Below are 71,148 nucleotides of genomic sequence, written 5' to 3'. Positions count from 1 at the left end.
ATCCACTACTTTATCCTCTCATTCTATCTCATAAACTCTTTATTTTGGGTTTTATCTCTCTTCCTTACCATCTTATATGGTTATGGGAGGATACTAGGCTTTTATTGTCTCTTTGTTACGGTAAACATTGTGTAATTTCTTTCTTTTAATTTTAATTTTTTATCAAAAAAATAACAAATGCTCCATTTGTTAAAAAATATAAAATATTTTTAATATTTTAAGATATAATTAATATATTTTTAAAAAAAATATTTAATAAACAAATTATTTTATATTTATTTTTAAATGGAACATCATGTTTCATACACGTAAATATAGAAAGATAATATTAGTTTAGAGATAGTCAACTACTTTATTGAAAATAAGACTTAACTAAAAATATCTCATATTTTTAATAAAGGGAGTATACAATACTACTCTCACTGTCTCAAATTGTAGGACACTTTTAAAGAAATTTATTCATCTCAAAATATAAGACACTTTGAGTAGGTTAAAATTTTATTAAATACACCAATTTTAATATTACCCTTTTTCTCTCTATAATTAATTTTTATCCATTCTCTTTTTAATGTATTAAATGATGAATATTTTTAAAAGTTTATATTTTTATTTTGAAAAGATAAAATTGTTAAGTGTATTTAATGAAGCTTGTTAGTATGTAAAATTTTATCTAAAAGTGTCTTATAATATAAGATGGAGGGAGTATTAAACAATAGCTTTGCTCTTAGTTACTATTAATAACTGCAAGTTCTAAATTAACAACTGCTCTCTACAAATTAAGTCAATTTTCAAGATTTGAGTTATTATCCATGAGTAACATAGAATTAAATAACAAATATATTATAAAAAATTAACAACTTTTATTTTAATTTATTAACAACTTCAACTTTAAAATTAACGACCGCTTTCCACAAAGTCAAATTCAAGATTCCAGTCATTATCTATGAGTATTTTCAAATTAAATAAAAAAATAATACTAATTAAAAGCAAAGCAAACATCTATACCTTATTATTAATGGCAATATTAATTTATTTACATCAATGTTATTGATATTGGCAGTATCAATTCATCTACAAAACCCATGAAAAAATATGTTGCTCGAAAGTTACAAATAATGTGATCGATCATAAGTATCATTGCAATGTATGCAATTGTATGACACTCCAATTGTTATCATCATCATTATCATTATTATTATCATGGAATACAGAATCTCTCATGTACCTACAGTAACTCTAAGAAGGCGTGCTGTTTACTGGGTGAGAATAGTAGAGCTTACTTTTGAGTCACGTGTAGATGCATAAAGAGCTAAAAGCTGCTGTGGTTTATGAAACGGGTGCAATTAATAGCTAGGCCCAAAATCTTCAACAAAGTGTTTAAAAAATAAATTAAAAATATTGAGTCAGATTCAAAAATTTTAATTATAAATAAATATTTAAATATTAAATATACTTTTTAAATCATAATAAAAAAATTTATTTGTAATCATTTAAATTAATATTTATAACTTATTTTGTAAAAAAATTTATGAAGAACACAATCATTAGGGAGAATCACACTGCAAGCCTTAAAAGGATAAAAAATTGCACTTTAAGCCTAACAAATTATGATAATGCATTACAAATTTAAGGGCTTTTGTTGTAATTTTTTTAAGAGTGAAAGTACAATTTTTTTCTTATATGATTTGCAAGCTTAGAACTTGCCTAAAACCCTCATCCACGAAGAACAACATAATGTCAATGTGTATCCATTTAATTTGTAAATTAATTAAAATGTATAAGTCACATAGAACATGTACAACACAAGGTTCATAAGTGCGCAACATGATGTTCATGCATTCTCAGCACAATATTTATGAATTTTTAATTCAATGTCCATGTGTGTTAATTGATCAATATGTTTAATAAAATATATAAGTTATGCAAATAATATATATCACAATATCTATAGATGCATAGCACGATATTTATGCATTCTTGACTGAATATTCATGCTTGTCAAATTGATCAATAAGTTTAATAAAATGTACAAGTTAAGCATGTAATGTACAACACAATGTCCATAAATGCATGATACGACATTCATAAATTCTCAATACAATATTCATGTGTGTTTAGTTAATTTGTAGGTTAATTAAAATAGTTATGCACAATATGCACAACACAATGTTCATGAGTATACAACACGATGTTCATATATTCTCAACACGATATTTATGAATCCTCAACACAATATTTATATGTATTCAGTTGATTAGTAAGTTTAAAAAATGTACAAGTTATACAGGCAATGTACAATATAATGTCTAATCCATGGATGCATAAAATGATGTTCATGATTTCTCAATTAAATATCTATGCTGTAAAGTTGATTATTCCATCACTCGCAATTTGTTTGTTTTATTTTAATTAAGGGTAAACTTGTATTTTTGCTCTCAAAAAATTATAACAAGAGTCTTGGGCTTTTAATGTATTATCAAAATTGTTTAATCACGTAGTGCAATTTTCTCTTTTTTAAGACCTACGGTGTCATTCTTCCTAATTGTTATTAATTCATTGCTTTGGATTTAATTGTTATTCTCCCCAGTTAATTTCTTTGACTTGTTCCGCAAGATAGAGAATTTCCTGTTTACATGCCACCACCGTTCTTCAAATTCTCTTGAAGCGACCTCTTTTATATGATGTGACTGACAATTGAACTTGGCCACCAAGCTACACCTAAAAGCAAGAGATGCTTCGCACTTTGACGTTCAGTTACCGCATCAAACAACACAAGGCTGACTCATACTACTCTGCCTGGCCTCCCCTTTCCCCCACTTGGATTTAGGTTTGGTAAATGAATTAAATTCACTCATTTAATAAATATTTTAATTATAATTATTAAATTTTATTGATATTTAAAAATTATGGAGATATTTTTTTTCAAAAATTCAAAACACTACACACATACTTTAAAAAAATTGAGATTTGGTACTTTTTATTTTTAAATATTATATAATAAAATTTTTTATTGTCGTTCAATTAAATTAAATAATTATTATCAGATTAGGTGAAAACTCATTGAATAAAATGAACAAATCATTTACTGAATCCAGATTTGTTTGCACTACCGGCTTTTTGTTCTTGCTTTTCGACTTCCAAGAGTGTAGCTTGCCATTTCCAACCCCTTTTTTTCCATCCTCAATTGCTTTTCATGCATGGAGCCCAATTACCTTGTGATCTAGTGGCATCTATTGAAAATAAAAAAAATCTTACATTTAAAAATTAAAAGATAAATTATAAATATATAAAGTTTAAGATGTATCTAATTAAATGATTTAAATTATTTTGATAAAATATAGTACCCTTTAACATACCAAAACTTTTAAGGGAGAATTGTGTTTTGATAACAAATGGAGACGACAGAACTTTTAAGGGCCCATTTGGATTTCAATTTGAGAAAATTGATTATAAAAAAATTGATTATCAGAACATGGTGGTGTTTGGATAAATTTATAAAAATTAATTTTGATAAAATTGAAGGTTTTTGGATAATTTTTTCAGAATCAATTTTGAATGGATAAATTACAATAAAGGACATTTATTTTTATAATGTAATAAATTTTTATCAATTTTTTTAATGTAATATTGATAAAATGAATCCATGTAAAACTATAAATCAATGTATCTAACTTAAAATAAATTTAATAAAAGAGACAAATACAAATCTTAAATATTAAACATCTAGTTTACAACAACTAATGACTTGGGAGATAATAAACTATCTTATCTCTATTTGCTAAAGCTACCACCATTTCTCTGCTTCTTGTGCACTTGGTCCAAGCATAAGTCAATAAAAATCTTAGTGCTCCTCATATCCCATGAGGCTTTTGATTTATCCTTAGTCATTGTACTATATAAAAATCAATTTTAGCATATCACAAATCAAAAATTATCCATCAACCGTATAGTAAGCATGTTGAGGATTATCAAAAAAATTATCCAAAAACATATATGAAAGATGAATTTGAGGAACATAAAAACGTGAAGGCTCAGTATTATCAACAGTTTAGTTCACAAAAATAAAAAAATAAAAAAGGCCAAATATTCTGTTCATCGTCTCCTGTCCAATTTTTTTTTTCATTTTTGTTTCATCATCTCCTTAACAGAAAGCATATTCTGCAGAGGTCAGAAGTCGAAGATTCAAAAATAAAAAAAACATAGACGCAAAGAAATCGCATGTACAGGTCGGAGGAGACAAAAAGAGCACAACAAAAATCATACCTTGCAGAGGATATGAAAGAACACCTAAAATAGGGGAGGACAGACCGGATGTAGGAGGTAGAGTCGAAGTTTGACAGAGAAGCATTGGAGGAAGGAGATTGAAGTTGGAGGGAGGAGATCGACGATGAAGAACGAGAGTGAGGAAGGAGCTCGAACTTAGACAAAAGCACCGAAGGAAGGCTGTTCACATCAAACTATAGTGAAGAAGATGCTCTGCAGGCCGCCACTTATGAGATGCCACTTACGATCTGGAGATCTTATCCAAATTGAGGATGAAGAATGATCGAAGATGAAAAACGAGGGCAAGGAAGGAGCTCGAACTTGGACAAAAGGATCGAAGAAAGGCCGTTCACATCAAACTGCAGTGAAGAAAATGCTCTGCAGGCCGCCGCTCACGATCTGGAGATCTTGTCCAAATCAAGGGTGAAGAACAAGGGTAAGGAAGGAGCTCAAACTTGGACAAAAGCACCGAAGGAAGGCCGTTCACATCAAACTACAGTGAAGAAGAAGCTCTGCAAGCCGCCACTCATGAGACGCAATTATTCACGATCTGGAGCTCTGAGGGAGAAGATGAAGAAGTTTTGTAGTTCAAAAGCTCAGGGTTTAGGAGTCAAGAAGATCACGTGAGGGTTGGAGAAGGGTAGGAAAGAGAGTTTAATTTTTAATCTACCATCAAACTACAATAAATGCAATAACGGTCATAATTGATTTTCAGAATGGAACAAAAATCTGCTTTACTGAAATGGAGTTTGGAAAGTTAAATGAAATTTTGGAAACGTGGAGTGTTTGGGTAAAAATTATCAAAACCATGATTTTGTGGCTAAAATTGATTTTTCAGGTGTTTCCAAACAGGCTCTAAACTTGAGCTAAGGAGCAGATTTATAATAAGCCAAAGAAAATAAAAGAATCAAGTGGAATTTGAAAAAAGCAGCAGGTAAAGACTTCACCAAACAAGCTCAAGGGATGTACACTTTGGTTATATCTCTGTTGAGACGTTTGGTGCTCATCACGATATAAGTAGGCTTTTTCAAATGAGAAGGAACAGTAAATGGGCTATGGAATTACAGCGTTGTAGAAGGCTGAGAAGATCTGAATATTTGGCAACTGTCTTGCACAATGAAATGGCTCCATAACTACCGAGCAATCACAGAGCCATACTATTTGTATCCGATAACATATCAGAAAATCAAGCATAGTCAACAAGATTTATTCTTCATAACAATAATGAATTAAAATATGACTTGCTTATTTTACTAGAAAGACCAGGCCTTCATCCATGTGGGATTCTCAGGAAGCTTTGGTTGCAACAGTTTCTGGACAATCTTTGCAATGCCAGTGGGATCATTAGGAGGCTGAACAACTTTCATGCCCTGCAACGGCTGGTGCACTCTAGACAAATTTCCAGCTGCTCTTTGAGTTTCCAAGATCCATAAGCTAACCATGACAACCAATATAATATTGAATTTTAACAAATTATGTACACTAATGTTTAAGTGAAGAGTAGCCCACAAAAGTTTCAATTAAAATAGAGAATGAAAAGATAAGAGTAAAAACAACTAAAAGGTCTAAATTAAAAAAAACAAAAAAGTAAATAGAACTCTTCGTATATTATATATATACATGATAAAACCAAATAAGGAGATTAAGTAAGAAGGGAATGGAGAAAAATAAGACAACCAAATAAATATAAAATTAAACAAGCATCCACGTGATATCAGAAGTTTTATGTTAGTTGTCAATCACTTAATAATATAACTCTCCTCTTTTATCCAAAGTTGGGACTGATTATAAAACATAGATGGAGTTTAAAATTAAATAAGAAAATTTGATTATTAGAATAAGCAAGATTAAATATTTAATCATGTGAAATTAATGTAAACTAAATAGAATAAATAAATGGGAAGAAATATCTTAGATCCTTATAATTCGTTTCAATGTTTAATTAGATCCTATAGTTTTATTTGATAAAATTGGATCCCTTGGTTTTACATGTTAAATCTGTTAGTCCCCACACATCATTAACACCATTAAAAAGGTTGAGCTAGGTAGAACTAGGTCTGCACTTCAGTCTTCGTCTGTGTTGCCCTCTCCTTCTCCTCCGACAACGAGAAGATGGTTGTGACGAGGAGGAGCAAGGACAACGATTTCTCAAAGGGTTGGTATCGTCATCGTTGTTCAAGCCTTAGGGGCATGACATGACAAAGAGATGGAAGGAAAATCGAGCAAGTTGGGGGAGAGAATCTTTAATTCACATATGTGCTCTCCATCCTTTTTCAAGAGCATGGTGATTCGAAACTGTATCATGAAAACTGATAGTCAATGGATACATACTATAGAAAAAGGAATATATAAATGACAGTTAATGGTTGACATTTAAAATCTCTTTAATAAATGACAGTTATATCATTTAAGGTATGATTTTTAAATGTCCAAATTGTCAGGAAAAATAATAAATGAAAGGTAAAACAGTTACCCATTATTTATTTTGATTATAAATGACGGATAAATTATTTACTCATTATATATTATAATATAAATGACTGTTATTTAAATAAAATGACGGGTAAATCATTTACCCGTTATATATTATAATATAAATGACAGTTATTTAAATAACCATAATTTATTATATTTTTTTTAATATGAGGGTTATTATTTATACTAGCCCTTGTAACAAGAAATCAAAATAACACGAGATAACCATTTCAATATTTATAGATTTGAATATCAATAAAAATTCTATTCAATTGCAAAATTAATTGATGGAACATCTCCTATACTAATTTATCAAGTAAACAAATATAATTTTTTGCAATAAACTAATTTCTAAAGTAAACTAGCTATTAAAATTGTAAACATCCTAACTATTTCTTTTTAAGTAGTTTTATTGATCTTCTTTGTAAAAGTTTCATACTTGAAACATATATTAATATCATTCTTCAGTTACCTCATTTATTTTCTCATTTTCAATCTTTTAATGTAAGAATCGTTATAGTACTACAATATATAAATGATTTACCATAAATTAATTTTGATACATTATTTTTTTTGTAATTGAAAAGTGAATATTATTGATATACTATCTCAAAAATTATACTCTCATTATGAATAATCTTTCATGAACCTCATCACGCAAAAACCTCACCACACTCTCATTTTTATTTGTCTTGGGAATTAAAAATTAAAGAATCAATGAATATGTATTAACGTGTTATATTTCAATTCAATAATGGTTTTAATTACCTTTATTATATTCTAAGTGTAGGCCGCATTAACATTTGTAAACGACCTTAAATTGATTGTTTTATGTTTGTATGATATAACAGCGCTAATAAAACAATAAAAATACGTTAATATGAAATTTAAATAAACAAATAAATATGTAAAATATTTTATGCAATTATGTATTAATCAACTCTAATAAAATTTATTGATTCCTTGATAACCCTCCAAGAGAATCAAGATAATATATTTTTAGAGTGTTGCCAAATGATTCGATAGTAATCAACATCCAATAGTCTCTAATAACTCACATGTTCTCACCCTATATTAATAAGTAATATACTCTATTAAAGTCATGTAAAATAGAAATGATAAAAAATAAGTGAAATAAATTAATAATATTTTACTTTAGGAAAATTTTAATAGGCTATATTACATTGTAACTATCTTTCTCGTTGGGATTAATATGAAACTCTCCCTCCTACCTCTCCTTGTCTTTTAGTAAGGCTTTAATCATGTCTCATTATCTAGATAGCTCCTCTTTCAGTGTGACAATATCGCCCCTTGCACCCATATTCTATATTGACTTTGTCTTCTTCTATGTCTTAGATATTTGTTTTTTTTTTGTAACACCGAAATTGTAACCCCTAACTCGACCAAAGTGTTCGAGATTACCCAATGCCTTGCCCAAAATATCATTATCAAGTGTGCCACTTTTCCTGATCTCAGCCTGTGCAATATATAATGATAAAGTTGTGCTAGTCAATTGATGATAAGAAAAAATAATAATATCAACAATGTCAATACTAGTAATGTACTTACACATTTGTTAACAAGCTTTTGAACACTTTCATCAATAATGTTTTCTTCTTTATTGGTTGGGCCTTCTATAAAGAGTTTGTGACATGAAACTAAGCTTGCTCCTGAACCCTCTCGCTCGATCTACAAATTTAAATAAAATTGAATATCAACAATGTCAACAATGTCAATACTATTAATGTATTTACACATTTGTTAGCAAGCTTTTGAACACTTTCATCAATAATGTGTTTTTCTTTATTGGTTTGGCCTTCTATGAAGAGTTTGTGACGTGAAACTGAGCTTGCTCCTGAACTCTCTCGCTCGATCTACAAATTTAAATAAAATTGAGTATCAGTATAGTACTTATATCTATCAAGCACACTATGTTGAGAAAATGCTCAAAAAGTTTAGACATATTGAAGACACTCCTCTAAGTACTCCTTATGATTTTAGTGTGTAATTAAAAAAGTATAAGGATGACCCATTTGCTCAATCTAAGTATGCATAGATTATTGGGAGTCTGTTGCATTTGATGAATTTTATCAGGCTTAATATGTAACATCCCAATTTAAATTTTAATAGTTAATTTAGGTTAATAAAATTTTTAAAAAATATTTAGAGGTAAGAAAATTAGTAGGAGATGATTATTAAATCTAATTTAGGATATAATTATAAATTAAAATTAAAAAAATTTTAAAAAATAATAAAAAAATATTATTAAATTATTATTATTATAATAAAAAAAGAAAAGGTATTAAAAAAAAGGGGAAGAAGAAGAAGAACAAAATTTGCTTTCGGCCGTTGCACAACAATCATGCGTATAAAATATTTAAAAAAAATAAGAAGAAGAAGAAGAGAGAGGAAAGAAGAAATAATAAAAAAAATGTGGGACCCACTGAAATTTTTTATAAAAACTCACCTGTTTTCTTCATTTCTTCATTCTTTCCTTCGTGCGTGAGCTGACGCAGAGAGAGCGTCTGTGAGCCAAGTTCGTCAGTGTTGGGTTTTAAGGTAAGAGTTTTTAATAGGATATTTAGGGTGTGATTTTAAGCTTTTCAAAACTAAGTAAGTGTTCTAAAAAATTTTCTTAGTCATCCTTCCTCTTTGGTTTCTGATTTTGTGGTGGTAGAAAATTTAAGATCTAGAAGAGGGATGAATTTATGTTGAATAAATATGGTTTATGAGGTTGTTAGTAGTATAATAAATGTTTTAGAATATAAATTTGTTGATGATCTTTGAATTTGTGGCTTATGGATTAAATTATAAACTAGATCTGAAAATATATGTTGATTTATTGAGGTTTAGATGATTATTTGGGATGAGAAATGAATTATTATGACTATAGGATTATGATTCTAAGCTAGAGACTCAATTTTTAATTTTTGGATTTTTTTAGGTGCGAATTTATGAAATAAAAAGAAAATTTGATAATAGAAATTAGTTTAGAAGTTAATTTTTAGATTATTAATGTTTATTGATAAGTAAAAGAGGAGTTAAAAATTTTACTTAATAGTATTAACTCTAGATTTGTATTAAGATTTAAAATTAGGAATTATGTTATATTTTTAATTCTATTATTAGAATTATTTTATTAGTTTCAAAAAATTGAAACTAATATTTATAAATAATATGTTATTTGTAGATTGTATTATTGGTCAAGATTGTGGTGGGAGAGAAATTGTAAGGAATAATTTATTGAAAAAGCCACGAGGTAACCATGCTTTTAATTTATAATTAGTGTTACTTCATGTTAATTGAGTGATTATTGAGAAAATTATGAATTTTGTAATATTGTATAATTGTGCAATATTATTATAGATTTTGTTTGATTATTGTGGGAGGTGTTGGGAGACTTGCTATTGTTGTTGTATTTATGTGCCACGTGGTACGCCCCTATTGGAGCTTAATAGGTGGCTTGTAAGGGCTCGGGCTAATCTACCTTTGGCCGGGTAATTTAGCACCGAGTAAGGGCTACGGCTCAAGGTTAATTGAGGGATATAAGTAGGGTTGTTTGTGTGTATTGTAATATTTTTATATTTGTTAGAATTATATTAGTTTTAATTCTCACTTAATAAGCACACACTTAACTGTTGGTATATACTATCATAAATTGGCTTTGGTTACTGGAACTTTTGAGTCTCATTATGTGGTTAACAATTTTCAGGAGAAGAGCCACGAGTGACACGTGGAGGAGTCCCAGAGGCTTAGTGGCATAGATCCACTGTCTCTTTTGGATATTTGATTTATGATTTATAATGTTTTATATTGCCAATATTAGAGCTTTTTATTTATTGACAATTATATGAATATATAAATGTAATCATGTCTTTCAAACTATTTCTATTTTTGGTAAACTTTAGATGATTGTAATTTTAATATTTGGTTAAAATGACATGATTATGTGGCCAAATAACTGGCTTGTGTTGAAAATTGACTAAATTACTTATTTTACTTGTTGGGAGTTTAAGGATGGACAAATGTGATTTAGTATTGTTGGGAGTATAAGGATGGACAAATGTGATTTAACCTAATGGCATGTGGGAGGTAAAAATTTATCTGAAATGTTATATTGTGTGAGTTGAAGCCAATTATAAAATATTTTATATTGAAATTATTGATATAAAAATGTGTTGGGTGGCTGTAACCCAACTATGGTTGAGTTAAATTATTTTTTAAAAAAAATTGGTGTGTTACATAATATAGCTTATGCTATAGGAAGATTAAGCAGATGTACCCATTGTCTAGGTAGTAAACACTAAGAGGCTCTGGTAAGAGTTTTAAGATGTTTGAGAGATATCATAAATTATGATATAATATATAGTGAATTTTCTGTTGTATTGGAATGATACATTGATGCCAACTGGATTTTGGATTCAGAAGGGAAAAATCCACTAGTGGTTATATATTCACTCTTAGTGGTAGTGTAATACTTGAAAGTTTGCAAAATAGACAATCAATACAAAATTTTCAAGGGATTCTAAATTTATTGTCATGAAGTTGGCTGGAATTGAGGCTAAGTGGTTGAAAAACTTCTCAGCAAGTATTCCAATATGTGAAAAGTCTACACTATCAGTGTTTTTACATTGTGATAGTTAGTCTACAATAACAACAGCTAAAACTAAGACATTTAATGGTAAAAGTATACATATTCAATTGATACATAATATTATAAGGCAGCTGCTCAAAAATGAGAGTTAAATCAGGTGAATTTGTTAACTAAGCCCTTAAGAAAGAAATTTATTATTGAAATGTCGAGACAAATGAGACTTAAACCTATTTAAAATTAATGACGATGGCAACTTGTCCTTTATGATTGGAGATCCCATGAAGAAGGTTGAATGAGTTAGAACAAGTCATTTGTTAGTTCTACTAGTACTAAATTTTCTGTCCCTTTCAATGGTTTGAGACAGTGTTAGAATGCATTGAACAGAGATTGAGCAAAAGCTTTTAATGTTTTCGTAGTCCTTATAGATGGTGTATTCATTGCAAATACACTTTATGAAAACACTTATATAAATATAGAGTGGGACTGCTTTTATGAGATCGTGATGAAGTCTTTAAAACATTTGTTAAAACCAAGCACACACATGGCTCATAATGTGCAAAATCATCGTTAACAGTAGAGACTGTGAGGGTATAATTAGATTGATAACACCTTTAGTACACGCTCAAGATCTATTAGTTTAATAACAAATTTACAGCGACTTTTTTATGTGCTAAGTTTTATTAGTCTAGGCTTAGTTTAAGTCATAAGACACTAGATTCAAAGTGGTTATCTTTCGCATGAATGACTCAGATGATAGTGGTCTTTTGACATATGTGGGGAATTGTTATGATATTTAAAGTTGTATCAAATGAAAAGTCCCACATTATCTAAGAGAAGAGAGCTCATAGTACATATATACTAAAGAATGAAATGGCCTAATAAAATGGACTTGGAGGAGAAGTGGACTCGTACATACGAGACAAGCGAACTCAGGGCAATTGCAGTTGAAAATAGCCAATTCCCCTTTGTGCCCAAGTTAAGAGGCACATAGTTTTTTTTACTGGATTTTTTTTTGCACAAAACAATAATTATTTATTGAAAATTGCTTACTAGAAAATCTTATTTTTTTGGCCGTTTGAGTTTTGAATCTCCACTATAACCGTTTTCTGGGCTTTAAGTGATTTCTTAAATGGATTTGATTAATCAAATTTCTTTAGCCTTTTGTCCCTCAATGGCTCCAGACAAGTGTTTAATGGGAAATAATATACTTGTAACTAGTTCTTTTTGAAGTCTTAATCTTGCATTTAGTCCCAATGTTCTTGTCGCAGCCTATATATAGGCTTGCTTGAGGATAGAATGCTTCACTTAGCTCTTGAGTTTTGAGCCGTTTCTTTCCTCCTCGTTGTATGCTGTACTGTGCTGCTGTGTTGCCTAGGTTAATTCATGTAGCCTTTATTGTTATGTTGCCTTGCTTATTTGTAGGATGATCTTGTTTAATCTTGAAGAGCCATTGGTTTAATGTACCAATATGAGAAAATATCTTTTTAAGGATAGTATCCTTCGAAACAATTCAAGCTTCATTTTCCTACCCATTGTCAACACTTCTACATATGTCATTTCCCAAACTTCAACTTATACATTGATCTTTCACAAATTCCTACTAGCTCTAGTCAACTAATAGGTGTCAATATTTTTTTTTAATGTGGTTTATTCAAATATGTTCTCCATCACTTATATTTGTTGTAATTTCTAGTTAATTTGTGTATTGGTTTTGTTTCCTTGTAAGTGGTTCTTTATTTATAATTGACAGTGGTGCATTTTGTGTTTTTTGCCCAGCTCTAAAATCCGTGGTCAAAGGTAGAAGAGCACCTTTCAAGATCAGTTTTTTTTTTTTTTTTTTTCAAAAAAAAACTTCCTCTAACTTTTCACACCAGCTATGTTATCAACCAATGTAGAAACACCATTTTCAAAGGGACGTCGAAACAAGACATCTTAAGATGAGTCTTTTGGCTCAAGAGAAGAAATTTGGGTCAACAAAGTTTATGCAATACTTGGCTCTGCCTTGATTAACTTCCTTCTTTGGTAAATAATGAAAGGAGATTGTCATACATTTGTGTTTTTTTTTGGGCCATACATTATTGACTAGTTTGTAAAATGTTTTTTGATTAATAGATCTGTTTTTATTAAATTTTTATGGTACACTAAACAGTTGTTTTTTTGGCCAACCTAAAGATTTGTTTTTTGAACCATTAGATTTGCAATTTTAAAAATTATATGAAATAGATAGGTAGATCTTTCGAATGTGTAGAAAGATGAAACAAGCTATTTCTACTTTTCAAGTTCATATTTTTATATTAATATTGATAAAATACTTAAATTAATTAAATATTATGAACAGCCTTCCACTCCCCGTTGAGGTCAGGTGGCCCTTGCAGAATAAAATAACTAACCGATGGGCGATAATGAGAGACTAAAGATTTATTTAGGTAATTCTTAAAAGTACGTTCCGCATCCAATATGTATTTTTTGCCAAATTTAATAAATAATTAGAGCTTTTAAATGTACTTTCACGCATGTAAAACTGAAACGGAAACACGTTAAAATTACATCTAAGATGAGCAGGTGAACTTCCCCTCCACATTGACGTCAGCGTCGGGTGGTCTTATAAGGTATTGCGTTCTGCACAGGGATTAGACTGCAACAAGACCACAACAATAATAGGTTTGTTTAGTTGCGTTTTTTACATGCGTCAAAAGAATATTTACTTCGTTTAAAAATATAAAATATTTTTAATCAAATTCATCCTTCAACAAAATAATTATTTATTTTTAAATTAGTTTTATCTTTTTATATTTACTTTTATTAAATACTCTACAATAAATATAAAGTCATTCATTAATGAGATCACTCTTGAAAAAAAAGTAATGATTATACTTTAAAAAACTAAAAATCTCTTATATTTTTAGTATCAAACTCCTAAAAAAATACCTTACATTTTTTAACGGAGGGAGTACATTTTTTTCAGAAAAACAGCAATTTAAAAAAATAAAAAATAATAATTCTATGTCATTTATTCTGAAAAATAAAAAATCTAAAAATTATTCTAAAAGACTAAAATAATCATCATATTCTTTTTTTGATGTTTTGTTACTTTTTATTTACAAAATTAGAGAAAAAAAATATGATATATTCATCAAGGACAATCGTATTAATAAACAAAATAATTCTTTCAACCTTTATTTCACTATTTCAAATATATTTTTTGGAATCATGATTCAAACATATTTTTTATTTTTTTATTTTTATTTTTTTCTGAAAAAATAACTCTAAATAATTATTTTAAAAACATAAAAGCATAAAATAAAATCAAACAACCCGATAACTATTCAATATTATTAGATTTTTCTCCAAAATATCACATTTGAAAATATAAAACATGGGTTTTGAATATGAAATTAATAATATTTTTTTCAAAAATATCATTTATTAGAAGTATAATTAATAATGCTTTCTAATTAAGATACAATGTAATTTTACAAATAATTAATTAGTTTATTTAAAATGTAATTGATTAAGAATACTTTATAATATTAAATACAGGGAGTAATATTTTTGGCTCAATCAATAATAATTTTATTTAAAACATGAACTTAAACTTAAAACTTATTTTCTTACTGTTTAGCAAATTCATGATCTCATGAATATAATTATTTTCTTTGATAAAAAATATAAAATATTTTTAATCAAATTTCACTTCTCAATAAAGTAGTTATTTATTTTTGAACTAACACTATCTTATATTTATCCTTATTAAATATCCTATAATAAATATAAAGTCATTATCAATAACAACACTTTAAAAAAAGACAATGATTACACATAGAAAAACTAAAAACCTCACATTTTCTAACATTCAACTTTTTAAAAATATTTTATATTTTTAAATAAAGGAAGTATATAAAATTGAATTATCCCTTGCATATATAATTATTGCCTAGTTGGCAAAACGCATTAAGCCATTGATTAGTTAATTTCTTATTACATGTTGCTTTTTTTGTCCAACGGATTTAGTTACCTAATCAATGTTTTGTCAAATTTTATTCTTTTTGGTAGTAACTTGTAAAATGGATTTAGCCACTAACTCAATGTTTCGAAGTCGAAATGCTCCGAAGATTGATCCAATCGATTAAGTGATTGAAAAAGAACATTATCTTTATTTTAATTGCTAGAACTTCAACTTTAGAGTCAACAAAATATTCCAATCAGACAAATTAGAAAGCAGATGGGTGTATTACTCAATCAGCTAATCACTTGGCCTTAAGGTTTATAATATTTATCATCAAATTAACTATTTTATTAAAATACAACTATATCATTGTTCTGGTTTTTCAAATTATCCCTACAAATTATAAGATTAATATCTCAAAAAATTTGAGTGCTATTTAAAGTATTATATTCTTCTAAACGATGCTCTTCAAACATACCTTCATGAATTGAACTTTACAATAATATTTAAGGGGTTTAAATTGTTATTATATGTGTCACATTCACTCAGTGATACAACTACTTATTTACTAATAAAGACTGATCCAATTAATAAAGATTTGACCTATAATTTATAAAATTGTGAAATTAAATTTTGTTATTGATATAATCATCTTTTGTCGGGTGATTTATAAGTGCTTTTTCAACCAGAAGACATGTCTTAATCTTGATAATTTTTAAATCCAACTCACCTTAACTTTTTTAAAACAAAAAAGATACTACTATATATTATAATCACAAGACACATTTGCTGAAGAACATTATCTCTATAATCTCAAACATTGAAATTGATAATTAATAATCAACCCCAAATAAATAGTTGAATATAGTTGTTGTGATTTTTAATTATTTTGAGCAATAAAATATTTTATTTTTTGAACATACTCCCTCCGTTCAAAAATATAAAATATTTTTAATTAAATTTTACCCCTAATAAAAGAGTTATCTATTTCTCAACTAACCGTATCTTTTTATATTTATCTCTATTAAATACCTTATAATAAATATAAAGTTATTATCAATAGCGACATAAAAAAAGGCAATGATTATACCTCAAAAGGTTAAAAATGTCTTATATTTTTGAACATATAACTCTTTAAAAAATACCTTATATTTTTGAATGGAGGGAGTAAATGTTTTATTGTTCAATGTTAATTTAAGATATTTTTAATTAACTTTACAAGGATTAATAAAAATAGTTAAATTAAATATAGTTTTTATCTTTAAAATAGTAAAAAAATTATAACCACTTTATAAGACTATTCAACTATTAAAATCAATCTATTTTAATTATTTGAATTTCTTTCTTATATAATATCCTCACAATACAATTAATAATACAGTTCGTCGGAAAAAAAAAAAAAGATTCATGCTATGGATTTTATATCAACAGTAGCCCATAAAAAATGTCCAGAGAGGAGGGTAATAATTGTTGTCTGATAAACTATTTTCCAAAGCATTGTACTAAAATCAAACGAAGTAAACACGACCTTTTAATTTATTGTCTGAGATTCCTCCATATCCATACTTAAGCTTAAGCCTAAATCTATTCTTCGTAGTAGTTGAACGCCTGCTGGGCTTCCCCAACTCATCAATCATCATCGTCCACCCCCCCCCCCCCCCACCCCCTTTTCACGGTCTCTTGTGGTAATGCTCAAGTCTGCAATGTGGTCTCATCATCGCGCGGCCATGCCTCTCTGTGCACCCAGATGTCTCCAAGCAGCTTTTCACATATTCTTCATCATTTCTCTTGCTCTTTGTTCTTCTCAAGCTCTCGCTGCCAGGGTCAAACGAACACCACGCCCCAAGGAGCCCCTCACTTACATTTGGCCTTTGCCTACTCAATTCTCCTTCGGCGATGATACGCTCTCTGTTGATCCTGGACTATCTCTTACTGTGGATGGTAATGGAGGTGGTTCCGATATCGTCAGAGCTGCATTTGATAGATACAGAGGGATCATATTCAAGCGAATTGACAGATTCAGTTTTCTTAGGAAATTAAAGGAAAAAATATCTGTGTATGATGTTAGTACATTGCGGATTACTGTTCATTCTGCGAGCGAGGAGGTTGGTTTTGGTTTCTGATAATTGCTTTTTTCTTTTTCTATATAAGGAAGTAATTTCCGGTTCGAAATTGGTTTCTTCGGTTGCAGCTTCAACTTGGTGTTGATGAAAGCTATACTTTGCTCGTCCCGAAGTCCAATGGGCAGGCCGTTGCTGGGGAAGTGAAGATTGAGGTACACTTTTTTTTTTTTTTTTAACATGCTTTGATTACGGTTTGGGATCACTCATGTTTTGCATTAGCTCTCTCAGTTATCAACGCATTTTTATGAATGAATATACTCTTGCTGCTTATTTTCATTCGGATACGAGCTCGAGCTCTCAAGAAAGTTGAGTGTTTAGAACATTTTTTCTACCATGATATTTATTATTGGTTTTGTTCCTTAAAATGAGAATCTCGAAATAGATCTAAGGTCAAAAGGTTCAACCTTTCGATAGGTGGAATTCTTACGATAGATTTACTCTTTTTCAGTTACATAGGGGTAATGTTTGTCCGAAAGAGAGCGTAGGATAAAGGTACCCAGAAGAGATGTGTAAAAGTTACTTAGTCCCAGCTTTTGTGGCTTTATCTTCTTTGATTTGTTTACTTCTCACCAATGCTTCTTTTATTAATTTTCGAGGCGCTTAATCACCAATCTTTGGAAATTGGTGTAGCTGCAAAGTCTATACCTTCCGTCACCCCTTTTTGATGCAAAGAACTTGAAACAAAGTTTCCATTTTCTTTAAGTGATATGAACAGTTTTATTCTTTTGCTTTACCAAAATTATGATGTGGTTTAGCAGAACCATTTCTACATTGTTTTAATGGTCTAGTATTGTGATTTGTTCGTGTAGGCAAATACAGTTTATGGTGCACTACGTGGATTGGAGGTATGTCTTATTACTGTAAAATTTCTTCTCACAATATTGGTGTCTGTATACGGCGTCATCTTCTACACATTTTGATGTCCCTCATTTAGACTCTCTTTCCTCATTTTTTTTTCTTCTCTTTGGTGGTGGCTAAGTGAAGGAGGGGTGGTTAAAAACATTGCCAAAACAGTTAGCTGCTTGTTACAGTTTAAAGCTAAAGCTTGTGATGCTTTTGTGGCATTTTTTTCCCTGATTATAAGAATGATAGACATTTCTGACCAAGCTGTTTTTCTCTAACTTTTAACAATTTTTTCCTTAATTTTTTAATTGTATTGTTTTAATTATTCTTCATGTTACTGGTGAATGATATGTGATAAGGAGGTAAAGGAAGCTCTTAAGAAAATGGCAAATGGTAGAGCCAACGGACCTGATTGTATATCTATCGAAGCGTGGAAATGTTTAGGTGAAGAAGGGGTGAGATGGTTAACTAAGTTATTTAATGTGATTTTACGGTTCAAGAAAATGCCTGATGAGTGGAGGAGAAGTACATTAATTCCTATTTATAAAAATAAAGGAGATATTCAGAATTGTACTAACTATAGAGGGATTAAACTCATGAGCCATACAATGAAATTGTGAGAGAAAGTAATTGAGCACAGGTTGAGATTGGAGACAAGTATTTCTGAGAATCAATTTGGTTTTATGCCAGGTAGATCAACTACAGAGGCGATTTATCTATTAAGAGGATTAATGGAAAAGTATCGTTGTAAAGATAAAGATCTACACATGGTTTTTATTGATTTGGAAAAAGCTTATATTAAAACCATACAAGATATGCATGAGGGGGTAAAAACTAGTATAAGAACGCCTAGTGGTCAAATAAAGGATTTTCCTATAAAGATTGGACTACATTAGGGATCATCTCTGAGTCCTTATTTGTTCAACTTGATCTTAAATGTTTTGACGGAACATATTCAAGAGGAAATTCCGAAATGTATGCTCTTCGCGGATGATATAGTTCTTATATCAGAGACAAGAGAAGATGTTAATTGCAAACTTGAGTTATGGAGGAGGACATTGGAGTCGAAAGGTTTTCGTCTGAATAGAAGTAAGACGGAATATTTATATTGTAAATTTGGTAAAGAACTATTCGACAATAATTTGGAAGTGAAATTGGGAGATCAAATTATATCTCAAGTGGAAAAGTTTAGATATTTGGGAGCCATTATTCAAAATGATGACAAAATCAGTGGAGATATTTTACATAGAATTCAAGCTGGGTGGTTTAATTGGAGAAAAGCTAAAGGAGTTATTTGCGACCGTAAGGCGCCTAATAAACTTAAAGGAAAGTTTTATCGCACTGCTATCAGACCGGCAATGTTATATAGTAGTGAATGCTGGGCTCTAACGGGACAGCAAGAGCATAAAGTTGGAGATGCAAAGGTGAGAATGTTATAATGGATGTGCGGACATACACGTAAAGATAAAATTCGAAATGAGCACGTACGCGAAAAAGTGAGGGTGGCACCTATTGAGGAAAAATGGTAGAAAATCGGTTAGGATGGTTTGGGCATGTACAAAGAAGACCAAGGGAGGCACCGGTGAGAAGAGTGGAACATATAACTTTAAGTCTGATTAAGAGAGGTAGAGGAAGGCCTAAGAGAACACTCTTGGAAGTTGTTGAACGCAATCTCTTAATTAATAATATTCCTAAAAGCTTGATAAATGATAGAGCATAATGGCGTCTTGCAATCCATGTAGCCGACCCCACCTAATGGGATAAGGGCTTGTTGTTGTTGTTGTTGTTACTGGTGAATGATATCCCTGATTTTTTAATTTTTTGTCTAATAACTATGATGTAAAGAATTTATTTAAAGTGCTCTTTTTTGCATGTACATTGTTTTATCTTGAAATTGAACTTTTGTTTCTTTTGTTCTTTAACATGTGCATCTTGGTCACAGTACACAATCTACTTTCAAAAATGTTGACAAGTATGTAATTCCTTTTGATTTATGCCCAAGCCATTTCCATCATTTGTCTTCTCTTTTATAATGCACCAGACCTTCAGTCAGTTGTGTTCTTTTGATTATTCAACCAAAGCAGTACAAATATACAAGGCACCTTGGTCTATCCAAGATAAACCGAGGTTTGCATACCGTGGGCTTATGCTGGGTGAGTGAGAATTTTGTTGAAGGAAAGATCAATTTTCTTTGGAGTGATTTTATGCTATTGTACATAAGAATGTTTTTTTTTTAATTTATTTTGCAGATACTTCAAGACACTATTTACCAGTTGATGTAATTAAGCAGATAATTGAATCTATGTCTTATGCTAAACTTGTAAGATAGATGTTATGTTTATTTCTTGTTTGATTTCCTGCTGATTTTCACGATTTGAAACTGATGAAGTATCACCTAACTACCATACCATGTTATTTTGTTTCATGTAATGCTGATATCAAAATTATAATCAGTAGAATGTTTTACATTGGCACATCATAGACGAGCAATCGTTTCCTCTTGAGATACCTTCATATCCAAAATTGTGGAAAGGCTCATATACAAAGTGGGAACGTTATACTGTAGAGGATGCTTATGAAATCGTCAAGTAAGACTCAACACATATCATTTACTACTATTTACTAGACTTAAAGGTTTCCTACCATGTCATCCAAGATTTTATGTCCTTCTCAAAACTTTACTGGCTATGGGATGTATAATAGAATATCCGAAGTAAATTTCTGGTCAAGTCTTTGACATTGTCATCTTTGCTTCAAATTGTCCAGTTCTTCGACTAAAATATTCCATTATTAGTCTATTATTGTTGTTATGATAATCAAAACAATATTTCATTTTTCTGGCCCATTGATCAGTGGATCTTCTTGCCCTGTAATTAAACTGTCATTTTCTATTTATTATCTTGGATTAGCTTTCTTAATCAGTCCTATGGCTAATGTTGTTTTGTCTTTTCATGTTATCCTGTGCGTTGATGTAAAGCTTTGCTAAAATGAGAGGTGAGGCATCTTCCCATTTCTTTTGAAGGTTCCAGAAATTCCTAATTTCATATTCTTTTTGTCACTTCCACTTTCTTGATATTAGGCAAATATAAATTATGAGGTTTAGTTTTTGACGGTTAAAATATCTGTGCTCATATATTTGTGGTTATTTGCATGGCATTACAGGCATTAACGTGATGGCAGAAGTGGATGTCCCTGGTCATGCTGAATCATGGTAAAATATATTGCCGTTTTAATTTTTGAAATGATAATAATTTTCCTGATAAAGCTGACACATGGAGACAAAAAAATGTTTTCTACTTTTGCGATGTATTTTGAATATTTCGTTCAAGTGAGATTGGTCAATTAGTTATTTTACCCTGGGATTGATCAGCCTCTGTGACTTTGAACCTATAATTCCACAAGTGTCTCTTCTGATAGAATGATAGAATGAGATGATGTTTAAAGTAGTTATTCTTTCTACTTACCCCTAATAAATTTATTGTAAGGTCCACAAGTGTCTCTTCTGATAGAATGATAGAATGAGATGATGTTTAAAGTAGTTATTCTTTCTACTTTCCCCTAATAAATTTATTGTAAGGTGGCATTAATTTGTTCCCATTTCCTTATTTGTTTGCCCTAAACATTACATTGATTCATGTGCTCCTTTTGATTTGTTTTAGTACTAGCCAGAAATCTTATTTTTACTTTGATTGGTTGCTTGTGAAATTTAATATTTTTATTGACAAACTTATGCATCAGAGAAAATGTTTTTATGTTGTTTTATATTTATCTAGGGGTACTGGATATCCTGAACTTTGGCCAGCACCTTCCTGTAGAGAGCCGCTTGATGTTTCAAAGAAATCTACATTTGATATCATTTCTGGTATTTTGACAGGTTATGTTCCTATTAAACCTTGTCCTTGGTGGTAGTTTAATTCTCATTGTTGAAATTTATGGTTAAAGCAGAGATAATGGTGTGGCTTGGTCATGTAAACTTATAGACGCTGGCAGCACCTGCTTGTCTTATTTTATACTGAACTGGTTAAAATTGAATGTAGATCATTCTTTAGACAATGACAACTTTTAAAGATAATGATAAGGATCAGTACAAAACTCCTGTATAATAATAAACTCCTAACTTGTGGGCAAAGGATAAGATATTTCAAAGACATATCTTTAAATCCTTAACACTCGTAGTGAATTTATAATAATTATACTTGAATAACTGATGGGTCTCTGTTTCTAACCTTTTCTTTCTCGCAGCCCCTAAATTTTCTTATTTAACCAAGTCTTGTGAGATGAATCTTAAGAGAAGTCAGCTCTAAATCTTTTTTCCCCTTCTGATTCCCCCCCCCCCCCGAATTATATAGACAGGACATGCATCAGCCAATGTTTTATTACATTTGCTTCACTTCATGTTGTCATTACTCTATTTTGCAAGGTCTTTGGTACTACTGACGTTGTCATGACTATTCAAATCTCCTGCTGATTTTCTCTCTAGTGCAATGATATCATTTAACCACAGTTATAGTTCACCTCTATTTTATGTTGATTCATTGTCTGACAAAACCTTGGTATAGCTTGAGCTCCTTAATTCTTGCATTATCATTAATTAAATGACTCCATATTTTTCTTTCATTTTCTTTTTCTGGATTTTACAGATATGAGAAAGATTTTCCCCTTCGAGCTATTCCACTTGGGTGGTGATGAGGTTAATACTGGTGAGTATGAGGCTTTGGCAGCTTTCTTAAATTTTCCAATTAGCCACATGTCCTGAAACCTGAAGTTGTTAAACAAGGGCTTGAGGATAACTATACAAGTAGCATGGCTTTGAGTAAATTAGTCCAGTGATGAAAGGTTTAATCTAAGGGCAATGGATAAATTGTTCATCCCACTATGTTTCTGCCTTGTTCTGAAATCTGAACTGTTAATGGTCCTGCACCATTACCCTCTTCCACGACAATGATATTATAGATTCATGCCTATGTGCAAGGTTTCAATTGTTGTGATTTAGTCCCTGAAAGCTCAGTCTCCTCCCGATTTGGTCCTCCAAAAATAAAGCTTCTCAACGCAGTTCTTGATTAGAAGCTTTTGGAGAACCATACCTCAAAAGCTGATTGTGAGGTTCAAAAGCCCAAGGTCCATATAAATCCCGTATCGTAATCTCATACTTTTGATATGGAACTCAAGTCCATGCCTTGTAACTGGGTCCTAATAGCCCCTGAACAATTTTTTATCCTATCAAAATGGTCCATTTGTCAGGCATCGTTTTCTTAATTAATAAACTGGCATCCATTTAGTCATTAACTCATGACTTGGAAAAGTCTCCCTCAAATTACTTCATTTTTCCAGCCACTTGGCTTTGTAAAATTTTCCTAAACAAAAGCATTTTGGGTGAAAATGTCATTTGAGCAATCTATGTCACTAGTTAATAGTCATGAGGTTCATGTTCACTAATTTGGGGAAATTTACTCAATGGGGTTATCATTTTAATCAGGGGGAAAATCTGGGGACTAATTTGCGGGATTTTATCTTTGGAGGACCAAATTGAGAGCAGGGTGATCGTTCAAGAATTAGTCATGCATTTGTTCTTCATAATAAAAAGCAGTCTATAGTGATAGTATTTTTAGGTAGTTCTAGTCATTATCGATGCTAATTTATTAAAAATGACATTATTTGACAGATTGCTGGAGCAATACCACTCATGTGAAGGAATGGTAACAATCCTAATTGTTATACTTTAGGATTTTTCATTCTGTTATGTGTTAATATGCTGATACGGGCTTTATTGTCTTTTCCTGTCTTTTATATATTGCTGATTACTAGAGTAGTTATTTCCAGTCTATGACCCTTACCCATTGAGGCACGTGTCTAGGTTTAGGATATATGGTATATCCTGCCTTTTTGACCATGTTTGTGAAATGAATTAGCCTCTTTCTCCTCTATCTTCTTTCTAACATTACGGTATCAGAGTTGTCTCTCTGGCCATGGCTCCACCAGGGATGCAGTCCTCTATTGAACGCATTGGTAATCTCAAACATCACCTGGAGATGCAACCTGCATTGGTTGAAAGCACTTAATGAGTTTTGGACAGACACAGGAAATTTCTGAGATAAAGCTGACTGAGTCAGTTCTCTAACTAGCTTAACGACATTTCTGCTAAGCTTTGCATGCTTGTCAATTGGCCATTACGTTCTCCTATCCTTGAAGTCGGTGAACCTTCAAAAACTCTCTTTGTGACACCCTCACCACTTCGCCCAGCGACTTCAGCCCCTTCGCCACCTATCATTGTTCCACCACCTCCATTCTCTCAGCCAGCACACCTTCAGCAACAGCCCCTCTCCCTTCTCTTTCCACTCCACCACCTCAGTTTGAGTCTTTCCAAGGACTTCTCTCCACACCTCAACCATCTTACTTTTTTCCAGCGAAGCACAGCAAGGTAGAGTTTCCAAAGTTTGATGGTACTGATTTCAAAGGATGGGCTACCTGTTGTCATCAATTTTTTGATGTTGATGAAACACCTGTAGAGCATTGCATTCATCTTCTCAGTATCCATTTAGAAAAACGTGCTTTGTATCGGCATCGTACCTTTGTTAAATAGAGGTGCTTATCAAACCTCTCTTGGGATGACTACTTTCGTGAGATGGAGGTGAAGTTTGAGGACATTAAGGATGAGAACCACATGATTCCCATAAAGAAGTTTCAGATGTAGGATTTTATGGAGGAATATGAAGAGCAATTTGATGGGTTGCTCACTGAAATAGATTTATTTGAAGATGTTGCTATGAACTGTTACATGAGAGGACTTAGAAGCGATGTTCAACAGAGTGTTCTCAGCCTGCAACCCATATCTTTGGCTAGTGCAATGAAGATGGCGAGGCGCCAAGTCGCCATGATTTTTGCCTTTTCATGCCTCTTCAATGTTTTCTACATCTGCATCTTGTTGATTTATGCCTTCATCTCTATTGGTCACAAACCTGACCTGGTTCCAAAGCCTCTCTTGTTGGTAGGCCTAATTGTTGATAAGCTCAGAACATCCTCTTTGCCCAATTTGTCAAGTGCAGCCTCATTTAGACCCACCAAAAAACTCTCTAAGTGTGAGGTGGATGAATGACGTCGCAAGAGGCTCTGTTATTAGTGTGGCAAGAAGTATAGTAGTACCTATAGATGCAAAGATTTGCATGTTTTTCCCTAATTGTTAAAGATGACATAGAGGTCTTCAAAGATGCCTTGGAGGAGATTGATCCTATACCTATTATCAGTACGGTGAATGTGATTGAGGGCACAGAAGGGACATCCACCTTACGTTTGGTTGGCCACATAAAACGATAGTGTGTCAACATATCAGTTGAAACTGGTAGCATGCGTAATGTCATAGGCTCAGGGTGGCTGAGCGACTCAAATTGAAGATTCAAGAATGAGGGGGAATTTGAATTACTGTTGTTGATAATCGACAACTCCTAGTTTCTAGATGTGATCTGACTCTAGAATGGGAAGTGGGGCTTTCCTTCTTTTCTTCTGATTTTTTAGTCATGAAAATTAGGGCGTTTGATATGATTTTGGGTGTGCAATGGCTGAAGACTTTAGGGCTTTTTTTCGTGGACATGGCTAAGAAACTATTTGAGTTTCATTAGAGTGGTTAATTTGTTGAATTAAAGGGCATTGGGTACAGAATACTGAAGGCTATAATGCAAATGATTCTCTCAGATTTTGATAAAGCTATGGCTGATCACCTCTACCTAGTTCATGTTTCTTACCATTTACAGGTTTAATCACTGCCAAACTCCTCTCTTTCTACTGATCAACAAACTTAGTTCTTGAGTCTCTTAAATCCTTCCATTGATGTGTTTGCTGAGGCCTCTACCATTCCACCTTCTCGTTCATTTGACCATTCTAATCCCCTTAAGGTGGATTGCCCTGTGAGTTGTAAACCTTATCGTTATGGGCTTGTTCAAAAATTTGAGATTGAAAGGCAGGTCTAACAGATGCTTAATAATGGGATCATTCGGTAAAGCAATAGTTCTTTTCCAACCTTTGTTGTTTTAGTCCAGAAAAAAGATGGAATGTGGCGCTTCTGTGTCGATTATAGAAGATTGAATGAGACCACTGTTAAGAACAAGTTTTCTATTCCAATTATAGAAGAGTTCTTAGATGAACTTATTGGGGCGCATTTTTTCTCTAAATTGGACTTAAGAGTTGGTTATCACCAAATTTGGATGAAGGAGACAGATATTGCTAAAACAGCCTTTCACACTCATGAGGGGTTGTATGAATTTCTGGTCATGCCATTTAGTCTCACGAGCACCTCTGCCACTTTTCAGGGCTGTATGAATTCGGTTTTGAAACCTTTCTTCAAGTTTATTATGGTTTTCTTTAATGATATCCTGGTCTGTAGCAAGCATTGGATAGCTCACTTGGAGCATTTGGGAGAGACTTTATTACTCTTGCGGAAATATCAACTCTTTGCTAAGGCTTCCTGATGTACTTTTGCTGCAATACAAATGGATTAACTTGGCCATGTAATAACGGTCAATGGGGTTCATGTAGATTCGAAGAAGTTGGAAGTAATAGCTTCTTGGCTAGTTCCCTCTTCAGTTAAAGAATTGAGGGCTTTCCTCAGCCTTACAAGGTATTACTGATGCTTTGTGAAGAGTTATGGTTCTATTAGCAGCCCTCTAACTAAGTTGTTTAAGATGAATGAGCATTTTGTTTGGTATCCATGGGTTCAATCAGCTTTTGAGTCCCTCAAGACTGCCATGATTTCCCCTTTGGTGCTTGCTCTTCCAAATATTAATGAGACTTTTGTGATTGAGACTGAGGCTTTGGGGCATGGATTGGGAGCTATATTATCTCAAAATGGCCATCCTTTGGCTTTTGCTGGTAAGGCACTTTCTCCACTTGAGAGACAATTATTTGTTTATGAACGTGAGCTTTTGGCCTTTGTTTTTGCTGTCAAGCAGTGGCACTCTTATCTTAGCCCCTCGAAAATTCATCATCAAAACAGACCATTTGCCTTTGAAACATCTTCTAGAACAACATGATTTAAGCCAAGAGTAGTGTAAGTGGCTTCATAAGCTATGGGGATTAGACTATGAGATTGTTTATTGTGATAATACAGCAGCTGATGCTTTATCTAGGTGCTCTGATGGGGACTGTTTGGCTATTTCAATGCCTGTTTCGCCATAGTATGACAGGTTGCGTGGGTCTTGGCTTCTTGATAACCATTTGCAGTAGCTTATTAAGAGTCTAGAAACTGATCCCTTGTCTTCTCCTAAGTATACTTGGGAACATCATTTTTATTATGTACAAGGTTCTATGTATCACTTGGTACTGCCAAGATTACAATATATGACTCTGCTATATTTGGTGATGTTAAGTGATTACTATAACCTTGGCTATCTCAAGCTCTATATAGTCATCAAAATAACTAGACATTTACACTGATAAATACAGTGTCATAATTTTTGGAATTAATACTAGCGCGTTATTTCATGGATCTAATAAGCTGCTGTGGACTTTCATTGTGAAGTGTCTTGGAATGGCTTATTCTTTGCAATAACGATGACTTGTGGATGAACTATTCAATGATTAGTAATTTGAGATTAAATTTGCAACTTGCTTTGGGGGGGAAAAATAATTTTTCTGAAGCTGTGTACTTTTAGAAATCTTCTAATTAAAGTCTGAGAAAGTACACTCATATCAAGGAGATTTCACTTTATTTAAGCGACACAAATTTGTGACATAAGCATAGAATGTCATCAATTTACAAAATAAAAATTAAGCTGCCTACTTTTATTGATTGTCAGTGTATCATGCATAATATTCAGGTGTGACATTCATTCTATATATTGACTCTCAAATGCAGGCTTCAGAATCACAACATGACTGCTAAAGGTGCCTATGAATATTTTGTGCTCAAGGCCCAAGACATAGCATTGTCAAAGAATTGGACTCCTGTGAATTGGTATAATCTTTATCTATATGGAAGTCCTGCATCATAAACTCTTATGTTCCCTCCTTTTGTCCTTGGAGGCACTATCTCCTGGGTGTATTCTTCTCTGAACTTGAAAAACTTTTGATGTATAATTTTGATAACGACAACTATTTTGAAGATTTAAAATGCCCTATCTCCTAGTATCTTCTATATCTATTATAGCATGCATTTATCCTAATGTCTTCTGCATTTTTTATCAAGTATAAACCCTACTTTAATTTAGCCACCAAGTTCTTAAAATATAGAGATATTATTTTTATATTCAAGTTTTTGTAATTTCTCAGGGAAGAAACCTTTAACACATTCCCATCAAAGCTTCATCCTCAAACCGTTGTGCATAACTGGTGAGTTTCCATCTGTTCCACCTGTTTTACTGTGGTATGAAACTCAAATATCACAATTTCAGAATTAAGACGTTCAAGTAATTTCTTAGGTTGGGTCCTGGGGTTTGTCCAAAGGCTGTTGCAAAAGGTTTCCGGTGCATTTTCAGTAACCAGGGTGTCTGGTATCTTGACCATCTTGACGTACCTTGGGATGTGGTCTATGCTGCTGAGCCACTTGAAGGAATACACGAGGACTCACAACAAAAACTTGTACTTGGAGGGGAAGTTTGCATGTGGGGTGAGACGGCTGATGCATCAGACGTTCAGCAAACCATATGGCCTCGAGCTGCAGCGGCTGCAGGTAATCATACCTTGCTGATAATTTGATGTCCTTATCTTATGTTCATGTCTCTACTGGTAAATCATACTATATCTTTTTAATTTTAGATATTCAGGTCCTCCTATCTGCAATTGGTAATCTAAAGTCACGTTTATTAAACAATTGAACATTTGGTCCTTTAAAGGATTTTTTTAATGCATATAATTACTGTTGCCTTTCGAAGACACATAAACCGAACGACCCCTCCTTGAAAGAATACAATTAGTCTTGCACATTGTCGAGAGTCTTTTCCTTTTATATGAACATAACTTTGGTTTTTATAAGGTGTGTATGGCAAGAAACACTCACAGAGGATTAAGATATGCAAGTTATATGAAGGGTTCATGGGGGTCTTGTAATCTCTTATGCTTTTGTCTGTTCTCTGTGATGAATTAGATATTAGCTAGTTTAAGTTCCCCCCCCCCCCACCAAAAAAAAAAAAAAATCTTTTATAGATATGAATATAACTTATTGCTCTAGTCTTATATGTATTTTGGTAAAGTGAAGGGCGGGTTGGGGTGGCAGGCTATTTTATTTGAAAAATGCAAGATTAATTTCTACTTGCACCTCGCAGAACGCTTGTGGAGTCAGAAAGATTCAACACAAACAGGAAATATCACCTTAACTGCGTTGCCGCGATTGCAACACTTCAGATGTCTGTTAAATAGACGAGGAGTTCCGGCTGCTCCTGTCACAAACTTTTACGCTAGAACTGCCCCTATGGGTCCGGGTTCATGCTATGAGCAATAATGCTTTTCAAGCTCTGCAAATGGAGTAGATCATCTTAGTCTGGCATGGTGGGGTAGCTGGTGTAAAAAGATTTGCTGGACTGATGGATGTGAATGGAGGCCTGATCTTTCTAGTAAAATAAGCAAAGTCATATTTTAATTTATTGTTATGAAGAATAAATCTTGTTGACTGTGCTTGCTTTTTCTGATATGTTATCAAATATGAGTAGTATGGCTGTCCTTTTTCCTTTCCCATTGATTTCGACTGTGTTTGCATCCTGTGTTCATACCTGACCGGGCCAACTAAAGATGAAGCGGTCTTACATTTGTGTCCAGTTGAGTTGGAATTGGACACCAAGAATCAAGAATTGCTCATTGTTAGCAGTTTCTTTTACTTATGCTGCAGACTTGGGTGGGTTTTGGGTAACTCATGAGGTAGTTTTAATATGTATTGGTGGCTGTTAATGCTTTATGTTAAACTAGGATTGTCTGAAGACGTTAAGGTTGGATTAGGCTTTTGAAGCTTTGAGCAAACAACCCATCTTCCACTAGGCTTCACAACGCCACCATTCCATTACTGCATTGGGAGAAAGCTCCCAAATTGTTCCCTGTCTAATTTTAATCTTATTAATTTACAACCTTATGATTACCTTCATTCAAAATAGCATTAGGATACAAAAGAACATGTTTTAAGGGTTTCTTAATGTAGTTAAAATTTTCTGAAGTATGGTAACTCTGAATGAGCAAACCCTATAATTCTTGAGGGAAAATGGAGTTATTTTGATCTTAGCTGTAGCTGCAAAAAGACTTGTGTTATTCTTGGGAAAATGACAGAGAGGTTCTAAAGGGATTAATTAATTTAAATTAGATTTTAGTTGTTAAATTTTAAAAATTTATAAGTTTGGTTTTTAATTTTGTAATTTTATTATGATGAATTTATAACTTATATTCTAAATTTTGATATTAAAAATAAATTTATTTATTCTTTAATTATGTTAAAATTTAAAAAATAAGTTGTAAATTAATTATAATGAAGTTGCAAAATTGAGGGACAAACTTATAAATTTTTAAAGTTTGGTATTTAAAATCTAATTTGAATTAATTGGTTATTTTGAGATTTATCTGTTATTCTGCCATTATTACATAGTCATTCATTAATGGTTGGTTTCATCTTAGGGGAATATTTGAAAAATGACTAATTAATAATAGTGATCAATATTATCATCAATATCAATATTCAATATACATTGTAAAAATTAGGTTTTTGGTATTGTACCTGTTAGGGAATTTTTCCTAGCTTTTTTTTTTTTTTTGCCAGCAAGGAAATTTCATTCAGCAAAAAGAGGTCAAGCCCTCAGAAATCATCAATACATGGAAATTAAACAACAAATGTTGCAGCTTAACAAACACTGATAGAAAATAAACAACAAAATAAAACTAAAGGAACATGTAGTAGCAAATTAATTAACCAATGCTTTCACGTTCATCCACCAGCACAATATGGCCTTCGCTTGGTTGTAACATTCTCAAGTCGTAAGAAAGAAAGAGAGCAAGGGAAGGTGGTGGTGAGGACACTCAACCCAAAGGCACCTCCTTTAAAGCTAATGTTGCTAAGTGATTTGCAGGTTGATTTCCTCTTCTAGAAACTAGAGAGAAAGATAGTGTTCTAAGGGACTCAATCACATCCAACAAGTCATGAACCAACATGCTACATTGCCAAGCACAAGAGCGTAGTGATCTGAGAGCACAGATGTTGAATGGTTTAGAGCAATCTATTTCAAAAATGCATTCCATGCCAGGCTAAGATTGGACAAGCCCAATAGCCCTTTTGACAACATATACTTCCGCCAGAAAACTAGGATTTGCACACATTTGATCTAGCCAACCTCCAAGGAAACCCCCATTAGAGTCACGAACCATGATTCCTATTCCAGCCTTCCAATCCACCATCTTATAAGCCCCATTATGAACATTATATTTTATTCAGATATTTTTTAAATTTAATAAAAATAATGATAAATAATCAAAAAATATATAAAAATATAAAAATAAAATTTAATCTTTTTTTAGTATTATATTTTCAAAAAAATAATAGAGTTTAATTTTATTTTAGATAATATTATATTAGTTAGGATTTTATTTCTTTTTGTTCATTAAAATAATCAAAAAATATAAAAATATAAAAATAAAATATTGTCCTTTTTAGGATTATATTTTTTAAAAAAAAATAATAATAATTTAACAAAATTAAAAAAAATCTTGCTTAAATCTTTTTAAATTTCTCCCAAATTATCCCAATCATTCAAAATATTGGGAGTTAATTTTTGAGAGTTAAACTTTTTCTCCTTAAATTTTATTTTTCACTTAATATGTGTGTGCGTGTGTGTTAATCTAATCAAAAAATAATAATAAAAATTTTAAAAAATAATACATGAGGATCGGGTGAAACGTTGATCCTCGGCATTTCATCACAGCCCTAAAAGGGCCTCCCCTTTTCAACGCATGCGAGCAGCAAAGAGAAGAAATCAAACGCCATGATAGAGCATAGTCAGACATAGACGAAGAAATTAGACGGCAAGATCAGAGGGCTACATGACAGAAAAAAAGGAAGCAAAACACACAGCCACAGCCAGACGAGACAGAGAAAGGGAGAGCAAAGCCCAAAGTTACATTACCTTTTATTAATTGTTTAAAAAAATCATTAGCTATATTAATTGTATTTAAAAATAAAAATTAAATTATAATATCTTTTATTAATTATGTTAATTAAGATTTTATTAATTATTTTTTATGATTGTAAATAATAAAATTATGAGGGATAATTTAAGAAGTTTATAATAAATTTATACTAAAAAATGTAATTTTATTTATATAAAAATAATTTAAAAGCGATAATTATTTTTATTTATAAAAATGGAAGGGGTATATTGTATGGAAATTCAAACCATTTTTCCTCTTCTTTTTAAAAGCCGCACGTGATCTCACAGCACAAGTCACTGGTCAGATTGAATCCGGCCAGGTTACTTTTGTAATTTCTCGAGTATTTATGTCTGTGGAAAAAACAACGGGGCGCTTATCGTGGCGATCACTAAACCCTAGCGTCAGTCGCGGCTGCAGCCCCCCTGTTTTAAAGGTTCGACCCATCTTCCTTCGTTGAATAATCTTCCTTGTCATCTTTAGGTATTCAAATTCGATTTTCAATGCCCTTTTCGTTTCCAAATCTGTTATTTCCTGAGAGTTCTGGATTGCACTTGTCTTGTACTATTTTGTATTTATATGCACAATTTTTGCTTTCCAGTTTCGTTTTTCCTGAATCGAACTTAATCATTATTTAAGACACCATTGGAACTGAATGCTTTGGTTTTGTAGCTTTTAACCCTAGGTTTTCGCCTGTGTTCTTTCTGTATCTTTCTGGTTTTGTACTTTGGTGGGCTAACTGGCTGCAATTTATATATGCAGGACCTTTGAAGAGCTACTGGTAAGAGTTCGCAATGGCTCCTTCAAAGGGTAAGTGTTATATTGTTTCACCGCCTTATCCCGCTACTTCGTAGCTTATGTCCTGCTTGTGTCGATAATGTAGAGATTTGTTTGTTCTGGTAAGGACTCCCTTTTGGAAGTTGCGATTCTAATGCCTACACAGTTCTAATGTAATTATTTCATACGTGACTTTCCTTTATTTCCTTTAATGTGATCGAGAGAATTTGGTTTTCAGTTACATTAGACTTTATATTGTGTATGACGTTTTGGAATTTTGGTGAACTCATTGGCTGTCAAGCATCAAGCTCTCTCTTATTGGTTGGAATAACATGTGAAGTTTAAATTAGTGATACCCGCATACTGCATTATATTCTACTTTTTCATTCAGGAAATCTACCTTTTCAGTGTTATGGGCCATGGCCTTCTTTTGTGCGAGCTTGTTATCATCAGTTATAACCAATTCCTCTCATGTTGTGATCCCTTAGATAATTTATCTACCGTTTTAATATACTGCTTGACTGAAATTGAGTAGTAAGTGCGGGTGATAACATCTAATTCATGCAAATGACCTGATGAATGTCCACGTCGTGTAGTGGATGCCGCCAAGAAGGCTGATCCTAAAGGACACGCCTTGAAGGCTGCCAAAGCATTGAAGTCAGGTGGCCCAGTGTTTAAGAAGAAAGCTAAGAAAATCAGGACATCTGTCACATTTCATCGTCCAAAGACATTGAAGAAAGACAGGAACCCCAAGTATCCTCGCATCAGTGCACCACCAAGGAACAAATTGGATCATTATCAAATTCTTAAATACCCTCTTACTACCGAATCTGCTATGAAAAAGATTGAGGATAACAACACCCTTGTTTTCATTGTTGATCTCCGTGCTGACAAGAAGAAGATTAGAGATGCAGTGAAGAAAATGTATGATATTCAGGCCAAAAAAGTCAATACTCTGATCAGGTAAACTACACTATGCTTTTAGAATCAAAATGTCGAGGTACTCTACATGTGTTGCTTGTTGTGGAAGCAAAACCAGATAGCTACTCACTTCCTTGGATCCCCAGGAATAGAATTGCAGTTCTTGCATGGGAATGATTTTGATAAAATTTAGAATTTGTGTTTCTTTCATGGCATTGTGATTGTGTGTTGCAATGCATATAATCTAACATATTGCATTGGGATCTTCTCGTGTGGGGATATTGCATGGCACTGTCACTTTTAACTGCATCTTTTTATAGGCATATAAATTAAAAGTGAATCAATAGATAATAAGATGTCAAATCAAATAACTACTATCTTGGATTCTGACAGTCGTTAATATTTACAAATTGACTTGTAAATGAGGCAAATGCTAGAGATGAAACGCAATTTAGATGATATGTAATGTTATCATGTGAAATATTTATCCTTTGACATTGGACTGAAGATTATTTAAATGTCGGATGTCCTTAACAACCTCCATAATTTGGTGTGATGCAGGCCTGATGGAACAAAGAAAGCATATGTTAGGTTGACACCAGATTATGACGCTTTGGATGTGGCCAACAAAATCGGCATTATTTAAGGCTTTCTGTCTAGAGTCGAGCAAAGCCAATCCATTTTTGCTGAGAGTTTTTTGTTAAAAATTTGCTTTGGGTTTTAGCACTGCTATGTCTATTTGATTACTCTTATGTATAACTAGTTCACATTCAATTTTGGTTATCTCATCTCATGAATCAAGTTTTCATACTAGTACTATTCTTGCATGATTTGTCGCCCTCTTCAAAATATTGTTTGGATATGCAGCTAGCATATTCGACCGACCTAAAATCTAGTTCTCATCGATTCTTATTCGTTATGGTGCCTTTGTATAAGGAGGGGTGGATTGGTTTCAGAGAGTTTCCTGGGACTGTAATTCATTTACTTGTGGCTCATATCGTTTTCATACGGAAGAGATTACCACTTTTGACGGAGTAATTATGGTTTTTTTCCCCGCTCCAGTATCATGATTTACGATACGGCAAATCACTTTCTTTTTTGTTTTTTGTTTTCCTTTGAATGTCTTCTTGCATTTAAAACGAAGAGTGATTTATCATATTTTCAATCATGATAAACATGTAGTTCAATTTATCCTTGATTTGGAGGAAGATAGCATGATAAGTTGATAGCTCCCAGAAAGTGTACATTCTAAATAGAAATAGGACGTTAGACATTGTGCAAGAGAGATTGAGTGGATAGAATTTTAAAAGGATGTTGAAGCATTGGGCTGATATGCCCCCGAGTTGATTGAAAAAATGTTATCTACTATAACAATACATGGGCAATTGGCCTTAAAAAAAAGAAGAAAACTTAGACTTAAAATCGGGCAGCATTCTCGAAGACGAAAGTTTATTATCTCTATCAGGGGAATCTCTACTATGAGAACAAATGAAAATGTAAAACTATACATTGAAAATTTTGAAGGATTCTACGACTGTCTGCAATCTCTCCTTCATCTTGTCCCACCTTCTCTCATTCGCTCCCGTTGTCAAGGTATAGAACTTCCCTGCCATTCATGCTTATTAGTATCAGTAACGCTTGTTAATAATATGCTACCACACGTTAATGATCTGTACCTAAGTGCTACATGATCATATTTTCAACCAGTTTACTTCCCTTTTTCATCACTCTTGAGTTTAAACAACCACAGCTTGAGGCCTTGAAAATATTTTTTCTCTATTACAGCTTGAGCTTAAACTTCTAATCAAAATCGATCAAGTCTAACTGTGCCCAATTTATCATTATATATATATATATATGAATATATGTGTGTTAGGAATGAAGAGTGACCATCTAAAAACAAGAAGAACACAAATAGCCAAGAGTAATAAAAAGATATCAAATCTTAACTCAAAACATGCAGACTCAAGTTTATGAGTTATTTTTTTTAATTTATATTAATTATTAAGTGTAATTTTATTTGATATAGGAGTTCCTACAAAGGTTCAAATTTACTTGGACAACCTAACAATATATATATATATATATTATGCTAACTAATTATGATATAACCATACTCTAGTAAATTTGAGGAAACTTATGATGAAGTCGAAACATCCAAAGCAAAAGATATAACCATACCATTGCCAATGGAGACAGTGCTGAGAGCGTGGCGAGTGTAATTAGGAGCCTGAGCAACAAACTCAAATTGATAATACGCTTTTCCCTCAACGTCTTGCTGTACCATTAAAACATGGTGCAAACTTTGTTATTCCACAAAGATGTGCACATCACGCAATGCAAATACAGCTCAATGAAAACAACCTTAACTCCACTTCCACAAACAAGAGAATGCTTAAAAACTAGTGACAAGGCTAGTTTATATTGACGTGGTAAACTATCCAAGGGTATGCAAGAAAGGTAACTTGAAAGCTTTCCTTGGTATTATTGCACAGGATGGATAAATGATGAAAGACTCTCAACTAAACTTTCCCAAATCCTCCGGAATAATTCCTTGCTTATATTTTTAGTTTTCAAGTTTCATAATTTCATAAGAGAAAGTTTTTCCAAACAACAACATCAGTTGAAGAGAGAATCTAATTGACAATATAATGAAACATACTGTTCACTATAAGGCGGTCATCTTTGAGCAGGAAAAAGTCCCATTCAAAAACTTTAAATACTATGAAGGGCAAAATTCACTCAAGCCAACCCTCGTCCAAATTAAAAAGGCTACCATGCTTGCATTAATTATACAGAAAATATTGGGTTATATTTTGTATGTGCATAAGCATTTCAGCTTTCCAGGTCATTTCTTTTCCCCACTTTAGCTCATTTTGTGCATATGTTAGGTTAGACTACCGTGTATACATACACTGAGCCAAGTGTGACACCATTTCCACCGGAAACCGAAAAACAGCATGGAAGAAGGAAGATATGATATTAAATTCAACTCTTTGCTAAAGTGGTAAGGAAAATACTGAACACCAGCAGTGACTAGTCCTGAGGTCAACTCTCAGATGAAAATACCAGAGCAGAATTGTACAGGGAATATCACAGGCACTGCTTATAGTTCTGAATCCAGATCAAATTTCAAGAGCATGCAATGCAACTGCATGGTCCAATTAACATAAAGAAAACAGAGATATTAGATATTAAACCTCTTTTGCCTGAATCAGCTTTGTTTTTTGGGTTGGAGGAGCCAAAACCTTTTTTATTAGAGTTTCAGCAACCTGTGAGAAAAGTAAGATCAAGAACACGTTCTATTTTCATTCAGGAAAGGGAAAGCCGGATCTGCTATAACACCAACCTGTTCAGGAGGTCCAAATTCTCGAATATCCAGTTTGCCAGTTGGGATCATATTTACACTAACACTTTCCAGTGGTTCAATGACATCTTTGAACACCTTATCTTGGCCTTCAATCACTATTTCCTGCACACTCCCCATTATGACTGGATGGAAGTAACCAACCCTAACTTCTATGAATGAATGGTGAACTAGCTACAGACACAACTCATATTGGAGCAGATATCATGTAACATTGCGCACCTGCCACCCAAAAGGGTAAAGAAATGAATATCCATCTTTCTTGTCCAATACTGACAAAAATCCTTTCTTGCTTTCTGCAGCAACTGAGACATATCAAGGGTTTACTCTAAAGATGTCAGCCATTTCTAGCCTTCTAGTCAAGACTAGTTTAGTACAACAAATGGAAAACTTAACTGCTTAAAGGCAATCTTACAGGAGTACGAATGTTGGTTAAACAGAAAAACCAAAGGGGCAGTAGTCCCAATGGCAATCATTTGGCGTCTTCCTGGCATTTCTGCAAAAATGCAAGAAAAAAAATCATCAAAATAATGTGCAGATGCCCTGGTTATATAGAAAATCCGAGAAAGCCTTTATAAGACAAGGATTTTAGTAGCTGCTTGTAACTTCGGAATATCCAACCTTGGCCTATACAATTTTGAGGAGTGTACTTTTGGTCCCTAATAGATCGGTGCCTCAATCGTTACTCGACTCAACCCTTATAGTATTTTATTTACTACTAACTAGTCACATATCTATCAAAATCAGCGAAAATATACATGTTTCAAGGATTAGCAAGAGATAAACATTGTTTTTTTTTTTTTTTAAAAGGCATGATATGCCTCTCACCTTTCATATTTGATGTTAATCTCTATTATAGAACGAGTTTCATTTGCAGTATTTATAATTCATTAACGCATTTTAAAAATAATTGAAGTTCATAAACTAATCCTTACGAGCTTATAGTTCAGCGAGATATAAATATTACAAAGCTTGTTTCTGCAATTCTCTGCAACTGCATTTCGTGCAATAATGCTTAATTAAATGAGTCACATGGAGTGCACGAACACATCTGTGAGGATTAATTTTTTATATAGGCCACCAGTTGCACGTTGCACCATGCAACTTAGCCCATAATTTAATGTACTGAAATTGACACACCAGGGTAAATTGTAGTTGGACTCATAAATCATAGGGAAAGTGCAATTTTCCGAAACAATAATGAGTAAATACATACACTCCACACTAGTGATCTGTCAACGACCAAGTTTAAGAGCTAGGACTAAATACTTGATAAAGGAGCTACCAATGAGAATGGACAAGTTGAACGAGCTGTTGGAGTGACAATGAGAGATTTGAAAATCAAAAGGCAATCAAATCAATTACTTCCTATATAGTTATACCCAGAATACTTTTGAATACCTGTAGGGGAAGTGGGTGGTGATGAATGTGAAGCCTTTACTATGAAAGTAATACTTTGTCTTCTACAGGAACGAAAATGAGCATTCTTCTGGTACTAGTCACATTTCAAAAGCCGAAGAAGAGTGAATGAAATTGTTACCAAGTCAAAGAAAAAAAGAACAGAGAGCGAGAGGGAGAAATAGAAGACGAAGGTACCTGAGGTAAAGAGTTGTGGAAGAGGGTTCGGTGGATGGTGGGGGAGTTCTGAAGAGACGCCATTGCTTGGAAGCGAGAAGTTGAGGGAAGAAGAGAGGCGATGGCTTTCGCAGCTTTCAATTTCAGTGGCGGAGGTGGAGAAAACCCCACGTAAGATGCAGAGTTATCCACATTCTTAGCGACAGCCTCTAATTCTGCGTTCTTTTTTACTTAATTATTTCCTACGTGGCCACTTAACAGGAACAATTTCTGATTTCTAATTACTTTTTTTTAATAAAAAATTACCTCTAATCTAATCCTTTGCTTTCCTATAAGTGGAGAGACATGTCCCACACATACATGCAAATATGCGTTCAAACTTTTCTAATTTCTAATTAATAACTTAGCATAAGATGAAAGTTTATATTTTAAAAATAAGAAATTACTTCACGTCTATTTTTTTTATAATTTATTTTCTTATATTCTTCTTTAGATATTTTTTTTTTATCTATGCGTCTTTGGCAACCAGTAAGTTCTCAAACAAAAAGTATGTCATAATATCAACATAGATGATGAAAATGTATTCTGGTACTTTTAATATAGGGAAATTAATTATTTTAAAGGACTATAAATTTTTAAATTACAGAGAAGAGGGATTTTTTTTAAAAAGTAAATGAATTAAAATGCACTTACGCAATTAACATATTAATTGTAGAATATTATTTAAAGATTCTTCCATTTGTGCTTAATAATACTTAAATTAGTTATTATTATTCAATATGATATAGTTGTGAAAAAATTCTTTTTGATTTTTTTGTATTCCCTTTTGTTTTCTCACTTTTTTAAGTTTCAAGACTAAAATTATTATTGTCAGACTTGTTCTATTTCGGAGGTCTTGACTCTTGACCGTGGATTAGATATTTAGATTTTGCTGTCTAGCGTTGATATTCTGTCTTCAATAAACATATGAAGGGATTGCATCCTTTTAAAAAGGTGAATAATACATTATTCAAACTCTTGTGACGAATGATTGCTACAAGCCACTAAAATTAAATCTGAAAAATAACAGAAGGGGGGGTGTAAAGGTTGAAGCCTTTTTTTTTTTCTTTTTTTCCACCTGCACTTTTTTAAAATATAGGGAGAGAGGCAGCCGAAAAAAAAATTAAAAGAAAATCAATGTGATATATGTTCAAGTATCAATTTTCTTTTTAAAAAAATATAAGCTTTGTTTTTAATCCTCATAGTTATTTACTTTTTTTTAATGTTTTCAGTCTTTATAGAGATTGAAAACATTAAAAAAAAATGAAAGTTATAAAAACTTAAAAATAAATATCACCTAATTTTTTTAAAATTATAGAGATTAAAAATACTAACAAAATTATAAAAATTTAAAATAAAACCTAATAAAATTATAGGGATTGATGATTCTGTTTTTTTTTTCAAAGTACATATTCACACACACACACACACAAAATCTGTTTTCAAATGTAAGAAAAAGTATGCATTTATCACATTTTTTTTTTTAAGTTGTCTCTCAAAAAGTCAATGTTTATTTTCATTAGACAGATTTGTTTCATTAACTACAGGGATAATCTAATTTAAATTTTTAATTTAAAAATTATTATTATAATTAACCAGCTTTTTTTAAACTACATAAATTGATTAGTCTTTCTTATATTTTAAAATGGAAGGAGTATTGTCTAATCTAATACTTTCTCCTATCTTCATTATAAGTCATCTTGTAGAAAAAATTTTGATGGTCAATAATATATTTCTATTTAAATTTATTGACTTCAAATTTAAAAATTTTTCATTTAAATATTGGCATGATTAGAAGTTTATTCTCTTCTCAAACAAAGGTAATGACTTAACCACTTTTTTTTAATTTTAATGAAGTAATTAGAGATGTCTTATAACAAAGATAAAAAGGAGTAATATTTATTTAAAAAAACATGTGAGGCTAGAAAAATGATGACAAACGTGGATAATCAACGCATCACGCAAGGTAAGTTTCATTCATTCACATGAAATTTTATATCCTATTCTAGACCATGATATAGAACATTAATAATTAATTCATGGTTTTTAAAAAATGATAGTTGAAATCTTGATTTATTAAAAAATTTACATCTTTTGAATTATACTCTCATTAAATACCTTATATATTTTAATAATGATAATTAAAATTTTAATGTATATTGTTTTTAAAAAAGAGTAATAGATGAAGCAAGGATAATAAAAAATAATTATAAAAATTATCCAATACCCTTTGGACCAAATAAAATTTCTAAAAAATAGCTTATATTATAGTTTGAACCGAACAAGACTTCTAAAAAATAGCTTATATTATAGTTTGAGGGAGTAATTGAAATTTTGAGGGAGTAATTGAAATTACTATGTAATAACTTATAGGAATCTTGATTGTGGTTGATTTGATGAGAAATAACTTAATGAGCTAATTAACCTAAACGTGAGATAACATGCAAATTTGTGGTCGATTTGAGTTCATCCCGTGTAGGCTTCTAATTAAAACCGACTTTCTAGAACAACTCTAGTCTTAGATTCTAGCTTATTATTAATGTTTGCTCCATTATCGCTGAATACTTTGTTGCTCAAGTTGATTGTTTCAATGTTGACCTGGCCTTTGAAATTTAATGTGTCTTATTGTCCATACTTTTCCTCACTTCCTCTTGCTATATTTTTCTCTTACACCAAAACTAGCCAGTTGTCCTCATGTTAATTGGTAAAACTTGCAAGTATATCATTATAACTTTTTTTAAACAAAATTGATTACTTATATTTTAAACAGCTGGATTATGTATAAATACTTGATCATTATTAGTTGTAACAATTGAGTAAAAGAGCATTTCTCATTGGTTTAGGTAGGCAAGTTAAGGACGAAATTAAAATATAAACGAAAGACAAAATGGGACTTGAGATGATGAGTGTGTGTGTGTGTGATAGAAGCAACTGTTGATTCATCGAAGCATTAGGATTGAATGAAGAAGAAACCAATTCTAAGAGGAAGAGGCCTTAAAGTCCAAGACTTGCATCACCAAGTTGATAGATCCTTGGACCTCATCTTCTAATGATGTCATGTTTTTAATTATTTCTTCAGCTGATAGATAAGTATGGCACGTGGTATCTGCCATTTCAAACTATTACTAAAACAGCTTTGCTGGCTAAAAACGTCCACGTTTTGGTCAAATTCACTACTTGTAAGTTGTAACAAGTTTACCATACTATATTACATTTATTGCTGTCATTATATCGTAATTTGTAATATAAAAATCATATATTGCAATTTTAAATAGCATGTAGAAATAGTATATTTATTTTATGATTACGTTATTTACACGAATGAGTTTTTAACATGGTCCATGATTGTGATTCTCCCTATTAAGTTTGGATTTTAAAATTTTTTTCCTAATTCAGGTTTTCTATTCTTTTTTCTTCATTCTTTTTACATTGTGTGGATTGTACTCATTAGTTGTTTGTGCATAATTTAAAACTATTGAACTAGGATAAGCTTGTCATTATGATTCTTTTCCCATCAATTTCAATATATATATATATATATATATTGTATTAAGATCATTATTTTTAAATTATTATAATTTTATGATTTGAGTAAAATATACTAACTCTTTTTTTTTTTTTCCACATTTTACCTTAATTACAAAGATCCATTAAAAACATATATAGACTTCTTTAAAAAAAAAAAATTTCACAGGGGCCTCCAATCTATTTTCATGATTCCATTTCCAATCATTCAAATGTTAATCCACTGTTAACTCACTAAATTTAACTGTCTTTCTTTATTAAAAATATAATACCATCTTTAATACATTTTTTTAAACCTTTTAACTTCCAATTAGAAAATTGACAGGATTTCAGGCAAAAAAAAAAAAAGATAATTGACAGGATATTGGAATATTATAGCCAGTATACCAAAAGGGAAAATTAATCGTTTCACTTTATTGTTATAGTTTTGATTTGATTGAAATTCAATTTCTAAATTTTAATTCAGTGCAACTTAGTTCCCATGCTTTTAACTATTTAGAATATTCACTCTTATATTTTAGAAAGTAAAATTAGAATAATTAAAGTTATTTCTTGAATATCAAAGATTAATGTTTTAAATTACTAAGACTACAGGAATTGTGTTTTACTGAGTTGAAGACTAGAAATTGAATTTCAATTGAGTAAGATTATAAAAAATTATATTATTTATGAATTAAAATTATAACTGAATCAAAATTATAAGAGCATATAATTAATTTTTCCACCCAAAGAAATAAACTGGGAAAGTTTTAAAAAATACGACACATATTTTAGTGCCGCCGGAATACACTGTTTTCTTTCTTGTCGTTTTAATTAATGGTGGAAAAATCTTGATAGATTTTTCATGACAGCATTGGAGCCTCCAAGCTTGATCAGTGATCAATATAATAAAATGATATAAATGCCGCTCCATATATCTTAGTGTTATATAAAAAATTTCATTTTGAAAGGGAACGACAACTGCATTGAACTGGTCCACGGGTTGAAATCAACAGGGCCTCATTGAATTAAGCCCTTAGACAGCAACCGAAGCAGGGCAATATCATAGCCAAACATGGCAAAGTTCTATATAAAGTCAAAAGCCGCAGAACAGAGATGGTCCGTCCATCCACTTCGCTTTCTTATCTTCTCCTAGTCCTCTTCCTTCTATTCACTGCAACTGTTTGATGTAATCACTCAGACAAGTATAATCAAGTTCTTGAGCAGCAGCAGCTTCCATGGAGGACACCTTTAGCAGTCTGCCTGATGAAATACTTTGCCACATAGTTTCTTTTCTGCCAAATGAATCTGCCCTCTATACCAGCCTTCTTTCTACTAGGTGGAGGGACTTGTGGAATGAGACTTTGCTTAGATATGGAACTACCGAAGATATGGCAGATTCTGTTGTTGATTTCCTTGCTCGTTTTGAAGAGCTTCATCCATTAAAGCATCCTAGAAGGCTTCAATTTTACTATGGTGAAACTGAAGACTCTCTGCTCTTAGCATCTATTGCTACTAACAACAAGCTTCTTCTGGATTTCTCCAGCAGGAAGAGAAGGGAACACCCTGAAGGGCCTCATGAGATGCACTTGAAGCTCAATATTCAGAATCCTCAGTCATTTCCTCCTCCTACTTTCTTAATCAAGACGCTCTATTTGAAATCTGTTTGCTGTTTGACAAGTGAGGTAGTTTCCTCCATTGTTTCAAGCTTGAAGCATCTCGAGAGCTTGATAATCACTGGCTGTGCTGGATTGGAGTCTCTGTGCATAGTCGATGGCGAAACAAAACTCCTCAAGTTAACCATTCTTGATTGCTTACAGTTGAAGTCTGTTCAACTTAGAACTTGCAGACTCAAATTTTTTAGGTATAGAGGTTTGCTTCCTCGAATTTTGGCTGAAAATTTCTTCAATCTCGCGGATGCCATGCTCGATTTCAGACTTGGCCATATCTGCTACAGCTTCAAGACTGAAGATTTTGATACAACCTTGTTAACCATAAAGAACTCTGAAGTTCTTACTCTGTGTGAATGGAATTATCGGGTATGCTCTTCTCCCACGTTTCTGTGATGGTTTTATTCTTGTACTGTGCTTTTACCACTTTTTGCTGCATTGAAAAATTGTCCTGACTTTAACCTAACATCTTTTTTTACTCAAATTATAGTCAATGTTAGGTTTTGCTTGCCATTTAGCTTGGCAGGGAAGACCATGTTGAGCGGTAACTGTAAAGGATATTCACATATCATGCTTCTGTCAGAGAACTTATATGAAACACGTAAACAAGTGCTTCAAGATTTGCTTTTTATTCAATTCTTCACTAATGTCTTTCGCTCTTTCCTTACTGGTGACTGAAATATGAGTAATTCCAAGAAGTCTGGTCGTTAACATACAATCTAATCCTTAATAGGGTGTCGTTGCAGGCATTAATTTGGCCATCAATTTCACCTCAAATTGAAAGCTTTATATTCTACAAGTTGAAAGAGTTATGGTGGATTGTTGAAGATGGACAAAACAGTAATGCCTTAGTGTCCTTCTTGAAGCTCTGCCCTGCTTTGGAGAAACTTTATGTGACAGTAAGTGTCCTTCTTAAATTTAATCTAACCTCATCTTGGAAATAAATGAAATGGTCATAGCCTTAATGACCAACAAGATCTGAAAAAAGTAATTGTCTATGAGGAGGTTCCGTCAAAACTATGAGCTTTGTGTCTATGTTTTGAGTGAAGTGGACAATGAAGTTAGCGCAGATATTAGGTTCTCGATGCACATTAGCATTACAATATTTTCTAATCTTTCTGATTTTTCTTTCCTTATTTGCAGGTTGATCCCGAGAGTTATTTCACATCAAACCCGGCTTCAAGCTTGAAGGAAGCAACCAAATACAAGAAACTGGAGCATCTGAGGCTTGTTAAGCTTATGGGGTTTACAAGGAAGGAAGACGAAATCTCACTGGCAAAAGATTTGGTTCAGCTAGTGAAGGCAAAGCCTTCAAGGATAGAAGCATCAGATGGAAGTTGCTTGCAGTGTTTGGGGAGTGTTTCAAGGGAACATGACGAAACATGTGACGAAATTAATTTGTGTATCAAGCATCCTCACATGAGCCTGTAGTCTGTTGACAAGATAGATAGATACGTGTTTGGGTATTGTAGTTTTTTTTCTGGCAGCCTATCTATAAGATATTTGAGCTCAAGATAACTTCCAAGCATCAAGTTTTGAATGAGCTTGTCTTAAAAGCATACCTAGATGTATTTATTTATTTTTAATATATATGTCTTGTATTATAATAAGGTTTCTATTTTTTGAAAAATTAGAATATCTCTATGCAAATGTTCGTAGATTCTGTTTTCTTTTGTTAGAATCACATGTAGTTCATGTTTTATTAGTTAATTTCTCTGAAACCCTTAGATCCTTTTCTGATATACTTTTTTTTTGTTTTGGAAAAATGAACATATCACTCATATTTTAAAAAGTAAATCTCACATGTACCTTGGGAACTCTGGCAATTAGAGAATTATTAATAAACTTCAAAATATCACTCATATTTTGTTATTGGTTTAATGTTTTTGGTCATTCACTGAAACAAAGTAGCCATTGTTTTAATTATTATAGTTATTGTGGCAAAAAAAAAAAACATCAAAGTTATTTAATTCTAGGGATCAATATTTGATTCCAAAAAAAACTCTTGGGAGCAATGAACTTGTAGATTGATAAAATAATTATAGGGAAATTAGTTGCTATTGGTTAAGTATTTTTTGTTATTCACTAAAACAAAGTAGTCAATTCTTTAACCATTATCGTCCTTCAGCTCCGGCACCAGAATATCGGATTTCCAATCAATAAAGCTATGACGGCCACTGATAGTAGAAATTTTTTTAAAGATGGGTAATATGGTTATTTTAAGAAAAATATATCACAAGAATTTAAAAATAATTAACTTAAGGAGAATCACACATAAAAAATGATAAACAATGTTATTTGCAAATAAGGATAAATAAGAAATTGATTATTGTTAAAACATGAACATAAACTTTTTTTTTTAATGGTTATTTGTTGTTGGTTTTTGTTGGGGAATAACATTCTTGGACTGTTTTTGTATGTGATTCTCCCATTAACTTATTTGACGACCTTTTTCTGTAACATACTTACTTGACGGTCCTCATATGTCATACTCCGTATGCAAAAATTTTAGGCGGGGGGCAAATTGTAGTTGAAAGAATCTAAATTTTGTCCAATGTTCATGCACATTATTCTCTGGTCTTGAGCAGCCAATAAGATAAGGAAATAGAAGGTTCCATTTGACAAAGAGGAAGTAGTTGCAGTATTTGGGATCATCTACCTTCGAGGCCAAGTTGTGATGAGCAATTTCTACTACATATAACTTGTGAAATTGTCAATAATCAAGTCTTAATCATGAATTCATGATCCATGCCATTCAATTGAATTTGTCAACCAACACAACCAAGTCAACATTTTATAAATGCAAGCCCCCACAATTTCTTTTTTTAATTTGCAATCCTTATATTCGCCATCTATGTTTATAACCCTCCTTCTTTCATACATTTTCCTTCATGTATTCAAAATTTTAGCTTTTTATTATCCGAGTTGAAAATTAAATTGGGCTTCATTTTCAAGTCAGGACAAAATAATAGATATATTTCTCAAACTATTATCGTGGCTCTCATACTTATCAATGTTGGAAACTGACTACAAGCTTCCTTTGAATTTAAACATTTGATTCATCTATTCCACAGGAAACTTGTTTTTTTTTTTTTTTAATTAACGATGTCATTTGGTGATAAACGTGACCTCATTTTGTTGAAGTTGAAAGGCCTTTTGCGTATGCATGCTAGGCGTGGAAAGTGACAATTTTTAATCTTTTAAAAATTAAATCATTTGAAGTGAAAATGTGAATCATGATTTAGTTGGGTCAATTTGGACTGTCAAATTTAATCCAATTTAATTTATGGGCCAAAAAAAATTTTAATTTACTTTTTATTTTGATAAGTGAAAAATCTTAATTAAAACTAATATTATAGCTATCATTTTTAGGAGAAAGTATAATTTAGAAGCTTATAACATCTAAATTAAATTTAGAAGGTGCATATCTCATCACAATAATCCAAATATGTACAAAATATAAGAGGCTTTAGCCACATTTGGCACTACTTAGTTGCTCGGGCATCTCTCGAAGCAAGAATTGTTGCTCCCTTATTATTATGATAGAATGATAAATAAGGGCCTCATAAAAAAATTAATGTCAAGTCAAAATTTATTAAAAATTTTGACACTTAAAATTAAGAGAAAAAATATTAAATTTGAGAACTTTAATTGTAAAAAATTTTAAATTAAAATTAATATTTTTTAAGGTTTTTATTTTTCATTCTCCCCATTATTAACCACTAAAAATAAGTAAATACCTCATTGAGTTTGAGTGCTAAATAAACATAAATAGGTTGGTGCTAGAATATCTAGCTACCCATATGGGCTTCTTTGCTTAAAGAAGGAATAGATAAAAGGCGGGACCCAAATACAAAGGGACTTATGTCTTGGGCTAGCTCATAATAATTGGGCCCCAAATTGATGAGCATGAAGTGCTGCTTTTACGAATTTCTTCAACACGAGCCACTTACGGCAGAAATCTCTCTTTCTCGTATCTCCCTTCTTCCGCGAGATCAAAATCTGAGGATCTGAGGACTATGGAAGTGAAAAACATCATCAAGGATAAGAAATTCTGGTTCGCCTCCTTCCTTATTGCCTGGGCTGCTGCTCTCCAGGTTTGAATTTTGCTTTGTGTTCTCTGTTCCTCCCACTAAAATTGCCCAACTAATCTGTTAATGTGCGTGCTCTTCGTAGGGCCATATGATGTGGATGCAGAGGCAGGACTCCTTCAAGAACAAGTTTGGGAGCCTTGATCAAGATAAGGACGTTCAAAACTGATGGGTACGAGTCACGGCGCGCAAACCAAAACTCGAAATCTTTTTTTTTTTTTTTTTTTGTGTGGAAGAAAGTTCATCTCTAGCAGTGAGTCGAACTCTTGCTTACTTAGAATTGCTTTTCTGTAGTACAATTGAAATGTTGGATAATCTGGAACCTGTACTGTTTGTATGATTCATCTCGGGAGATTAGGATAGAGAAGTGTGAAATACTGAATTTGACCTTCTAAATATTCGACTTTCTATTTGTTAGTCTGAATGACTTTAGGAAGGCCTAGGTCTATCACAATGTGATTCTTACACTACCTTTCTCCCTTATGGGGCTTGGCAAACTCAAATTTTCTTAATCTTGCTTGGCTATTGAATATTGTGGGGAAGAAGGATGGGGCAATTAATCGGGAGTCATAATTTACTCAGATGGTTATTTGAAAATTATAAATCTTGACAAAATGATCATTGGAAAAAGGTTGTTAATTTAAATATAATTCCTATCGTCTTCTTGAGGTAAATGGTTCTTTTTCCATTTCACTTATTTCTCCACCTTCACAGTTTGAAAATATTCAAGTAAATGTAATATTTTCCTTTTGGGAAAAACTTTATACCCAACCTTGTATACTTAAAATGCCTGTTTCCAATTAAATCAAACATGTATATCTTTTATATATTATTTATTTTATAATAAATTCTTATTATTAATATTATTAGTACTTTAAAATTTATATGTCTTAATTTGATTGGATAAAAATATATTAAGTATAACTAAGCATATAAATCTTGTCCTTTCCTTTCCCCCTAATAAGTCTACTTCAGCTTACTTTTCTTAATCAGAGTTATCATGTGAACACTTCAATTTAAAAGCTTAGAGTAGTAGTAGTTGTTGTTTATGTGCTCGATGTGTCAAAAGTTTATAAACATATATGCATGCGCAAAGAAGATTGTCAAATGCTTTATTCTGGACGTACTGAGATAAATTTGCTGTCTTGCAAGAAGCTTTAAATTTTCTTGTAGGTTCCCCCTTCTTGATACACTCAGGGTTTTCCAATATCTGAAGCAGTTACTCGTTTGGTTGCCCAAAACTTCGGTGATCGAAGGCAAGGAGTGGAACGAGGATGATTTATCTGTCTTCAATGTACTCATTGTTCTCTTTGGCCAAAAAAGTACTCAACGTTCCAATGCTATAGTATGTTCAGACAATATCATTAATTGCTCAGTGTCAAGGTAACTCTGATGAGTGCTTGACTACTTGGTCGTCTTTTGTATAAAGAGCCAAGTGATCTAGCGCACCCTCGGTTCCTGCTATAAAAGAGGTTCACTGTGGGAGAGTCAGCTCAGTTAGGAATAATATGTTTACTGAAATGGATCCTCAAGTTGAGGAGCACTTTTGGAGTAGAGTGAAAATGTAACAGGTTGATGATGTGGCACACATCCTTACCTTAATTTGGATGGGAGGAAAAAAGGCACGAGAGAATATTAGGGGGAAAATTTTCCAAAATAGTATCATTTTAATACTTCTAAAAGTTTCGTCTCTTAGTATTCTGTCTTCCTGATTTTTCATCCTCTCCAAATGAGAATATCTTGGAGAATATAATTTGGAATACATAATACACCTATTATAATTGGGATGGGGTGGGTCTTCTAGAAAGTGGACCCGAGCCCCGTCTTGTGTTGCAAAAGTCTCATCCCATTCTTTTTTGGGTTGAGATAGACCTGTCTTAGTATAATTTGGAATGATTAAGATGAGTTTGGGCGAATTGGGACATTTACCTTGTCATGAACAACTGTTGTCAAGATGTGCCTTTGTTTGTTTCTATTTGTCTTCAATTGTGTTGGCGTATACATTGCAATGTATTTTTAGACCCTGCCTTTTGTTTTTTCTTATAAAAACAAATGAGTGAGTTGAGTTTCAAAAGCTCATAAAAATTAGGATATACTTTCAAATACAAAAAACATTTAGAGAGGTATGAACAGATTGCCCACAAACAAAATCAATATATTGACAGGGAAATTTAATTTCACAATTTATTATGAGTTAAATTCTACTAACTAAATTAACCTTTGTTTCAGACCTTGTTGTTTAATTAGAACTTGTGATTACACTATTTTTGGGCCTATGATCTTTTTGGGAAGAACATTCAGGCCCAAAAGGCTTTAGGGCATAAAGATGTAAAATACTAAAATTCAGGTCAAATCCTAAAAGAATAGTCGATGAAAAAAAAAATAGTTTTTCCCAATAGAAATCTCACCTGCCAAGGAATTTAAATGTAAAAGATGGTTTGAAATAATTGAGCATGATGAACCTATACAGATTTTGGTTGTGATTTTATACGTATGAAGATGCGTTTAATGTAATCAATGTCCAGCTAGCTGTTAGTGAATCACTGCCTTTTATGGACGGATATGTAGAACATGACATGTCATACATTTTGTAACGTGTCATTTTTAAATGGTACCTGAACACGCTCGAAGTCATAACGTGGAGACGATTGGGTTCATTTTACCTTATCTGTATGTTGTTGGAGGTGGGTCATTGTGTCACATACATGTGTGTGCAGTTTTAAAACGTGAAGGACAAATGATATGGTTTGATTGACAGTATAAGTGAAGTAACTTTGTCAACGCTAATGCTGGACAGGCACCGCCATTCATAATAGCACCAGTAGTCATGTGTCGGCATGTTATTACTACGTAACTTTAAGCTTTCACATCTCTTTTGACTTTTTTTCACTCATTTTCTAACTCAAACGCAACGCAACTTAGAATAAAACTAGTTTGATTTCGAAACAAAACTCTTGAATCCCTTCTATATATATTCGGGTTGATTTAATATATCTGGTATATATATTATATCACCTTTCATGGAATTAGCTTGATGGAATCATTATTAATTCATTTTTTTTCATATATAATAATAACTACAAAATGGAAGACCTCAGAAGCAGCCAAGCTAAGAAATGGAGGCGAATGTCTTGTCATCCTAACGTCTTCCGTTACGTCGGCCATTTGTTTCTTCATGCCGCACGCCCACTCCCAATCACAAACTTTGACTTTCCTAATACTACTTTTCATTTTTTTTTTAAAAGAAAACCATTCTAAATGAGGAGTTTTATTTTTTTTTTAAATCATTTTGGCTAGCACATTTTGATGTCATGCTCATCTCATAAAATTTTTCCATCTATTTAAAAAATTTACATATTTTATTTGTTAAATTATCTAAATGTTAGTAGAATCAAATTGATGTAAAAAATATCACATTAGATGAAGTTGAATGTAATAACTAAGAGTATATAATAAAATATAATTTATAAATTTAAGGTTGAAGTTTTGAGTTAAGATATGTGTGTTACTTCCATTTTAAGTGGCCACTCCTCATCCCTACAATAAAAAAGGAGGTGCCACACCCGTACCCATAATTATGGTTAAAAAAATTCAAAGATTAGGTGGGGGAATGAAATAATGAAGGCATGAGACTTGGTGAGAGGTGATGAAGTTCATGGTGTGCATAAGAAGTACCTTTTAGTCATTTTAATGCAGTCAGCAGCAGTTACTCCTCAACTTGCTTCATGTTTATAATTAGATTCAACTTTTTTGGTATTCCAAGTTGCTCAATATATATTTATTATACTTACCCTCACAATTGGCGTCATCACCCTCTTACTTCAAAACTACATTATAGCATATTCCCCTTTGCTCGCAGAATAAACCAGCATACATGTATGAACGTAGCTACACGAGTGAGAATTAATCACGACGACTAAATATATATATTCATTTCCATACATAATATATTGTGTTTTAATTTCTATGGTAGAAGAATATAAGTAATTAATTAATATTATAAAATTTGGGAAGTGGCGTATATGTTGTGTATGAACTGTGGGTTTGTGTGAAACATGAGTATGACGTCAACTTGTATGCTTCGATATTATTGACCAGCCAGTCTACAAAAAGCAGCCTATGACTTGTGACTTTGTACAACTTCAAAATGCATACATCCACACGCACACAGCAAATTACTTGAATTTATATCGGTTATTATTGTAGTGTCATTAAGACACGAGTTTAAGAATTAATAAATAATTAAAATTGTGATTAAATTCCACTCGAGTTAATTTGAATTTCAATATTGTGATGCGCGTGTGCAAAGATGAGATGGATGCATGTTCAAGTATGATAAAGTATTAGGTAATAGGTGCCTCTTGTGTGGTGTGATAAGATATGAGATATCTACTAATGTATTTCTGGAAACGTTTACCTTTGAATGATGAATCTCTCTCTTCATACAAAAATTAATCTCAATTTGTCTCCGTCGTCAATAAGGCGTGCAATTAACCTCATCACCCTCTGCAATTTCGCTCTCGCCAATCTCATTTTGGCTTTTGTTTCTTTTCCTTTTCTTTTTCATCACGTAAGATGATATATATAGCAAGAATATTTTTTTTTTAAGAAGCGCCCATTCCAAAAAAGAAAGTCTCCATTACCAAGATATTGAAAACTAAATTGATCATTGAACTGGTCAAACTAATGAATTACAGGTTAGTTATTTAACTTGAGTTGAACCCGGGGTTAACCCGGAGGGCAAATGATCATGATTAAAATAATACAATTTAAATAAAAATATATTAATTATGAAAATGATTAATCTCTAATACATGATAAATACAACAATAATTATAGAATTACAACCACCCAACAATCTAATAATAATAAAATACCACTTTCTAAATATTTATTCTTATAATTACAATTTATAGTTCTTCAATCATTAAAAAGTCCAAAACTAATTATCATAACCTAAATTAATTTAACAATGACAATCAAAATTCATAAATGTTAAGCAACAATCAGACAAATGAATAATAGCAAACAATAAAAGATTAAAACAATTAAGGCACAATTAATTTAAAAGAATATTGAATCTTTAAGTTTGAGCTTACAATTAAGACTCTCTATTAAAAGTTCAAACTACAGACAGTGAAATCTAGTTTAATTATCTTGCCCTCCATTGCTTTGCTTTTTAATTTTTAAGTTGAATTTTTTGCTTTTTATTTAGTTTTTACAATTAAAAAAAAAGTGACCTGGCTAACCCAGCAACCCTGCTACCGGTTAGCCAGGTTGACCTCGGGTTAGCTTAGTCACACCGGGTCAATGGTTGGCTGGTTTAGGTAGAAATCCAAATTAAAAAAGAGACCCGGTCACTGATTGATGGGTTGAATTGACTGGTTCAGTTTGAATTTTCATTTAATGTTCTATACTTTTTAGACTTGGTATGCAAAGCATGGCTCTAAAGTAATTAAATTATAAATATAATACACGTTATTCTTGATTTCTCAATTTCTTTCTAGATTGTGGAAACATCCCAGAAAGGCCTTTTCTTCCTCCACTACTCTCTTGCTGGCTCTTGGAGAAATAAATGTCATGTAATCTTTCATGAAATTTCTCTAACAATTACGTGACATATATCCTCTCTAACCAGAATGAATAAAATACAATTACCTTTACAACAAACAGTAAATGGACTACAAAAGTCTAGGGTTTTTTTTTTGGGATCAAAACAAAACTTGATAAGCTATCTAAAACCATGTTTGACTTTGCAACTCTGATAATCCAGTCCCTCAATATTTTTTTTTTTGAACGAACAGTCCCTCAATATTATTATATCAATATAAAGCTTAATTATAAGAAGTCAATTTATGAGGTGTGTCATTTTCTTATGGTTACATTACATTAATGGAAAGCAACTTCGTTTTTCTCTCCCAAGTTTCTATGTACTCCCTTTGTTTTAAAATATACAACATTATTACCGTTAATTAGTGTCTAAATAAAATATAGACTTTATCATTAAATTCTTCTTTTCACAAATTCTATTACTATATAACCGTACTTTATAGAAAGGTTATACTCTATAAGAAAGAAATTATAGATAATCAAGATGGATTAATTAATAGAGAGGTAATTTTAGAAAATATATAATTATAATTTTTTTTTCATTTCAATGCTATAACCAATTTTTAGTTACTTTTCTTAATCGTTACAAAAATAATTAAAAGTGTCATATATTACCTCATAACTTGTCCCACCTTCTAATTGGTGACCCTCAACCTCTCAACTAACTAAAGCCACATAAAATTGCAACTCACTTTTCCTACTTAACTGACACTTCGTTGACAAAACTAATTGTCTTTTAATTTCTTAAGAAAAAATGAGCATAAGAAATAAAAAGGCATATAAACCAAAACCACGATATCTTTCTAATATATACAGATTAACTACCCAAATTAAATTGTATGTGTAGAATTCCTGGGTGGAAATTTGGAAATTAAGTAGTTTGAACGATAAGAAGCCACATGGCTATTGTATTTAAATTGACGGATACGTATATGTAAATGGCAGTCTGAATTAAAAAGATAAGATTCAAAGTGTTTATGAATTAAGAACACGGCATTGATATTTATTGGAAAGTAATTCTAATCCTTCTAGACTCTATGACCCTATCAGGTAAACCAAATAATCATCCAACTTAATCTCTTTTTATTTTAATATCAAACTAGTGATTTTCGTACAAGGATCGAACTGATCTTGATGGTTAAGTGACGTCATTCAGTTAGAGATATCAACAAGACTAATTTATACAATTACATAGCAATTTCATACGTGTAACTTGGGCCAGTCACAGATATATCCTTCATCCATATAATATTCTAATTGGTCCAACCACTGTTTCAATATCCTGCTTCCAGCATCACGCTCAAGTACTTGCTTAAGTCAGAAATTGCTTTGTGTATCCAATTATTCTATAAGGTATGATCACTATTTGAATCAACTTGATTCGACAATTGTATTGGAATAATTCTTCTAAAAATGTGTTTTCGGCATTCGAACCTAAAACCTCATACTCAAGCGTCATCCAGAGTGTATATTCATGGAAGAAAAAATTATTTCCTTTAAATTTTAAAACACAAATTTACTCCAATTAATATAATGTGTAAAGTATTTTAATAATTTACATGCATATGTAACTTTTATTTTTTAATTTCTAAGTCTTTTTTATCTAAATAATAATTAAATTTGTTTTTATAACTTCCATTAATATTTTGTTATCCATGTAAGTAGATTTTAATAGTGTTATTCTATTTAAACAATTAATAAGTATCAAATTAATAATTGAGGAAAACTTAATGAGCCTAATTGATAAAAATTAATTTAAGAGATCAAGTTGATCAGCAAGACGTATTGAGGAATTAAGGTTTCGTTATTCCAATTTGATTCTTATATATATATATAATATATATTAAAACAACCACCTAAATGTAGCTTAATATATTTGGCAAAAAAAAAAAATCTAAAGGTATATTGTTCTAGAAAAATGTAAAATACAAGAACTAAATCAAAAATCAATCCAATGATGAAAATTAAGTACTCTATATTTCATATAAGCGTTGAAACATTTAGATGATTGCACGGAATAACTCGTCAAATGTCCAAAATGAAAAAGATAGAGATGAGCCTGAATTACAATTTAAGATAAAGGTTTTATTACAGTAATATTCAAGAGGTCTTTGTGAGAAAATAGGGATTATTTTGATAAAAATTAAAATGAACACACTTGTTATATGTCTATATATAGAGATAAATTAAAAAAGTTTTGCTGACATTATTGGATGTGATGTATTGTTAAGGCCGAATTGTACGTTGGCCTACGGATAAATAATATTAGAGATGGACCATTATAGATTTATAGTAATTAATTTATGTTTATATAAGTCAAATGAAATCAATTACTTAATTAGGATAATGAAGCTTCTGATCAGAAACATCACGGACAATATATTATTTCATCTAATTTTCTTTTTGATATAAAACTATATGTGATATATATATATATATATAGCCTTTGAGATAAATATATCATCGTGTGAATCTAAATCTGATATTCAAAATAAAACAGGATGGTCGATCTCATAAACCAGATGAAGAAATGAAGAAATTTACAACAGTACACACATAAAAGAAAGAAATTAAAAAGGAACTAATAATTACTGAAATGCCTATATGATATACATTCAGATGAATAAGAATAAGAGATAATTAAAGAGTAACTACCAAAGGCGTTGCTTTTCCTATCCCTAACAACTCCAAATCGTTCTCAAGCGGCGTCAAGTTCAAGTCCAGAAACAGAACCCTCTTGCTCTTCTTCTTCGATTCCAAATCCGAATCATCAAACTCTAAACTTGATGAGGATAATGGGTTCTTATTGTTATTATGAGATGTTGGAGCTCTGTGTCTCCTCATGTGACCGCCCAAAGCCTGACCTATGGCGAACTCCAATCCACAGATGGAGCACTCGTGAGTTTTAGGCTTAGCCAGTGACGTCGAAGCATGAAGAACATCGTCGCTGTTGCTATCTTCACCGGAGGCTCCGGTCATCATTGTCCTGGGCTTCCTGTGGCTGGCGCGGTGGCCGCCGAGCGCCTGGAAGGACGAGAACTGGCGGTTGCAGGTCTTGCAGACGAAGACACGTGTGGAGGCGGATGAAGAAGAGGAGGAGGAGAAGGCGGTGGCGGAGTCGAAGGAAGCAGCTGCTTCGGAAAGCAACATCAGGTAGTTGGCCATGGCGATGCTGCGGTCATCAACGACTTGATGATCCGATGATCTTTCTCTCTTCATTGAAGAAAGCTATAAGTGAGAACGAGAATGAAAAAAAGTGATATGTATGGAGAGACAAGAGAGTATGGAACTTGAGGAGGCTTGAAGGTATGTAATATTTATAGGAGGATTATTGGTGTGTATATTTGTGTTTTTGTGTGTGTGGGGACGTAGATAAGTCTCTCACGCTCAAACGCTTTTTTGTTAAGCCATTAGGGTTAGTTGAGTCAAAGCTAACATCTCAATTGACTTTTCATTTCGGTTTGGTCCCCCCCCCCCCAAATTTTTTCTCGGTTGAGCTTTTCTACACAACAACCTCAAATGAATGTTAAGGTGAATGTAAGAAACATGTTTACTTTGGGATGAAATTAAGACCCTACATGCACAAAGTTGAAAATAAGAGGTAATATAAAAGTGTCAAAAAAAAGAAGAGGTAATATAATTTTTACTGATTTTTAGACTCCCTTATTAATTATCAAGTTAGTTGTCCGTTTTTTTTAACACATTTAAGTTGACCATATACTAGAAACATATTACTTTAATATAATGGACAGCTTTTTCATATATTATTATTTTTTTATTGATAAAGGTTTTTAAAATAAAGAATCAATATTATCTAATGGACAATTACGGTAGAACAAATAAAAGTATTGCGTGCTTATGAGATGCATGCAAGAATAATCCTAAAAAATAATAATAATTGAAGTGGAGTGAAGTGAACCAAGAGGAGAGAGAAGTAACACAGGATCCAACAAAATGTTTTATTGTTTAAAGTTTGCGTGAGGTTGTGGTTTTGAGACACATAATTCAAATCAACGATCATATATGTACATGGGGAAAGAAATAAAAATAGTATTAATGAGAGAGTTTAGAAAGTTGTTTTATACATGAAAATGGAAGGAGAATGAGTTATATGCATCTTCTATACATGAATCTCATTCAACTTTCTACCTTCCTTCTCTTTCTCATTCTCCTCCCTCTCCTTTCAATTATTTAATTTATATGTTATGAATCATTAATATAATATGGCCTGCTTTATTAGACTATGCATCCTAAATTTAAATGCGTTTAGTCGTATACTTAACAAATATTTTGAAACTAATTAATTAACAAAATCTATTCTTTCCCTTTTTATATTATTGTTGATATATGCATGATCATATTATCATAAATCATTGCAAAAAAAAAAAAATCTTAAACAACTACTGTAAAATTTTTGAAAATCTTGACAAGAGCGTAATACAAAAATGAAAAAATAATAATAATTAAATTTTTTCCCTTCAAGTTTTATCATGAAAATCTCTTGTGTACATGTGTGTGATATATATATACTCGTGTATAATTCTTGCAAATATATGAGAAATGCGTGTGTGAATGAGTTGGTAGACAAGTGGGAAATAGGAAGTAGCAGTACGAATCTCCTTAATTTTGAATATAATCACATCCAAGTCAGCATACTAACCTGACTTCCAAATTCCATTCATCTAGAAAATCACCCCCTTTCTCTCTCTAGGAAAAAAACAGAGAGAAAAAGAATTACCTATCAAGATCATAGAGCCTGTTTAATTGTGTTTCTTATTTTTTGTTTTTTAAAAACTATTTTGTAGTACAGTTTGAAAAATTATTTTTTTTAAAAAAATCATATGATTATGATAACTTAAAAGCAATTTTAGAATTCGAAAATCGATTAATAGTAATGATCATTGACAATTAATGATGGTGACTCATGATAGTTATAATTTTTAATAATCAAATATAATGTATTTTGAAAATAATTTTAAGATTTTTGTATTTTAAAAAACAATTTTAGAAATGATTAAATACAATACACTTCCTCAAATAATTTTTTTATTTTTTAAAAACTGTGTTTAAAATAAAAAACAAAACAAGCCCATATATTGGCTTCAAATCAATTGGAAGTTTCTAGAATTAGATGGACGGCAAGAAAACAACTTGGACTGCCTATTAATATAATAAAATCTTAAGGCACCATTAGCGGACTGCTTGTTTATTTAATTTGTTAGTTTGAACCTTTAAACTGTTCAATTGCTTAAACGAATACGCCTCACAACCATATCGTTACATATTAATTAGATACTAATGCTTTCCTTTTAAAGATTTAAAAAATAAATCTTTTTGTGGATATGCATAATCATTATTTTAGACGTTACAATATATCCATACCAAGGAGGAATCAACAAAAGTCAAGAGATCAAAATAGATGTAGATGTCTAAATGCAAGAAGATGAATTTCTCACTCTCTCCATTGCCTTATTGTTGAGAGTCTCTATATTTTTAAACTTGCATGAACTAAAACTCAGAGAAAACCATCCCCTCCAGATTCTGAGTTCTGTGAACAAATTGAAGCCATTTGTTGCGGTTGCTGATTTCACTTCCTCAGACTCTACTTTTACCCCATAAAACCAAATACGCACCAATCACGATCACAACAGCTCCAAACACCCTGCAACAATAACTTGAGTTAGCTCATATAAACAATAATAGCATGTTTGGTTTCACGTTAAAAACTACCAAAATCATGGTCTTGATGGAAGCATGCATGTGGTTTATTTGCTTCCATCAAAATCTTTCCAACGCCAAACCGAACACTAACAAATTTACAGCAGTTTCTTCACCTTCCAGGGTAGATTTTTCTGCTAGAGCAATAGAGCCCATGATTGTCACAATGATCATGCTTACGGGTTAGAAAAACAGGCCCTTTTGCCTTCATGATCAGTCCTTGAACATAGTAAGCAATCCCTGAGCATATCACTCCCTGCACGGATTGTCATACTCATAAATAATAAAATGCCTCAGCAAGTAGTTTTAGATACTGCATGATATATAGTTGTGCTTGAATGAAGAATTTATCTCACACTGTACACTAGGGCTGTGCAAAAGTCTTCCAATCTTGTCTGATCTAGTCCAATCCAAAATGGTCCTTATCTTGTTTGGTTCGTATAGACACTGGTCCTTTAGGATCAAAAAGACTAAAAAGACTAGACTATTTCTTTGGGTTGGACTGGACAAGAGACTAGGTATTCGGACCACTTGGTCTAGTCTAATCCTATTAATTTATTTATTATAATTATAATTAATTTATTTTTGACAAATACTTTAAATGTAATTGATATTAAGGAGATGATTGTATGAAGATTTATTGAGTTTGTTTCTAAATTGTTGTTATAATGTAATGTTGTTGAAGTTTGTTGAGTGTTGTTTTTGTTAAAGTTATAAATTTAAATCATTTGAATTGTAACAGAAATATTTTTTTTTCTTATTGCTAGAAATTATTATGGATTTATTGTTGTTGTTGTTATAAGTGTTTTTACCATCTTAATTGAGTTTATTAGGTTGAAATAGATTATTGCCTCTCATAGAGAAAAGAAGAAAAAAAAAGCTAAGTGAGTACTGGACTAATAAGACTAGTCTCCTAATCCTATGAACAAAGTCCGGTCCTATTAATCTTCGGATTATTACTGGACAAGACCGGACTATAGGTTGCCTAACTCAATCCTTTTCATGAAAAGATCGAATTTTGGGTTAGGGTGAAGTCTAGTGCCATCCTGTCCTTTGTGCAGCCCTACTGTACACCAAAACTAATAATTTAGAGTCCATGTGATGAATCGCACTAAAGGATTATGCTACTCAATCACAAGTGCACACACGGTGCCTTCCACTACACCCATCAAGGATATCCAAGCTGTGAGAGAGAGCTCATCTAGGTATGATTTTTGTAAGATTGCCTATCAAATTAACATTCAGATTACTTTAATTTGGACATTCATAGATTCATATATTAAATCATTTGATTTGTTATTACTGATTATGGTTCTCCAAGAAGAGGATTAAATTGAGGATGGAAGTTATATTAGGGACAGCTTGAAAGGTTAATATGATCAAACACTTGCTTGAAGAGTGATGAAAACAGTCCAACAGACACAGCCTGTTGCTATCATTGGAGAACCATAATGAGATTATGATCATTTAAAGCACTTTGATAGGTCTCTTAGTCTGATGAGATGACTTATGTCCAAGGCAAAGTCAGCACTGATCCTTTCACAAGAGTCATCATCATTGCTCCTCCTACAGTTACTGCAGTTTCCAACATCTTTGCCTGGCTATTCACTCTCCTAACGTCAACCTTCTCAAGCCTAAATACAGTGTATAGAGTCATAGTATATCATCCCATCTCACCCTATATTTTCACTTTGTGCATGAAGAAGTTGAGCCACCTTATAGAAGATGAAATTAATCTTAGTAATTGGCAGCCTATTAAGTTACACAGAGATGGTCTTTTGATTTCACATCTTTTCTTTGTTGATGACCTCATTCTATTTAGGGAGGCTTCTAAGGATTGGATTAAAGTCATTAATACTTGTGTTGAACAATTTTGTGAAGCCTCGAGTCAAAGAATGAATCACAATAAGACTTTGATCTGTTGTTCAGCCAATGTGAATTTTAATAGAGCTTTTGATCTGAGCCAACAACTTGGGGTAAGTTTCACTGGTGATCTTGCTAAATATCTAGGCATCCCTCTTATCCATAAGAGGGCGTCTTACTCAACTTTTGTTTCTATCTTGGAGAAAGCCAAAGGAAGACTTACTAATTGGAAAGGGAAACTGCTCACTCAAGTGGGAAGAGCTGTTCTTATTCAATTAGTTTTAGCTACCTTACCTTTCTACTTTATGCAAACTATAAAACTGTTAAATAATTTGAATTGTTTGTGCCGAAAGTTCCTTTGGGTTAGTATTGAGGCCGAAAGGAAATTATACTTGGTTTCTTGGAAAGTAGTGACCAAAGGAAAGTAGGAACAGTTCTGGGGTTGAAAGATCCAAGATTGCAAAACAAGGCCTAGGTCATGAAGCTATGTTAGTACTTAATTAACTAAAAGGATTATTTGTGGGCTGATGTGCTTATCTCTAAATATAAATGCAATTTGTGTGATTTCCCTGAGTCCATTAAGAAGACTAATATGTCTTTAACTTGGAGAGCTATTGCAAATGTTTGGCCAAATTTTAGACAAGGTTTGGGGAAAATCCTAGTTAGTGGCAAGAATACTCTTTTTTTGGAGAGAAAAATAGGGATTACTTGAGCATCCCTTGAATGAAGTAATAAAGGAAGGGAGTGGTATATATGACGAAAAGGAGATAGTGGCAGATTACATTCATGAAAATGGAACTTGGGATATTGAGAGGATGCATTGTTGGTTGCCTAAGCCTGTGATTGATTTGATAACTCACACTTGAGTCCCTAGTGAGATGAGAGGAGATAATAAATACACTTGGCTACCTTCTAATTACGGTACCTTTTCCATTAAATCTGCATATAACTTTCTTTTTGTAAGTACCATCGAGGAGAATGATGACCTTTGGAAAAGGTTATGACTCATAATAGAGTTCATACAGCTGCACTCAGAGTAGAACATGGTTCACAAAACTCAAGTGCTTGCCTATTAGGATGCTTGGAGGAGGAAAACATGATGCACCTCATTAGGGACTGTAATTTAGCTCGAGATAGATGTAAAGTAGTTCAATGGGATAAGTAGGAGCAATTCTTCTCCCTTGAAGGCTGTGATTGGTTGAAATGGAACTTGAACAATGAAATAGGTAATCAAAACACTAGGAAAGTCCCTTGGAACATCCTCTTTGGTTACATTTGATGGGATATTTGGACTACTAGATGTAACAGGCTTTTTGGCTCTAAAGATGTTACTGACAATATGTTGTCTTTGAATAATGTTTTCAAAGCTGCCATGGATCCAATGTTGCTTCACTCTTACTCTCTCAATCTTAGCAGAAGGAATATCTCAACCAAGTGGGTTCCTCCCATTAATGGTTTTATTAAGCTTAATACTGATGCCTCTGTACTAGTAGATAGGAGGAGTGCTTGTGGGTGAGTAATTAAGGATGTTGAAGGTAAATGGATTGTGGGATTCGGTGCCCATTTGGATCCTTCCCCACTTGCCATTGCAAAAATCAAAGGAATAACCAAGGGTTGGAAATTTGTTAGAATCTTGGCCATAAACAAGTTGAAGCTACTAGTGACTGCATCAAAGCTCTCAATTTGATTCTTAAATATTCCATTATTGACCATCCTCTTCGGGAAGATATTCTGGAAGTTAGAGAGTTTGTTAACAGAGATTGGGCTTTAGTTTTTACTTTCACTTTTAGAGAGGCTAATGAGGCAGTGAATATCTTAGCTACTTTTTCTTATAGTTTAGGGTCCTCTTTTTGGGCTTTTGATCATCCTCCACCTTGTTGTTATAAAGTGGTGAATGATGAAAGGGTGAATTGATTTGTTTGGGATGTAGCTATATTCTCGTGTTTACGCTTGATTGCATTGTTTCTACAATTTAATTATATATAGATATATCCTTGTTTATTCAAAAAAGTCCAAGCCGATAGAAATGCAAAAGCGGGAACAACATTAAAAAAAGTGGAAGTGTATGTCGCAGTAGTGAGCTTCATCCCAGTAAAGTACAGGTTTTGATTTATGACAGGCCAGTTTGGAAACCAAGAAAACAAAACTCAGAAAATGTTGGTCAACATTCTATTAGAATGCAAAGGAGACAAAGTGGGGCACCCTTAATTACTCTAACAATGCAAGCACCATGATCTTAACTAACGCAGAAAATGTCAATTTTAGGCCTCGGATTTCTGTCAAAGCAGCAGCAGTTATTTTCATTAGTAAAACATAAGGTGAATAATGAACACAGAACTCAGACAGAAATATAGAGATCAGTGGGAGACCAATAGCAGAAAGATGCGAAAGGAGAAATCACAAGAAATGCAAGGGCATGACGATATACGACTAAAACATGCTGGCTCAATCCTTGAGCAAATTTGGCCATAATGGAGATGCCTGCATAGCCAAGTTGTAACAAAATTGAAACCAAATAAGGCCATGCCCATTTGATCAGTTGAGCCAAGGAAGCCATGTGACATATTACTCTTTGCAGCTGTTGCGTTTTTGCCTCATGGGAGTTTTATAGATAGAGGTTCTGATAGATATATGTGAATTGATACCTTGTGTTATCAATACCGGAAATTAAAGTCCTTGAAGAAAACACTTTGGAAGCAGTATAAGGAAGAACTTTTATCCTGATGACTAAGTAGGCATTAAGAGAACATGCTCATAGTGAAATGGTGGTGCCTCAATGCATTTTCTCTAAACGCAACTGATATATTAAGGTTGGTTCAGATGAAACTTATGTCATTAAGCCATCTTATTCCATATTATATCTTGGAAGGCTTAAGAGAACACTCTTGGAAGTTGTTGAACGCGATCTCTTAATTAATAATATTCCTAAAAGTTTGATAAATGATAGAGCACAATGACGTCTTGCAATCCATGTAGCCGACCCCACCTAGTGGGATAAAGGCTTGTTATTGTTGTTGTTGTATTTCATATTATATCTGATCACCAACTCTAGATTCTAGAGTGCGTTTACGTAATGATTAGTCGCATACAAGTCTAGCAAGTAAAAAACCTGTTAATCATAAATGATTTACGTAATGAGACTAATATGATGACCATAAGTTTTACTACTTTGGGATAATCCTACGTGGATTAGCGGCACGAAGATTTTTTACTTATTATCATTATTTTGTTCATACACCAGCCCTTTTATAGAGAGAACAAATGCCAAGTAAGAAGTGTTGTCTATTTCTTTACAAAATGACAATATTAGGATTAATTACTGAACTCCTAATAATTTACGACATGCAATTCCATTTATTGAGATTTAAGCTTTTTAGAAAGTTCTATTATTTCCATTTAATTTAGTCATACGATCAAGTTTAATTCCCTATCATTGAACTTTTTCATTATTAAGACCTATTTGATGGTTCTGAACTTCTGATAGATTATGGGGCCAAGTTTTGTTGTCAATGAGATCTTGTCATCAACAAGAAACAGAAGGCATTAGTCAACCAAAAGTTGCTTTGGCTGCCAATGGTTTTTACAAATTCAAAGAATTTTGTGTACAGCATTGCTGATTATGTGCATTGTTCAAATTCAAAATATAAAAATTTAACTATATTACTATGAATTGAAACAATACATCTTTAAATCATCTAAAAAATTGTTCAAATAAAATTTAAAAGCAAGTCAATAAAAGAATCTAAGGTATAATACATGATTAGAGTTTATACCCACACTAATAATACATGATTCATGCAAGGCATATTTGGTCGCAGATCATAGACACACCAATAGATACTGGGTTTGTTTCGTTCTTTGGGGGGGGGGGGGGGAAGGTGGTGGATCAGAGGGGACAGTCGATTGGTTGGGAATGGAATGCTTTGTGAAGAATCTCAGACTGCTGCATTTGATGAATCTTATAGAACCCAGAAGCTGTGGCTGCAGATGGGGCCCTCCCCAAATATTTAATGTCTTCCATATTTCCTCTTCCCAATGCCTTCATGCAACTCCATAGCCGAGGTAACATGTAGTAAGATGCTCCCATGTTCATAGGCTCTTCTTGGCACCACACTATCTCAGCATCTATTTTAAAACATCGTAGCACAGAACGACAAGAACACAATGCGAGTTAGTTCATAACCTAGGATTTCGCACTGATCTTCTGATTACGTGTTTCTTCTTTCTTGTTACCTTTTCTCTTCTGTTTCGGAAACACTTACCATTCGTTTGGACGAGGAGATAAATAGGGTGGAAGGAAAAATAGGAGGGAAAACTTCTAAAACTAGTAAATTTTTTTTATTATTTTTGGAAATTTTTCCTCCTAGTTTTCTCTCCACTTTTCCCTCCATTCAAAAGCTTTACTGTTCTTCCAGTGCTTCCAATCTCATATTACTGCCCTAGTTTTAAGATATGCATATGAATGTTTCGTGTTTGTATTGTTGAACTCTTCGTTGATATCTTCCAAACTAGAAATTGAATGGCTACGAGAGTTTGAGTTTTGAATTTGAATTTTAATGAAATGGTAAATAAGCAAGAACGTTTTCTTGGGCAAGGTGACATACCTGGATATCGTTTCAATTCATGCTGAATGAGATCGTATGGGAAGGGACAAAGTTGCTCCACTCTGCAAATTGCAATGTCATTTCTATTTATCTTTCTCCTCTCTTCATTAAGATCGTACTACACCTGCCAAACAGATAAAAAGAAGTAAAAACTTTCTTGCATGTTAATCTTGAGATATCTGAATTCAGAAGATCACTAAACAAAAACATTGATGTAAACTGAATGAGCTAAGAAGGGATTTGACTGTTTGATGTTGAATATGAAACGTGTTTCTTGGAAGATGATGAAGAAGAAATGAAACTGAGAAAGAAGAGAAGGCAGCACCTTTCCAGAGCAAAGAATGAGACGTCTAATATCCTTGTGAAGGTCAGAGTGGTTATTCTGATCCCTTATCAGGCGCTTAAATCTGGTGCCCTCTTCAAACTCACACAAGTTTGATTTGCATTCTTTGTGACGAAGAAGATACTTAGGAGACATAACAATCAGAGGCTTCCTGAATTCCCTATGGATCTTAAAAATTAACACCACCAACACTTGAGCATATCAAAGATCCTTAATTTCAAAACAAGTCTCTTGTTTGTATGTGTAGGGTCATTGAGAGTACCTGGCGCCTTAGAACGTGAAAGTAATTAGCAGGAGTTGTGACATTGACCACCTGCCAATTGCATTCCTGAATCTGCTTCCTCACATTTGGATCCATCTCAGGTATAACAAATGGATTCTCATTGCTCATCTGTCATAGAATTTTTCAACTTTAGTTTAATTGGTTTAACTTTGTTGATAAGAAAACCATTGTGTAAAAGTGCACTCAAAAGAGAGCAATTTATTCAGTCTAAAATTAAACGATGTGAAGAAAAGCATTGTTATTTACCTGAAGAAAGCGTTCCAATCTAGCACTGGAATGCTCAGGACCCTGACCATCATAACCATGAGGAAGCAAGAGAACAAGACCTGTTTGGCGTAGCCACTTTGCCTCCATTGAGCTCAGAAAATTATCAATTATGACTTGACCCCCATTTGCAAAATCCCCAAACTGAGCTTCCCACATCACCAAACTATTAGGGCTTTCCATTGAATATCCCAATTCAAATCCCATCACACCAAACTCTGAAAGCAGACTGCACACAAATAACTTATTAGTCATGCAAATTATGATATTATGGAGCTGTTTGAAACTATTTTTATTTCATTGTTCTAAGAACTGATATTTTTATGGAACATGTTCTGAGAACAAAAAAATAATGAAAAATATGTATTTTTCACATTTTCCCTTATTTTCAGAACAATAATCCCAGAGCACCTAAAAGTTGTTTTCATTTTTTTGTTCTCCAAAACAATATTTTGTTTTTTTATTTTTCAAAACACTTTTTGAAAACACGTTACCAAACAGATTTTTTATTTTATTCTCTTATTCTGGAGAACAAAAAATTATTCCAAAAACAGGTTTCCAAACAAGCTCTATTTTACTGTCTCAGTGAATATGAACTGTTAAAAAATGGATTACCTATTAGTAGCAATGAAAGATTCTTGTCTCTGGTGTGGGACAACGTGGTCAAGGGGGCAATACTTCTGACCAGTTTGTTGATCATGAATTATGGAATGGCGATGACTGAATGTGCCTCTTTCAACATCCTGACCACTCAGACGAATATGGTGACCTTCTGCTATCAGTGTGGCAAAAGCAAGTGCTTCTGCGAATCCCCAGTCTATTCCTTCTCTTGTTTCAACCATTTGCGCTCGTTGTTCATAAAATTTCTTCACTGCTTTGTGAGAGGTGAAACTTTCTGGAATTCTTGTAATTGACCTGCCTACTTCCTTCAACATCTCTGGTTTTACGCTGATGTTTTATCATTCCCACCTCATATTAGACTTTAAAAAGCTTATTTAGTTCTTGTTCTTCAAGGAGTACACAAATTAAAAAAAAAAAAAAAAAAGCAAACTTGTTATACGTTAGTCTTTTGACAAGAAGAAAGACTGATGTGTAACAAGTTTCTTACTTTCACCAAATAATTTGTGTTTGCCACACTTCGAAGATAAAATTGCAAGTTTACTCAAAAATTCAAAGTTTCTAAAGTAGGCAAGAAGCAAACAGACCCTGTGTTTCTAATAGGAGAAAGTTGATCAGGTGACTTGATTCCACTCCAATTAGCTGAAAGCCAGTCCCTTCGATCTGGAACATGATCTTTGCTAGCCAAAAATTCTCCATTAAGAGTTGTATTAATCTTACTGTATAGAACATCAATCTCTTCCTTTTCCACTACGCCCAAGTTAAGAAGTTTCTTCTCATATATCTCAAGAGCAGTTGGTTGATTCTTTATCACCTGCTTGCATTCATTGAACTTATCAACTATTTTCATATTTTCACACGTCAACTTTCCTACCCTATAGTTTGAAGTTGTCACTAAATCTTTTAAAATTTCTTGTGATGAATAATGAATAATGAGTGACTGAACCTTGTACAACATGGGCTGCGTGAAGAAGGGTTCATCAATTTCATTATGACCGAATCTCCGGTAACAGACGACGTCGACCACCGCATCCAAATGGAAAGTCTGGCGCCACTCGGCGGCGAGACGACAAACACGAGAAACAGCTTCCATGTCATCGCCATTAACATGAAACACAGGAGCATTAAACGCCTTAGCAATATCAGTACAATACTCAGAAGACCTTCCAGAAACAGGATCGGTGGTGAAGGCAACCTGGTTGTTCAACACAAGGTGCACAGTCCCGCCAGTACAGTAATTAGGAAGAGCACTCAAGTGCAGATTCTCATAAGCCACACCTTGTCCAGGCAAGCTTCCATCTCCATGAATCAAAATGCTCATGTTTTTTGTTCTGGTTGTGTCATTTGAGTAATATTGTTTGGCTCTGGTTTTTCCTGCGACTACTGGGTTTACTGCTTCTAAGTGGCTAGGGTTTGGAGGGATGGAGATGTGGACTTTTCTGCCATTAATGGTGGTGTGGTCGTAGGAGGCACCGATGTGGTGCTTGACGTCGCCAGTGCCGGTAAATTGTGTGACATCGGGGGAGTTTAGAGTGCCATTGAACTCACAGAAGATTCTTCTGAGAGGCAATTTGACGACTGTGCCTAAGACATTGACTCTTCCTCTGTGGGTTGTGCCCAGAACTACGCTCTCTGCTCCAAAATCTGCTGCTCTGTCGATCACTTCTTGCACGCCTGGAATCAGAGTTTCTGCTCCTTCCAGCCCAAACCTAATTCAGAACCAAAAGAACACCATCCACAATCATGCCTTTAATCAACTCAAATGTAGGATTTATCAGGTTAAATTATAATCCTATTTGGTCACTTAAAGCTTGCTTTCCCCTAGATTCATCATTGCATTACTTGAGTAATGCAGAGGACAAATGTACAAGGGCTAAAAAAACAGACCTTTTTGTTTTTGTTTTTTTTTTGGGGTACAGTTTTGTATTATATATATATATATATATGTATGTATGTATGTATTGATATTGATGATTTAAAAATTATATGCTATGTACAAAAAAGTCTAGTAATGTAGAGAACACAAAAAAAGATAGGGGAAAAGGGGCATACATCCATAAACAGAGCTATGACTTGATAACTTGTGGCATTAAACAGTAAATAACTATCATTCTCATCAACAAAAGGAAAATAGAAAATAATTAACATGCCAAAGTTCGTTTATATATATATATATAATAAAGCAATTCAAAAACTTAAAAAATAACTATTAAAAATTCCAAAGTAAAAATAACATGACTTGATAAAGAGGAGAGAAGCAATTAAATGAAAACCTCTTGGCAGAAGACCACTTGGTGCCCAAGAAAATCTCAAACATCAAGCTCCAAGCAATCCTGTCTAGAAGCACAAGCCTGTGATGGTGATCCAATTCAACTTTCTCAGCTTGTTGTGTCTCAATCCGGTCTCTCAGCCACTTCACTTTCTCATAATCACTAATGTGCATATACTCATACCCTATGCTCCCACAATAAACCTCCTCAAGCCTCCTCACTATCTCCCTCAGTGTCTGAACCGGTCGGTTCTCTGCTAAAAACCCATCAATGTTCTTCCACACCCCCACATAAAACTCTCTGTCCAAATCATTCTCAGAAAACCCATAATATGAAGGATCTAACTCTGTGGGTATGTCTCTCTCAGCCAATCCTAAAGGGTCAAGCTTGGCCTTTAAGTGACCATTCACTTGGTAGGCTCTTATTAACAGCATTAGACTCATACTGTCTTGGATTGTCTGGGTTGAGATTTCAGAAGAAATGATGGATTTTTTCTGGCCAAGGTAGTTTGTGAAGAAGATGTCCCAGGAACCATCCACACTTTTAGGGTCAGATTCCCAGGATCTTTGAAGCTCTTCTAAATAGGCACTGCCTGTGCCATATAAGAAGCTATCTGTGAGCTTTGAAAGAGGCACTGAAGCTGAAGCTTGCTGTGCTGCCTTCTGGTTGAAGTTTGTGGTGTGAAACTTTCTGGTCTGTAATGAAAGAAGTCTCCTTCTGGGAGGACCAAGTTTTGATATGCTTGAAGCAGCTCTAACCCATGATGCCATAGCTAGCTTTCAGTCACAGAACAAACTAAACCAGATAGATTAAATGAGTTCTAGCCCTGAAAAGGAAAGTTGAAACTATAAAAGAAAGCAAGCAAAAGCTTTATTTATATACCTGAAGGTCGAAGCTAGATGAAGCAGAAATGGATGTGTGTAGAGAAGATGCTTGAAGAAGTGAAAGAGGAGGCAGTGGGGTTAATGACATAAAAGAAGCAAGTGCCGTGTGGTCCTAATCATTTGACTGATTCTTTTTTGGGTCATTTTGGCAAAAGATCAAGGGACTAATCCAGAAGTTGATAAGCTTCAACTTTGCCTGATTTGGAAAGTCACACATATGGTTATGGAGATTGACTTTTGTCTATTTGAATATATTTTCTTTGGACAATGATGGTGGCATCTCTTAATTTGGGTTAGAGATTTGTGAAAAGCATTAACCAATTTATAATTTTAAATACCCAAGTTGATGCCACAGATTACAGCTTTAAAATCTATCAGAACTAACTGTTAATTAAGATTAATA

General features: G+C 32.8%; 6 protein-coding genes across 12 annotated transcripts; 3 read left to right on the top strand and 3 right to left on the bottom strand.

The window, feature by feature from the left end:
• Window positions 1–16,926: 16,926 nt before the first annotated feature.
• LOC129317295 (beta-hexosaminidase 1) lies at window positions 16,927–29,891 on the top strand. 2 transcript variants are annotated; one of them, XM_054961651.1, is made up of 15 exons: window positions 16,928–17,383; window positions 17,470–17,553; window positions 18,211–18,246; window positions 20,286–20,397; window positions 20,494–20,564; window positions 20,702–20,832; window positions 21,222–21,238; window positions 21,407–21,455; window positions 22,018–22,118; window positions 22,885–22,944; window positions 23,907–23,940; window positions 28,089–28,187; window positions 28,502–28,561; window positions 28,651–28,901; window positions 29,494–29,891. In XM_054961651.1, exons 1-15 carry the CDS (start codon window positions 16,967–16,969, stop codon window positions 29,667–29,669), a joined length of 1,698 nt encoding a protein of 565 aa, XP_054817626.1. In that variant the 5' UTR covers window positions 16,928–16,966; the 3' UTR covers window positions 29,670–29,891. The 2 variants fall into 2 exon arrangements, with proteins under 2 accessions (XP_054817631.1, XP_054817626.1); XM_054961656.1 differs by lacking the exons at window positions 20,286–20,397; window positions 20,494–20,564 and having other exon boundaries at window positions 16,927–17,383.
• Window positions 29,892–32,651: 2,760 nt separating this feature from the next.
• Window positions 32,652–34,855, top strand: LOC129321690 (60S ribosomal protein L23A-like). Of its 2 annotated transcripts, none has more exons than XM_054967566.1 (4): window positions 32,652–32,780; window positions 33,107–33,154; window positions 33,718–34,084; window positions 34,604–34,855. In XM_054967566.1, exons 2-4 carry the CDS (start codon window positions 33,139–33,141, stop codon window positions 34,686–34,688), a joined length of 468 nt encoding a protein of 155 aa, XP_054823541.1. In that variant the 5' UTR covers window positions 32,652–32,780; window positions 33,107–33,138; the 3' UTR covers window positions 34,689–34,855. The 2 variants fall into 2 exon arrangements, with proteins under 2 accessions (XP_054823541.1, XP_054823548.1); XM_054967573.1 differs by having other exon boundaries at window positions 32,721–32,827.
• Window positions 34,856–35,334: 479 nt separating this feature from the next.
• Window positions 35,335–39,166, bottom strand: LOC129321681 (psbP-like protein 1, chloroplastic). 2 transcript variants are annotated; one of them, XM_054967552.1, is made up of 8 exons: window positions 39,006–39,166; window positions 38,811–38,898; window positions 37,825–37,905; window positions 37,632–37,714; window positions 37,392–37,514; window positions 37,243–37,314; window positions 36,224–36,320; window positions 35,335–35,648 (listed from the first exon to the last, which is right to left on the bottom strand). In XM_054967552.1, exons 1-8 carry the CDS (start codon window positions 39,066–39,068, stop codon window positions 35,545–35,547), a joined length of 711 nt encoding a protein of 236 aa, XP_054823527.1. In that variant the 5' UTR covers window positions 39,069–39,166; the 3' UTR covers window positions 35,335–35,544. The 2 variants fall into 2 exon arrangements, with proteins under 2 accessions (XP_054823527.1, XP_054823518.1); XM_054967543.1 differs by having other exon boundaries at window positions 38,811–38,904; window positions 39,006–39,164.
• Window positions 39,167–43,532: 4,366 nt separating this feature from the next.
• Window positions 43,533–45,807, top strand: LOC129290683 (F-box protein At2g39490). Of its 2 annotated transcripts, XM_054927556.1 has the most exons (3): window positions 43,543–44,566; window positions 44,944–45,096; window positions 45,341–45,807. In XM_054927556.1, the coding sequence occupies exons 1-3, from the start codon at window positions 43,766–43,768 to the stop codon at window positions 45,626–45,628; spliced, it is 1,242 nt and encodes a 413-aa protein (XP_054783531.1). In that variant the 5' UTR covers window positions 43,543–43,765; the 3' UTR covers window positions 45,629–45,807. The 2 variants fall into 2 exon arrangements, with proteins under 2 accessions (XP_054783539.1, XP_054783531.1); XM_054927564.1 differs by lacking the exon at window positions 44,944–45,096 and having other exon boundaries at window positions 43,533–44,566.
• Window positions 45,808–56,361: 10,554 nt separating this feature from the next.
• Window positions 56,362–57,197, bottom strand: LOC129293781 (zinc finger protein ZAT11-like). Its single transcript, XM_054931888.1, has one exon. It carries the CDS (start codon window positions 57,115–57,117, stop codon window positions 56,539–56,541), a length of 579 nt encoding a protein of 192 aa, XP_054787863.1. The 5' UTR covers window positions 57,118–57,197; the 3' UTR covers window positions 56,362–56,538.
• A 7,800-nt stretch (window positions 57,198–64,997) lies between these two features.
• On the bottom strand, window positions 64,998–70,843 carry LOC129291823 (uncharacterized). 3 transcript variants are annotated; one of them, XM_054929374.1, is made up of 10 exons: window positions 70,744–70,843; window positions 69,865–70,656; window positions 68,538–69,300; window positions 68,179–68,405; window positions 67,589–67,921; window positions 66,956–67,202; window positions 66,689–66,817; window positions 66,409–66,594; window positions 66,084–66,207; window positions 64,998–65,987 (listed from the first exon to the last, which is right to left on the bottom strand). In XM_054929374.1, the coding sequence occupies exons 2-9, from the start codon at window positions 70,629–70,631 to the stop codon at window positions 66,202–66,204; spliced, it is 2,658 nt and encodes an 885-aa protein (XP_054785349.1). In that variant the 5' UTR covers window positions 70,632–70,656; window positions 70,744–70,843; the 3' UTR covers window positions 64,998–65,987; window positions 66,084–66,201. The 3 variants fall into 3 exon arrangements, with proteins under 3 accessions (XP_054785349.1, XP_054785340.1, XP_054785357.1); XM_054929365.1 differs by having other exon boundaries at window positions 65,004–65,604; XM_054929382.1 differs by lacking the exons at window positions 64,998–65,987; window positions 66,084–66,207 and having other exon boundaries at window positions 66,418–66,586.
• Between the last annotated feature and the right edge of the window lie 305 nt (window positions 70,844–71,148).

The sequence above is a fragment of the Prosopis cineraria genome, unplaced genomic scaffold (assembly GCF_029017545.1).
Source record: "Prosopis cineraria cultivar Desert tree isolate PC_DT_omini unplaced genomic scaffold, ASM2901754v1 PC1, whole genome shotgun sequence".
Lineage (NCBI taxonomy): Eukaryota > Viridiplantae > Streptophyta > Magnoliopsida > Fabales > Fabaceae > Prosopis > Prosopis cineraria.
Note: the sequence above shows the minus strand (reverse complement) of the source record. Positions and strands in the feature narration are given on the sequence as shown.

Excerpts from the sequence above, each read along its gene's own strand:
- LOC129321690 (XM_054967566.1), top strand. Across the intron at positions 34,085-34,603 it reads AAAGTCAATACTCTGATCAG|GCCTGATGGAACAAAGAAAG; the intron begins GTAAACTACACT and ends GGTGTGATGCAG.
- LOC129291823 (XM_054929374.1), bottom strand. The coding sequence starts at position 70,631 with ATGGCATCATGGGTTAGAGCTGCTTCAAGCATATCAAAACTTGGTCCT. Across the intron at positions 69,301-69,864 it reads AAGTGGTCTTCTGCCAAGAG|GTTTGGGCTGGAAGGAGCAG; the intron begins GTTTTCATTTAA and ends GTTCTGAATTAG. Across the intron at positions 67,203-67,588 it reads TCTTTCATTGCTACTAATAG|TCTGCTTTCAGAGTTTGGTG; the intron begins GTAATCCATTTT and ends ATTTGTGTGCAG.
- LOC129317295 (XM_054961651.1), top strand. The coding sequence starts at position 16,967 with ATGCTCAAGTCTGCAATGTGGTCTCATCATCGCGCGGCCATGCCTCTC. Across the intron at positions 23,941-28,088 it reads ACCACTCATGTGAAGGAATG|GCTTCAGAATCACAACATGA; the intron begins GTAACAATCCTA and ends TCTCAAATGCAG. Across the intron at positions 28,562-28,650 it reads CAAACCGTTGTGCATAACTG|GTTGGGTCCTGGGGTTTGTC; the intron begins GTGAGTTTCCAT and ends GTAATTTCTTAG.
- LOC129290683 (XM_054927556.1), top strand. The coding sequence starts at position 43,766 with ATGGAGGACACCTTTAGCAGTCTGCCTGATGAAATACTTTGCCACATA. Across the intron at positions 44,567-44,943 it reads TGTGTGAATGGAATTATCGG|GCATTAATTTGGCCATCAAT; the intron begins GTATGCTCTTCT and ends GTGTCGTTGCAG. Across the intron at positions 45,097-45,340 it reads TGGAGAAACTTTATGTGACA|GTTGATCCCGAGAGTTATTT; the intron begins GTAAGTGTCCTT and ends CCTTATTTGCAG.
- LOC129293781 (XM_054931888.1), bottom strand. The coding sequence starts at position 57,117 with ATGAAGAGAGAAAGATCATCGGATCATCAAGTCGTTGATGACCGCAGC.
- LOC129321681 (XM_054967543.1), bottom strand. The coding sequence starts at position 39,068 with ATGGCGTCTCTTCAGAACTCCCCCACCATCCACCGAACCCTCTTCCAC. Across the intron at positions 37,315-37,391 it reads AATTTGGACCTCCTGAACAG|GTTGCTGAAACTCTAATAAA; the intron begins GTTGGTGTTATA and ends CTTTTCTCACAG. Across the intron at positions 36,321-37,242 it reads AGCTGATTCAGGCAAAAGAG|CAAGACGTTGAGGGAAAAGC; the intron begins GTTTAATATCTA and ends TTAATGGTACAG.